The sequence below is a fragment of the Hemicordylus capensis genome, chromosome 2, assembly GCF_027244095.1.
Source record: "Hemicordylus capensis ecotype Gifberg chromosome 2, rHemCap1.1.pri, whole genome shotgun sequence".
Classification (NCBI taxonomy): Eukaryota; Metazoa; Chordata; class Lepidosauria; order Squamata; family Cordylidae; genus Hemicordylus; species Hemicordylus capensis.
The window spans coordinates 235,469,436-235,541,003 of record NC_069658.1 but is presented as its reverse complement, the minus strand read 5'-3'; the positions used below and the strand labels follow the sequence as shown (position 1 = coordinate 235,541,003).

The following is a 71,568-nucleotide window of genomic DNA, read 5'->3' as shown; positions in this document are numbered from 1 at the left end:
TTTGAGGCATGCAAATGCAATCTCAGATACAGGTTGTGCATCTTGCTGCTCAAGCACAAATCTGTTTGGAACTCAAGCTTCAAACTTCATGCAATCACTTAGTTGTTGCACAAACACTTCTTTAGTTTGCATGTCAGCCTTTGTTTTTCTAATTTTGATCCTGGCTGTGCACTGAGCTTCTGAGTTTGCTCAACATGTTATTCATTAAACCTCTTGTCGCCTTATGTATCAGCATATTCCACTGCTTTTTCTGTTCATTCCTTTTCTTGAAACCTTTTGCATAGCATCTCAATTAGGAACATAGGAAGCTGTTGTATACTGAGTCAGACCATTGGTCTATCTACCTCAGTATTGTCTACACAGACTGGCAGCGGCTTCTGGCTACAGACAGGAATCTCTCTCAGCCCTATCTTGGAGAAGCCAGAGAGGGAAGTTGAAACCTTCTGCTCTTCCCAGAGCGACTCCATTCCCTGAGGGGGATATCTTACAGTGCTCACATGTGGTCTCCCATTCAAATGCAACCAGGAAGGACTCTGCTTAGCTAGGGGGTCAAGTCATGCTTACTACCACAAGACCGGCTCTCCTCTCATAATCTCATAATTTTCTGGCTTGTTTTGTTATGTTTTGGTGGCCAGCACTTTGGAAACTATGAGCATGAAACAGTGCTTTGGGGACGTGGAGGCAATTACAAAATGGTAATGTTGGGAGGTGGTGTTAGCTAGTCACAAAATGGCAGCCTATACAGAATTTGATTGTAATGACCCAGGATTGTAATGACCCAGGAACAGGGGTGCCCTGAGGTATGGACCTGGGAGCTCAGCTCCATGTTCCCAATCTCCTAGATGGCCCATGATTCTCCCCAAGATAATAGATGGTCCCTATCATATTTCTGGAATGGCTTGGCCTAGAGTTCTGAAATTTGTCAAAGTTATAGGACAGATAATCAGAACTCTGTGTCTTGACTTTGAAGCTGATCAGTCAATTTATTGATTTTTAATTATTTTTGAATATTAAAAAACTTCATAGAAGTGCAGGGCAGAAAATTACAAATAAATCTGGAACTGAAGTCATTCAGTGGACCATCATTCCACTCCCATTTGAAGGATTCTGCCCTTTGCCTTCATACAAAAGTACAATATGCTCCCCCGCCAACTTTTCCCAACCTTTTACATTTCCAAAAGAATGGCTAGGCTTAAAGTTCTGAAATTAGGCACACATGTATCCCAAGATGGCAGGACTCTGTATTTTCATTTCAAGGGAGCTAATCAATCCTTAATTTAAAAAAAAAAAAAAAAATGAATCCCCCCCCCCATTGCAGTAAAGATGCCAGAAAGAGTTTTCTCTATCCATAGAGTACTTCACATCTAATAAAAATGGACCCATATGAAAGAACCTTAAAGGTTCTATGCATATAAAAATACATATAGAAACTATAACATTCTATTAAAACAAAATAAAATAAGATGAAATAACCTAAGAAACCTAAATTAACCATTTTTACATTACCATGTGCTGATCTTAATAGCAGCCATATAGAATTTGGCTATTTGCTGCAAAACATCGGTGTTATCAGAAAGAAGTAAATTTATGTAAAACTCATCAGAATTATTTGGATATCTAAAAACAAGAGGAGTAATATACCCAAAAGATAAATCACAATAATAAGAAGAATACAAGAGCACATGGCCAGTTGTTTCAACATCCCCATTCCAGACCCAATCTCTCTGGATAGGGGACTCTCCTGAAGCTACCTTCCAATACCACAGCGGACAGCACATCCAGCAGAGCCAATGTCAGGGCTACTCCATGTGTTGAGTATGTCAAATTATACAGATATTTAGATGGTTTTTGTAAAGGCTCAACAGCTCCAATGGATAGCTTGAGGCCTGACTGTCGTGAACTGCTAGCCCGGCTAACCCTACAGGATTTACAACCCCCGGAGAGAGTAAACAGAAAACAGCAACAAAACTGGATGAAGGAAAATAAAAGGCTCGCAAAGAAAACAGTAAATGAATTAAGTCCCCTGAACTGAAACTAGGTACCCCTCTCTAACAATAACTGAGTAATAAGTGGAAGAAAAGACAAAACAAGGAATGAAACAAGCAAAGGACACAAAACAAGGAATTAAGAGAACAATACAGGGAAGTACAGACAAGAGAAACTGGAACACGGAAAAGATATAATTCCAAGAGCACAGTATCTGCTGCCAGCAATGTTGCAAACAGCAACTCAGCCATGAGAGACTGTTGAATATATATGGCTCAACAGAACCAGGAACCAATCAGGCTTCTCTGAGTCAGCAGTTTGGCTTTCTTTCCTGTTATCTCCTGCACCTGCGTGAGTCCCTCTGAGCCTGCCTCTTGATACTTCGTCTCACTATAGGTGGAATCCCAGGCTCTTCCTCATCAGAATTCAAGTCTGGCAGCTGTTGAGAATCCTCAGCTCTAGAGTCTGGCTTCTCTGCCAAATCTTCCTGCTGTGGCTCACTAGCAGGCGAGTCTTCCTGCTCTGAGTCTTCTGATTCCCAAGTCTGAGCCATGACACCGGCTTAGATCTATCTGGTGTTCCAGGGGTGTAGCTATAATTGAGCTGATGGGTTCATACAGCCCGGGCCTCCGAGCTCCTGAGGGTCCCCCAACTCCACCCCTCCCTTACTTCTTCATTATCTCCCTCACTCCAAGGGGCCACCGGAGAAAGCGGTGAACGTGGGCCCCATCTCCCCTAGCTATGCCCCTGTAGTGTTCCATATCAATAATACACTGCTTGAGGATCACCTTGAGGTCATAACCCAGAGATATTCCATTGAAAACCCATATAATTTTAACTTTCCAGTGATTAAATGCACCAAATCAGAGGGATATTCATCATTAAAAACTACGGGAGCTAAGCCAGGAGGAAAATAGATCAGTTTCAACCAAAAGTTGAAAATTTAGATCCAGTACAGGTCCAAGCATAAGAGGCCTGCTTCCAGTTGCAGCTTAGCATTAGTCACACAAAACTAATGCTAAGGCATTAGTTGAATAAGTAATCCCTTAGCATTAAGGGATTAATGCTAAGGGAGTTGAAAGAATTCCTCTAAGAAATGTAGACTGGACCTCTCAAGTTGATAAAAATCATTATAGATACAGATCGGAGCGCCATAAAGAAGCTGTGAAGTTATTCTACTTTGAAATATCTTAATGGCAGCCTGTTCATTTCTGGGGTGGTTTTTCTCCCAATTGATGTATAATGGGAATGGGATAGAAATCACCCCACCACAGAAAGCCCATTCTTTGGGGCGTAGTGTTCCACCCTGTGTTATATTTTTATTAATATCATAAATATTATAATTGGTGAGGGGCCAAACTTGTAGATCTGTCGTGTACCAGAGTCCAGGTAAGAGTTTGACAACAAGCTGGGAGTGGGAGTGGTTTGTTTATTAATTTATTTATTGAATGTTTATAATTCCCTTCCTAATTTGGCTCAGGGCCAAAAAGGTTTACACTCCTTTACACAGCTGGGGGTAGAAATCCACCCCCAAATCTGAATGAGTTTTAAGACCCAATGAACTTGTAAAGCAGAGTATTGTGTGGTTTCCAAACTGTGTAAATTCCAGAAGGTAAATTCTATTCTCTTAATTGTAAAATAGTTGTTTGTTTATTTGATTTCTATACTGCCCTTGCAAAAATTGCTCAGGGTGGTTTACATAGCGAAATAATAAATAAGTAAGATGGATCCCTGTCTCCAAAGGCCTTACAATCAAAAAGAAACATAAGATACACACCAGCAACAGTCACTGGAAGTACTGTGCTAGGGGTGGAGAGTGCCAGTTATATAGTTTGTGTGTAAACATTTTTTTTTTTGCACCACGCTTAGCATTTCATCTGGTCTATCTTGTGTGTGGATTCTATGTTGGGCTTTGTTCTATTATATAGCTGTGTGAAGAATTTACTTGGTTTGGTGTTCATAGAGTTAATTGATGTGAGAGAATTTCTGAGAAATAGTTATGATCGACAGATTTAGTTGAGATAAGCCAAAGAAACTGAGGCTTTATACATTTTTGTGGATTTTTCACTCACTCTGAGGAAATCCACCTAAGGATGCAGTAAGCCCACCTTTTAAAAAATGTAAATGTTCCTGGCATGCCTGAACCAGGCCCAAACCACTTTGAATTCACACCAGGCTGGGCCCCCCATTCGGGATGCCAAAATCGAACATACCTGGTTTAGTTTGAGTCCAGTATGGATTAAGACAGAACTGGGCAAACCAGTTTTGTGCCCATCCCTAGTCCTAGAAGGATGAAACAGAGCTACCCATAAACTGTTTTTACAAACTTGGAAGGCCTTCTAGGCATGCAATTGAGGTCTCAATTGTGATTATATTTATATAAATTTGTACTCATAAAGAATGCAAGTTTTTCTTCAGTAAAGTTTGCCAACTTCAACCAACCCCTTGCTGACCCATGTCAAACTCTATAGCTGCATCAATGTGTTCTTGCAAACATGTTTTCTCCAGCTGTGCACCTGTGCATGAAGCCTCACAGGGAGTCTGGGAGTTAGCAAAGATTACTCTTCCCCTTAGAATTGACAAAATCATAGTGATTTATTCTCCCCAAAGCTAGTGGCATCATGTCTAAAGGTTGTTGCTGAAACAAAAAACATAAGCATCAGAACCAAGATGAAGAATCGGCACCTTCTTGCAACTATGCCTGAAACCACTGCTACATAAATGCCTCCTGTGCCAATGGACATTGGGGCTTAGATGAAGGCAGGGCAGGGATTCCGCGGCTGTGAAGTTGAGCACCACCAAAAGAGAAGTCCTGGCTGGATTCCATCTTTACTAGTGAAGTCAGTGCAGCCTCCATCTTGCAAGAGAGTTTGGACTTCTGGGAATTAGCTAGATCTGAAGACCACTGGATAAATGACCACAACAGGTGTAATCCCTAGACTGATGCTGTTGTTGCTGGTTGTGCTTGTAGCCTGCGAGAGGCTCAAGACAAAGTGCCCACAGACTTGGATAAGGGAACAGACAGACCCTCTGAATTATTACCGGCCGGGATACCACCTCATTAGTGGAGTAGTTTCTGCAACACTTGCCATTTTTCAGCCACATGTCTTCCAAGAGCCACCCACTACCAGATTTTCCTGGTAAGTAATTCCATGATGGTGAGGGTTTTCCTGATACTCCATCAGCTTCTGATTTCATGACCTCCAGCTATCTCAAATTGCTGGGACTTTTCAAATTCTCTTGTAGCTCTCCCTGCTAAATCAGTGTTCTCCTGAGCCCCCACAGGTGACCAACTAGCAGGTGCCATTCTTTCTTACAGAAGCAGAAAGGAGAGATGAGCTGGGCATTAAAGGAAACTCACACCCACCTACTATCTGTAAACAAAGTCAAAATGCCCACATCCTGCCCTGCATACATCGTATGTATGTACACACACACACACACCCCTGCATACAACTTCTGCCCTGTGCCCCTGCCCAGTGCCCACCCAGCTGTAGCTCAGTAGAAAGGGCTCCTAAGAGAGGGGCTGTAGCTCAGTGGTGGAGCATCTGCTTAGCCTGCAGCAGATCTTGTGTCCAATCCCTGGCAGCTTTGAGTAGGGCTGGGAAAGACCCCGGTCTAGAATACTGGAGAGGTGCTGCCAGTCAGAGTAGGCAATGCTGCTCTGGCTCCATAAGATGTCCAACATGGATCTGCCCTGTTCTTGTTTTAAAGTGGGAAATTGCTCTTCGCCTTACCACAGAGCACTGCTGGCTTCAGCACCTCCACCGCTGGCCATGCCCCCTGATGCAGATGTCAGCAACAAGGAGCTGGTGATGTGAATACCAGTTCGTCCCTGGGTCCGCCTTAAGCCAATCAAACAGACACAGTGGGAATCAATTAGAGGCTTGGTTTATTGCTCTGCAGAAGCAGGTAGACAATGGGGCTCACGCTCCACATTGAATACAAATGGGTTATAGGTGCATCTTACATTTATACAATCTGAATGATTCTGACATAGTATACGTGGCAGTAAAATGGTGGACTAAGTATCTAGTACGCATGCGAATGATTCATTGTTCATCTGGTGATCACTCCTTATTTGGTTACATCCTGTTTTATTAACTTGTCAGCAAAGAACAATGAGAATCTTGTGAGAACCAAGTTTCATAGATACCGTATTTTATGGACTATAAGACTCACTTTTTTCCTCGAAAAATATCCGCCAAAATTCAGGAGCGTCTTATATGTTTTAACAGTTTAATATGTTAAAACTCTGAAAAACTGGATTACAATTCAGGTGCGTCTTATAGTCCGTAGCGTCTTATAGTCTGTAAAATACGGTACATTTTAGTGGAGAGAGATAATGACATTGGCCGTATGTCTCTGAGCTTGGCTGGGGTTACTTTAAGTTAGAATTAGGTTTTCTAAGCAAACTTGGAGATGCTTTGGTATTCTAAGTAAAATGGAGTTACTTTGGTTTTCTAAAACACATCAATTCCCCCCTTAAACACTGCATCATCCTGAATCTTCAGGATGCCTTAATTAAGGTTTATAAAGGTACAGCTATATGTATGGGTTTTACATTATGGCAAGGTTGAAAGGTTCTCATAAACATTTGGATTAAAGCTAGAATGCATTGTAAGCAGCAACATGTGATTATCAATACAAAGAGAATACATGCTATAACTAGAATTATCTTCTGTGCCTATAAATCAATAGGCTCTCCATATTAGTTAATGAAAGTTCTAACTGTTTGGAAATATTAATAATAGCTCCTTTTTAACACATAAACTCTTAGATGGAACTCTGTGTTTCGTGTGGCTAAAGGGTTTGGGACACATGTGGTTTTGGGATGCCTTAAACATTTGTGATGCATTAAGCATAGTTTTTACAGAAATGGTATGTGCTATGGCAGGCACATTGCATACAATATTCTAGAGCTACAAACATAATTATATAATTCTATAAATCACACACACATATCCTTAACCACCCATATCTGGCATGATTTGATATATATATAAAAGTTTTACACATAACAGAAAGTGTACATATAAAGATCATACAACTTATAGCAAGCAACATGATTTTAAACCATCTTTATCCCAAATAAAGTATAAATAACAGTCTTGCATTGTGGAACCAGATGCTTCTGGTGATTAATGGGTTATCAGCTTGTGGAAAGCGATAGCAATGACAAGTCATGTATAATCACACTGATTAATACAAGTGTCTATAAAATTGTAGGTAAAGCTTGGGCCAGCTTAATGTCTTAGAGCATAAAGGGATCAGTAACTTGGGGATAGGTGCAGACTTGCAGGTAAATGCTCTGGTTGAAACAATGAGATGATTGGCACAATATATAAGTGAAACAATAAGGAAATGACTGGAGAGAGCAAGGTTTTCAACATAATGATAGCACATAGTCACTACAAGAAAGTAATATAAGAAAGTGGTGCAAATCATCAACTCCCACCCCCCTTAGTGTCCTCTAAAGTCTGTCATGGCCAAAAAGGAAACCATGGAGAGCTTTAGAATTCAAAATCTAAAAGTCCTTGGTAAGGAAAAATATATTTTAGTCCTTCAGTTGAGAACCAAATGCTCTTGTAAAACGTTGCAGGATTTTGGCTATCCAGATCCGTGTTGTTTTGGCTTGTTTGGCTAGTGTCCACAGACAAGCTCAAATGTTCATGTGTTTGGGAGCCTTGACTCCCTCCCCTTGTGGGCAATCTGAAATAGTGTCTTTGGCAGAATTTGAAATAGTGTCTTTGGCAAGGTATCTTACCCAGGTAGGATGGTTCCAGGGCTTTACAGCTTGGGGAAATGCTGTTACGTGTATGACTCCAGAGAAAAGTGAACAAATTGGCTTGCTTGTTTGTTATCAGGCAGTCTTCAGGCGTTTGTTGTCTATCCTTCTCCTATAACACTTAGGAGCAGGAAGATGAACTGTGCATTAGGCCTTCTTCCTCGAACACAGGACAGGGTAGTAGATGGACGTTCTGTCACCATTGGGTTGGACTGGAAATGCAGATAGGGACTGCCCTCTGGTAGCTGCTGCTGCTGATGGTTAGTTTTCCTGGGTCACTGTTGATGGAGACTCCCTTGGGATCACATTCTGGCGATGGATCCAGGTATTCCTTCGATCTGGGGAGGACCAATCCTTCTTGGAAAGACAATTCAAGGCACTGTTGGTTGCAAACCTGTTTACTTGAGAGAAAGACAGGCAAGTGAGTTGCCAATTCCCTCCCCCCCCCCATGTAGGGACAGCATCCTGAGACTAAGTTTCTGGGTGCCAACCGTTAGCACAAAAGGAAAAGTCAAGTTTTCAAGGCAAATAATACAAAGGATGGATAAAACCTGAGGCTATTTTCAATTTGGTCTTTTGGCATTCCCCCCCCCTTTTTCCAATTTATATTTTTGTTTTCCTGCTTGCCCTGGGCCCCCCCTTTCCCTGAAGACCAGAACAGGGGATGATGTCTTCATTTGAGGCTTGGTGGCCAGGCGGGAGGCTGTGTGTGGGGGGCGGTGCTTCTTGGAGGCTGGCTGGCTTGTGTTGTAGGCTGGTTTCTGATCACGAGAACAAAACAGCAATCCTGGGCAATAGCAAAGCAATAAAGTCAAAAAGAAAAAGGCATTCACATTTTTTCACCCCCCCTTGTGAGTTTGGGGCTTTGAGGAGGCATTAAAGCCTTTCAGGTCAAGCATAGTCACTGCTAACAAAGTCCAGTTTCCATGTGGCATCTCACATTCTCTTCTGCATCCTGTTCTTCCTCTTTACAACAACCCTGTGAGGCAGGCCAAATCATTTGAGTGGAAGGCTCTGTGTCACCCAGCAAGTATCATGGCTGAAAGAGGACTTGGACTCGGGTTTTCCCGGTCTTAGTCCAGCACTCTAACCACTGCACCACGCTGGCTGACAATCATACTTACAGGCCTTTGTATTACACAGGCTGTTGCCACATGTTCTGCAAAAGGGTACATCCAAGAGGCACAAAAGTGTCCTTGTATTGACTAGGAAAAACCAAAGGATTGGTTCTGCAAGAATTCCACATCCATCTGCTGTTCTTTACCAGCCATCCTCTTCCAAATGTGCCCCCTGCTGTGGTGCAAAGTCAATGTCCTTTTTTCTGAATATGTGGGGGAGGGGGGGGGTTGTGCCAAGATAGTTAGCACAGGAATCAAAGATGCTTGGAAACAGGAATAGAAGGAGCAGCAGTTTTAACTGCAGCATCTGCCTTCCAATTACCCTTTGTCACTGGGTCATTTTCCTCTGGTGACCTCTGGAATGGATGACTGCAACCTCTTCTAGTAGTGTAACAGCAGTCTAGAGTTCTGATATCTGTGTCCCATATTTTACTTCCTTGTTTCCCACTGTTAAAAATCTTCTTTCTTTCCAAGTGGCCCCATGAGTTGTGTAAAAATTACCTTGAAGGTGATGAGCTCTGCAAGCTGTGCTGAGATACCTGGAGAAAGAGCATGGTCAGTCACTTCTCCATAGCCAGCTTACATTGTCCATCTTACATGAAGCTGCCTCCATCTGTGTACAAATCAATGTCTGCATTTTGGAGAGGTTGATCTTTAAGATCAGGACAGCTTGGCATAGATGCAGTCCACAGCTTGCAAGCAATCATGTTCTTGGTCTTCTGTAGGCTCAAAAGGAAGTAAATTAGCTGGATTAAGAACAAAGTAGTAGCCATGGAAACCCCAGGATCCCCACCAAAGTCACATGATATTCGGTCATGTGTAAGGGAGTCAGCCATCTACTGCCCCAGACTAATCCCTTTTAGCTGGGAAATTTCCAAGGTGAATTGCAAAACGGTGCTTTGGAACTCCTTGCCACTTGCAGGATTGGCAAAACAAAATTCCTTTCATCAAATCTCATGTCTGGGATTTTAAGATTCAGCTGCTGTGAAGGCAAAGCAGGGCTGGTGGATGAGTCAAATTAAAAAAAAATTTTTTTTGAACCTTAGACCATTTGATTAGTAGCTTTCAGTTTACATCAAATCAGTTAGCAGAAATATTGCATAGATTTTGCAAAAACATGACAGTAATACAATTAGTCTCATTTATCTTAAAATCCATTTTTCCTTCTCACCCACAATTAATCTGGCTGGAACACAAACTGCTTTACAGAGAACCTCTTTCTCCCTCCCATCTGGAAATGGGCGGAGTTGTTCATCAGAGATCAGCTCAGTTGTGAGCAAGAATTTGAAAGGGAAACTTCCGGTTTAGAGTTTTGAGCTCACGGAAAATAGGTAAGAGACCATCTCAAGGAAATCAGTAAACATAACATATAAAGGCTTATGACACTCAGTAGTGGCAGAAATATAACAATCAACTTAACATAAAAATGAATGAAATAGAGCTTGCTCTCATGCCTAATGCATTTAGCCATCCATAAGCAGCACTTTTGCAGAGGTGGGAAGATTCAGTTGCTCATGACCAATTTTATGTTCAATTAATATAATAACTGCTAATTTAGGAATTCAATGTCAGAGCAAGTTTGGTCTGGAACAGTTTACAGAAAGGAAAAAAAATGTCACTAGTATAAATATATTCACAAATACAACAGAATAAACAGAATAATTACAACTTAAACCTCATCTTCACAGAGATGAGCTATAAAATTGATGTGGGTTGAATTCCTATACAGAACCAGAGCTTTGGGCTCCCTCTCAGAAACATGCACACACACACACAAACACACACACACAGAGGCTTGTCTTGTGTATTTCACAGAACAAAGGACTAAACAAAAGAAAACTTCATATGAATCACAAAGAATTTTATAGCATTTTAAATATGTCAGCCATAAACTCAGTTAAGAAAGTAGTTTAAACAGAACAAACTTATCACAGTTATCCATGAAAACAACCTGTAATTCTATATTACCTTTCCACATCACAATCTTATAACTTACTGGTGCTTTTCAAGCATTTTACTTTTTGTTGTTAACAACCTCCAACCAAAATCCTTTTACGTGTTTCCTTCTAGTTCCCCCCCCCCTTTTGTCTGCAATTCCCATATGCATTCCTTCAAAACTCCATTTTCTTTCCTCTTTTCCAACTCAAGTAGTTGAAGAGAGATAGAAAAAAAGAAAGAGAGAACAAAAGCAGCCTTTTGTTCAGAGAAACTTTTGCAGCCAGGACAGTGTTATCTTTTGGCTTCGTGACAACAGGACAGTGGCAGAGACTGTTTGCAGGCTGTTTGCAACACAAGGGCAAAGCTTGGAAACAGAACACAGAGACAACCTGATTTTAGTTTCTTTCCTCTTTAACACTTATAAAACAGAGGCAAGTGCAAAAGGATGTTATTTTCGGAGTCAGGAGGCCTCTGACTCGAATTCATAGTGGCCAAACTTTCATACAAAGGCATTTCAAAACATGTTTTCTAAGAGCACTCTTTGCTCCCATGATAATCACCCAATTTTTCAACGCACACTCCAAAGGTGTACATGAAATCCGTTCAGATTTTGTGTACTTGCTATTTCTGCTACCCATAGCCCCCCCTTTGAGTTGCTCGGGTTTAGGCTGTTTATTTCTGACTCAAAGCCGCCCCTCCTTGGGCTCTTGGCTTAAGTCACTCCTTCCCAGGCAGCCCAACTTCGGCTGTGGGTTTTTTTTTTTTTTTCTCCCCCCCCTCCCCCTTCTCGAGCTGAGAGATTAAACCGCCCCTCCTTGGGCTTTTTGGCTTAAATTGCCCCCCCTCGGGATTTTGGCTTTCTCCCCTCTTCTCGGGATGAAAGATTGCCCCTCCCTGGGCTTCCCCCCCACTTTGCCCCTCTTGGGCTGAGGAGAACCAAAAGACGTCTTTGGATTTCACTCTGTCACTCACTCACTCTCTCTGTTCACACTTTCATTCACTCTTGCCTCGATTCCCAGATGTGGCGCGTTGTGACGACTGGCGCATCCCGGGCCCATGAGAATCCTCCACAGACAAAATGCTGTGAGGCGCGCTGGATCTCACTGTCCCGTGATGGGTCAGACTGTCCACCCAGAGTCACATCCGACTGTCACGGCACCAAATTGATGTGAATACCAGTTCGTCCCTGGGTCCGCCTTAAGCCAATCAAACAGACACAGTGGGAATCAATTAGAGGCTTGGTTTAATGCTCTGCAGAAGCAGGTAGACAATGGGGCTCACGCTCCACATTGAATACAAATGGGTTATAGGTGCATCTTACATTTATACAGACAATCTGAATGATGCTGACATAGTATACGTGGCAGTAAAATGGTGGACTAAGTATCTAGTACGCATGCGAATGATTCATTGTTCATCTGGTGATCACTCCTTATTTGGTTACATCCTGTTTTATTAACTTGTCAGCAAAGAACAATGAGAATCTTGTGAGAACCAAGTTTCATAGATACATTTTAGTGGAGAGAGATAATGACATTGGCCGTATGTCTCTGAGCTTGGCTGGAGTTACTTTAAGTTAGAATTAGGTTTTCTAAGCAAACTTGGAGATGCTTTGGTATTCTAAGTAAAATGGAGTTACTTTGGTTTTCTAAAACACATCACTGGGATGTTGTTGTTTTTATTATTTTAAACTATTTGTTAGCCCTCCCATAACAAATTGTTCTCTGGGTGGCTCACAACACTGCATTAAAACATTAAGTAAAAACACATGAAATCACACACACACACACACACACACACACACACACACACACACACACCCCAATACTAAACAATTTCAGAACTTTTTAACAGGGAACTACAGTTGGTACAGAATTCAGCAGCCTGAGTGGTCTCCAGGGAGTTATTCGCACATGGCTTCAAGCTACCAGGTAAATGTTGAGCGAAGCCACTTCGAACTACACTGGCGGCATTGAGGGAAGCAGCCTCTCCCCTCTGCTCTCAGGTTTTGTTTTTGCAAGTTCACATGGCATGCCTCCATTTCCCAGTATGGGAGCTGCAAAACTTCACCTCTTGGATTTCTGCATGGCACGCACATCCCCAGCACCTAACTGTTGGAAGGCACATACACCTGGCAGAAGTGGGCTGTGGGTGAGTGGGGAGATATGTCTGATAAGCCAAGGAGACGTAGCACCCCCCCCCGCAAAATTACTGTCATCCTTTGAATGAACACCACGGCGTGGGGCCGGAAGCAACTGGTTCCCCCACATTGCCTTCGGAGTGCCAGCAGAAGCGGGGAGGGATGGGCTGCTGCGGGAGCCTCACTCTGGTAAGAAGAAGGAGAGATAGAGAGAGAGAGAGGAGTGCACGAGGCAGTCCCTTCGCACAGGGCTGCTGGCTTTTTGCCTTCTTTTTGCACCACAGCGCCCTCCGAACCAGATCTTTGAGCTAGCACTTGCTCTGTAGGCTAGAATAGCTTACCAAGTGGTGAGAGACCTGAGGGAGCTGGACTTTGCACCAAGCAAACTATGGGTGAGGCTTGTCAGATCCTGTCTATGGTTGCCAAATCCCCTCGACCACTCTCTTTAAAAGCAGCTGGACCTGCAGCAATGAATGGGTGAAGAGGTTAGTGCGATTCAAAGCATGTGATTCATCTTGCTAGGTTAATCCACCCAGCAGTAGGGCTGTGCAAACCGGCTCGACATTGAGCCAGTTCGATGTCGAGCCGGTTCGATTCGATGGTTTGGGGTTGAACTGAACCACACGAAAGTGCGAGTAAGCCAAGTTGTCAGCAATGGCCCCTCCACACATCAAAGACAAACGTCTGGGGTTTTTCCAAAGCCGCTGGAAAGACAGGATTTTTTCAAGCCAGACATACTTTGGGCTAAGCCAGAATGCCCAGCCTCGATTCAGGGGGAAACAGAGTCATGTCTGTACTGGTCCATGATAGCCTGCATAGACATCGTAGTCAATTCAACTAATATGTGGACTAGCACACATTTGAAGTGAAAGTCATGTGTGTATAGCCCCATTTCAAAAGAACTGCACTGGCTGACAGTATGTTTCTGGGAGAAATACAAAGTGTTGGTTATCACCTATAAAGCCCTTAACGGCTTGGGCCTAGGGTATGCTTTTGCTTACAGTGGAGAAATTAGCTTCAAATGGTTGCAGGCCACCCCACAGCTATATTAACCCTAAAATACTTGGGAAAGTTGGTCATGGTGTGGATGTGTTGGAAAGGACAAAAGAAGCCTTGATAACAAAGACTTTCTTTATTGTGGGAAATGGGGTACACAGGAAGTGAAAGAGTGTGGCCAGTGGAATCCTTGCTAACTGAGCAAAGAGGCACCGTTTAAAGTGGTGATTCTCTTATATTTAGCAGGGGAGAGCAACTGGCCCTATCCAACCCCAGCACTGCATCCCTCCAGTGGCTGGTGATGGTATTTGCCTCATGTTTCTTTTTAGACTGTAAATGATCCCTAGCATGGAGTTGGCCTTCTTCACAGCTGCCGCACATTGAGTTGATACTTTCAATGAGCTGTCATTTGCAATTATCTGGGGGCACCATGGGGAAACGCCTTGTCAGAATGACCTGACATTTTTGGAATGCAGCCAGCTAAAGCTTTTCTTCCAAGCAGGCTAGGAAAATTGCTAAATTTCCCTCATTTTATTGATTGATTGAATGAATGAATGAATGAATGAATGAATGAATGAATTAATTTATATACTGCCTGATATAGAAATCTCTAGGTGGTGTACAGATTAAAAATATAAAATATAAAACATTTAAAATTCATAAAAACATAAAAATCACAATAGATAAAAACACACATTACAATTTACAATTTAAATTTTGGTTAAAAGCCTGGGAAATGCTACCTTCTTTGAGGGTTGCATTGAAGCACATAAAAAGGCCATAGTGAGTGATTATAGTAACAATGTCCTTTGCATGCCAGAACATAAGCAGCCGGGAGAAGGGGAAGGTGGAAGGCAGCATGGAGCCAGAGAGCAGCAGGAAGGTGAGGTGATGCCTGTGCGTTTTGTGGAGTGGGGTGAGATGCCTTCATTTATCTTCCTTGGCACAGGTGCTGCCTGCAGCTATCACCTCCCCTTGCCTCAATAGCAGCCCCTGCAGCAGAAACATCTTCTAGCTCAACACATATGAGCAGTATACATGGCTGTTGTGCTCCTTGCTTTGGACCTGTGACAGATGCATTCATGCTATTGAGAAATGCATGCAAAGATGTAAATGCACAAAGATCATTCCAAGATAATTGGTTACAGTAAGCAACCTGTGTTTCTAAAAAACCCAAACCAAAATATACATATTGTCAGGGGAAACCCATGGAATTAAAGGATCAGGAATCATTTGTGCTGAATGAAGGATGTCAATGTAACACAAACACATTTTGTTTCAGGAGAACTGACATGAGGCACTGGAACATCCTTTCCTTCTTATTCTCCATTCAAGAGATCAATCAGAACCCCAGATTCTTACCCAACACCACCCTGGGCTACAACGTCTATGACAACTATTTCAATGCAAGAAAATCTTCTGATGCCATGGCAGACCTGCTCTCTACTGGGCAAGTGAGTGTTCCAAACTACAGCTGTGGAAGGCAGAAGAATCTCTTGGCTGTTCTCGAAGGGGCTGACTCAGAAAACTCCATCCAGATTTCCGTGATGTCAAGCATGTACAAAATTCCACAGGTAAGGAGAAGCGCGGCACAGGCTCAGTCTAATTCTTCCTTTTAGTGGTTACATCCAGTTTATGGAATAGCCTCCCCAGTGAGCTTCGCCTGGCTTCATCACTTTGTTCTTTTAGATGCCAGGTAACGACCTTTTTGTTCACTCAGGCCTATTAAATTCGGGTTTTCAGATTTGATCTGATTTTTAAAACTAATTTTAAAAGGAGTTTTTAAGCTGCTTTGTATTGTATTTTGAATTTCCCCCCACCTTTTTTGTCTGTTAGGTTTTAATGTGTGATGTGATTTTATGTGTGCAATGTCATCTCTACTCAAGTGGAGTTCTGAGGTTTCCAGAGCAATAATATACCTTTCTGCTTGCTTGGTGAATGTGGGACAAATACACAGCCCACTTGAATATTATTGGGAGGCCCAAGAAGTTGGCGATCCCACAGTTTAGGCTAGCACTTCAGGCTGTCGGATCCCCTGCTCCTCCTCACTGCCATTTATCCCACATGCAAGTCTTGTCATCCTTCATTGCCAGTCTGCCCACTCCTTGTTTCGAAAGATAGTACACAGCTGCATCCACTTGCCAGAGTCTCAGCCCCACTATTTCTTCCTTTTCTTCACTCTCTTTTCCTCCTCTTGTCCTTCCCTCCTCAACTGACACCTCCCAACATTCTCGTCTACCTAGCAGCTGTTGTCCTCCATTCTCGACCCCTCCCCTTCTCCAATGCCCTCAGGAGTATCCTCTATAATAATCAGCTTGAGCGTGATTCTGTGTCCTTTCCGGCCCATGTTTTTCTCGACCGTTCTGGGCATGCGAGAAAGATACGGCCGCCCAGACACGGGCAGCCATGTTGTCTCCCAGGCCGGGCGGAGGAGAAGCGGGGAACGGGGAGGGAAGAGGCGGCAGCGGCGGGCGGCACTCTTGGCGGTGGCACTCTCGGTCCGCCCGCCTGCCTGCCCGCCCGCCTGCCCACCTGCCTGCCCACGGCGGCACTCTTCTAGTGGGGCGCGGGGGCCCACCATCAGCTCGGAGGCGGAGTATGGGCAGTGGCTTGGGTCGCTCGGGGCCAGGGAGGCTGGCGCCTGTTGTCCCGAGTTGGTGCTCCGGTTGTCCCGCCAGCTGCCTGGCGCTGAGGCGGGAGTGAGCGGGTGAGCGTGTGGGACGGGGAGGGGGTCGGTCCGCTGCGCTGCTCCTGCTGCTGCATTGCAGCCTCCCTCGCTCCCACCGTCCGTTCATCCGTCCTTCCTCCTCCCTCCCTTCACGTCTGGCGCACTGCACAATGGTGGCTCCCAGCCCCGGTCCCGGCTCTGGCTCCGGCGGCGGGTCCCAGGCGGCGCACACAGCAGTCAGCAGCATGTGGGGTAAGGAAGCGCCTCGGGAACGCCAACCGGGCCCGGAGCGGCACCCCCCGGTGCAGGCTCTAGGCCGCGCTTCCACCCCCGGCCTTCTCCTTGCACCAGCCGCCCGATTGCGGGGACAAGAGGAAGCACCCTAGCTGGGCAAAGGAGGAGCGAGGTCTCTGTCGAGGAGGATGAGGAAAGGCCTCAGAGCGCACTCCATGGAGCAGGAGGTGGTCCAGTCCAGCTGGGTTCTGTCCCAAGGCAAAACCAGGCAGACCCGCTTCGACCGACCAGCAGCTTTGCAGAATTTGGCTATGAGAGGGGAGGGGGTGTGGTGTTGGGAGACGAGCGGAAGAGCTTCGTGTGTAAAAAGGCAGGAGGTGTTAGAGAGCTAGGCTGAATGTGCTAGGTAGAATATGTAAATACATGAGAAATGCTTAGTGAATGGAAGTATGGGATTATCCCAAGGTGTGTTTGTGTTAAAAAGGGGCAAAGGGCATGAATGTGGGATGTGGTGGAATGCCATTTTCTCAGGTTCTTTGCATACATGGAGAGTAAGTACTTATGAGAAACAAATGTATATTGCCATTACTTAGTTCTGAACATACAGGTGAAACTCGGAAAATTAGAATATCGTGCAAAAGTCCATTAATTTCAGTAATGCAAATTAGAAGGTGAAACTGATATATGAGACAGACGCATTACATGCAAAGCAAGATAAGTCAAGCCATAATTTGTTATAATTGTGATGATCATGGCGTACAGCTCATGAAAACCCCAAATCCACAATCCCAGAAAATTAGAATATTACATGGAACCAAGAAGACAAGGATTGTAGAATAGAACAATATCAGACCTCCGAAAAGTATACAGTGTACTGTGCTTGATTGGCCAGCAAACTCGCCTGACCTGACCCCATAGAGAATCTATGGGGCATTGCCAAGAGAAGGATGAGAGACATGAGACCAAACAATGCAGAAGAGCTGAAGGCCGCTAATGAAGCATCCTCGTCTTCCATAACACCTCATCAGTGCCACAGGCTGATAGCATCCATGCCACGCCGCATTGAGGCAGTAATTGCTGCAAAAGGGGCCCAAACCAAGTACTGAATACATATGCATGCTTATACTTTGCAGAGGTCCGATATTGTACTATTCTTCAATCCTTGTCTTCTTGGTTCCATGTAACATTCTAATTTTCTGGGATTGTGGATTTGGAGTTTTCATGAGCTGTACGCCATGATCATCACAATTATAACAAATTAAGGCTTGACTTATCTCGCTTTGCATGTAATGCGTCTGTCTCATATATCAGTTTCACCTTTTAATTTGCATTACTGAAATTAATGGACTTTTGCACGATATTCTAATTTTCCGAGTTTCACCTGTACCTGTAAGAACTCTCTTTCCAGGTTACCAGTGTACCTGACTCTGGAGAAGCATAGCCAAGCATCTCTTGATTAAGAAAAATATTTTCAAAAATCAAGCCCCATGGCCAGAGGAGGCGGTGGGCCCAGCCGGGTGGAGGAGGTATGGAGGAGGAGGAGACCGGCCCCAAAGGTCTACTTAACTTACTAAGTTACTAAACTTGCACTCCCCCCCACTAGAGCCCGTTATTTAAACGGGCTTAAAAATACTAGTCTTTCATAAATGCTAATGTCAGCATGGGCACCTATGTAGTCAGCAACTTTGGGTTTCTAATTGTGCTGGCTGCAGCACCTTCCCACCTCCACCACCAGGGCCAGCACTTCCATGAGGCAGGTTGAAGTGGTCACCTCAGGTGTGGGTGTGAGGAGGCAGAGGTGCAACTCAGAGAGAACACATTGCTCCTATTCTAATGGAGCTGCACCGGCTGCCAATAGGTTTCCAGACAAAATACAAAGTGCTAGTTCTAACTTATAAAGCCCTAAACGGCTTAGGCCCTGGGTATTTAAGAGAGCACCTTCTTCACTATGAGCCCCACCACCCATTGAGGTCATCTGAGGAGGTCTGTCTCCAGTTACCACCAACTCGTTTGGTGGCTACACAGAGACAGGCCTTCTTGGTTACTGCACCGAGATTGTGGAATGTGCTCCCTGCTGAGATAAGATCCTCCCCATCTCTGGCAATTTTTGAAAAACACCTGAAAGCCCATCTTTTTGCCCAAGTTTTCATAGCTTTTTGAAATTCTTTTAATTTTATGGTTGATTTTAAACGGTTGATTTGTTTTAACTTTTATATGTGTTTTAATTCTCTTATGTTAAGCACCCAGAGAGGAATGTTTGGGCGGTATATAGGTTTGAATAAATAAATGAAAATAAAAAAAATTGGTAATTTTGGAGCCTGGACCTAAAGGCTTTTGGAGGCCCCCTCCCTGGTATTTTAACACATTTTTAACATGACCACACCACCTGGGACAGACTAACAAGGATTGAGATGGGGGCAGGGATTCTGGAGGCCCTGGACTTTGGCCCAGATGTCCAGGGGTAAGAGAGCTTCTGAGAGGAGGGGCACAGAAGGCACCAAGTACTGCCCCCACCACCCTCCACAGATCCACAGTCCACAGATGTGGGGAGCTCATATTATCTTTGGTCTGAAGATAATAAAGGTCATATTATCTTTGGTCTGGACTACCCCTATCCACAGTCCAGCCTCACTTCTTGGCTCTAAAACAAGTATCAAATCTGTCTTACAATCCACATACTCCTGTAGGGTTCTACATCCCTTCCTAGCACAATCTTACCCTCTAGCCACATGCTGAACAGGGACCTCACATGATTTTTACAATCCCATCTGCTGGGCAGCTCTTGCAGTCTGAGAAGAACCTTCCACATCTTTTGTGGTGACTGGAAAAAAGCGATGGATTCTTTTCAGATTGTTAGCCAACAGGTGGTGCTGAGAAAATCTCACAATGCCTCTGCTCAATGTGTGGCCAGAGGATAAGGTCCTGCTTAGAAGGAGCATGGAAGTCTGTGGTATTTTGACTGTAGTAAGATGCTGCTTGGAACTTGAGTGGGAGCTTTGCAAATCTCACATATTATTGTTGCCTTACATACTTGTCTAATATTACTCTCTCTCTCTGCTGCCACACTGCTACTCCAGGAGCAGACAGCACCTCACTCAGTCTCCTGCCACTCTCTTGTTGCCATGCTTGTCTGCTTAATCTTCATGCTACGGAACCAGTGGCAGACAATGAGCAAAGGAAATGGGAGGATGAGCCAGCCAGCCAGTCTCTGGCTGAAGCAGACAAGTGCAGTATTGCTGGCAGGGCAGCAGTGAAAGACTCTGGATGAGTGAATCAGAGTATGCCCAGGAGCAGTGGGGGTGAGGCCCAAAAGGCAAGGTGGCAATTTTCTTTTTTCCTCACGTGTGGACTTTCCCTGAGTCACCTTTCCTCCCTTGGGTCACCTTTCTTTCCTCTCAGCAATAATTAGAGCCAGCATAGTGTAGTGGTTGGAGTGTTGGATTAGGACCAGTTCAAATCTCTGACCAGCTACGAAACCCACTGGGTAACTCTGGGCCAGTTGATATGGAATTGTTTATTCCAGGCCTACTGATAAGTGTATAAGAGTTTGATTCAAAGTTTGGTTAAGACTATTAAACAACACAAAGAGCCATTACTCCTGCTACTCCAGGAGCAGACAGCACCTCACTCAGTCTCATGCCACTCTCTTGTTGCCATGGTTGTCTGCTTAATCTTCATGCTACAGAGCCAGTGGCAGACAATGAGGAAAGGAAATGGGTGGATGAGCCAGCCAGCCAGTCTCTGGCTGAAGCAGACAAGTGCAGTATTGCTGGCAGGGCAGCAGTGAAAGACTCTGGATGAGTGAATCAGAGTATGCCCAGGAGCAATGGGGGTGAGGCCCCAAAGGCAAGGTGGCAATTTTCTTTTTTCCTCAGGTGTCCCCTGATTAAACAACTCTTCAAAAATATTTCACAGTCAGATTATGGAATTGTGTAGGCCATAGATGGCCCACAGGCCATGCATTTGAGACCCCAGCTCTAAAAGGTAAGGGCAGGGATTTCTAACCTCTAGAAATGCCAGCAGCAGTTGTAAACCATCCAGAGACGTACATTTTGGGTGGTATAAAATATGTTAAATAAAATAAATAAAAGTTTCACCACTTGCACTGTCTCATTGGCTATCTCTGTCACTCCATGATGGCTCTGAAAGCACCTCTCTACTTTGTCCCATGTAGGTGAATGCTTGCCCTTCACTCTTTGGGGGTGGGAAGTAAAGTACTACAATTGGAATGCTGTTGTGGTGACTTTCCATTCTTGGCTCTGGGTTGTCTTGTCCCCATAGGAGGAGCACGTGAGCAGAGGAGAAGCCCCCTAAAAGCGTTCTTTCAAAATTTAGGCTTTTCTAGATCACACTGAAAAGTAGTTTGCTAGCTATCAACAATTTTTGGTCAACAGAGATTTGGTCTTTGCCCTGAAAATAAAACAAACCACCCCCCCTTTCCTTCCTAGGTCAGTTATGCTTTTGCTTCTCATGTTCTGAATGATAAATCTCAGTTCCCGTATTTTTACCCGATGGTTCCCAAAGAGGGACACCAGTACCCAGGAATGGTGAAATTGCTCCTGCATTTCAGGTGGGCATGGATCGGACTCATTGCTCCGGACACTGGAAATGGAGAAAACTTCATCAGGACTATGACACCTTTGCTCACTAACAGTGGTATTTGCATTGCTTTCTCACTAAGCATTGAAGGATTGGATACAAACAGTGTGTGGATCCCTTCTAATTTGATCCTCAAGGGGAAACAAGCCAATGTGTTTGTTTACTATGCAGAAACCACTTATTTTTTAGATGGGATATTCATTATACAACAATTAGTTGGAATGCAGATAAATCCCATTGTGGGGAAAGTCTGGATCACAACATCTTTCTGGGACCTCACCATAGAACTGATGTACAGTGATGTCATTTTCAAGCACATTCACGGTATTTTTTCCTTCTTCATCCAGTCAAATAAAAGGACAAAATATAATGATGCTCATTATTATTCATTGTTTTTCCATCCGATGAAGCATTTTTTGGAGAAAGCATTCCAGTGTTTTGAACAAAAGCATGTGTTTATGAAAGGATGGACAAGATGCAGAGAGAACGAGATACTGGAGACCCCACCTCAAGCGATGGTTGAAAATACCTTCTCTCTAGACAGCTACAGAATTTATAACAGTGTGCAGGCTGTGGCATATGCCTTAAATACTGCATATTCATCCAGATCCAAGAGGAGGGTGATGGAGGAGGGAGACTGGTGGAATCTACAAGTAGTTCAACCATGGCAGGTATTCCCTTCCAGATTGCTCCCCCAGAAATTAATCAGCTGTGCACTATCTTTGTCTTGGAACATTTTCAGAATTAGGCCTAGTCATTCTTCTCCTTACCTTGGGAAGGCGCCAAGAACCATACATCAACTCTGATGAAGTGCAGATGAAATGGGACTTCCAGTCTCCTTCTCCTCACACCTTTTGCATGATCTACCACCCCACAGGTCATTAGCTGTCATATCTTAAAAGACTCTCTGGAGAATTGGCATCAAGCCACTTGTCTCTTGATGGCTTAGAGGCCACCTTCTAGGTATTTAGCCTGAATTTGACTTTGTTCAAGAGTCTTTATAATACCCAGCAAGATGTTAGATTTTCCATTTATTTGTCTTTGTTTAGTCCAGATTCCAGTATGTCAACTTTTTCAATATGAGCTCCAATGGCCGAGTTGTCCAGCATGGTCCAAAAATAGGCCAGAGTAACAGTGAGGTGATATTCCTGAGGTAAGCCAAGGAGGGAATCTCTCTTAGGGAGGTTTTCCCCCAAACATGATTTACTCTTGCTTAACTACTCTTAGGGTAGGGGGAAGTTCATGTAAGGGAGGGAATTACAGCAACTCCAACACAATAGCAGCAAGGTTCATTTTATTGAGCCAACTGATTTTTTCATGATTATTCCTGACGATTAGCCCTTAATACATGAGTGTGTCAAAAAAGCTGTGCTTTTGTAGAGTGCTGAAAATGGCAGTGCCAGATAGTCCCGCATGAGGTGGGGGTGTGCACTGGCCCCTCTGCACTGCCCCCTGGCTTCTCGTCTCCTCTTTTGTCACTGCCAGGCAAAGATCAGGGATTTGGGATGTAAATCAGGACTCAGTGACTGGAGAACACTAGCAAGAGCTGCTGGGCTGCGGCCTCCACCTTCTCGGCCTCCTCCCTCCTCCTGCCTCCACGGCTCATCTGGCACAGGCTTCTGCCAGCAAGTGGGTGAATCGGATGTTTTCTCTTGCATGTGAGTGAGAGAAGAAGCAACCTATCCACCCTCTTGCTGGCAAGAGCTGACTGAGAATGGCCATGGGCAGGCGAGGAGGAGGGGGATGGATAGGTTGCTTCTTCTCTCACTCACACGTGAGAGAAAACAACCGATCCATCTACTTGCTGGCAGAAGCAAGGAGGAGGAGCAGGAGGAGGAGGAAGGGGTGGTAAGATTGTGCAGCAATGTGCACAATCTTTGTGCAGCAATGCACAAACCTAGCTCATAAGCTTCATCTCAGTATACACAAGCCCTGATTCTCTGTACATAGTGAGAATCTGAATATGAGTACAGTGACATATTATATTATTTTTTAAAAAAAATTACCTGTAGTCCCTTTGGGGGGTTTCCTAAAGGCTGTGGGGGGTCTGTAAAGGTTCCCCCTCCTCCAGCTGGGCTCTAGGGCCTTGCAGAGACCATTTGAGCATGTGCGGTGGCCTTTTTAAAAAAATATATATATTTAAAAAATGGTCACTGAAAACAAAATGGCTGCCGTACATGCTCAAGTGGCCTCTGCGAGGCCTGGCATGGCCTAGGGCCTCACAGAGGCCATTTGAACATGCATGGTGGCCATTTTGTTTTCAGCAGCCATTTAAAAAAATTAATTTAAAAAATCGCGCCCCCTCAAGTGGCTCCCGGGGCACGTGCCCTGCCTGCCCTACTATAGATACGCCCCTGGTGCCCTTATCATGTTCCTGGGTGCTTTCCAGATTGCATGCCACCACAGTGTCACACATTGTATTCTTTAAGGGTGTTTCCGCACTGCCTGCACTGTCCCTGCGCTTTAAGCAAGATGCCATTCACATTTCCAATGCCTTCTTTGGATTTTGTTGCTGGGTTGTAGCCCTATGAGTCAAATAAAAATAGCTGTATTTTCTGGTTGTAGTTTACAATGGATTTCAACTGCGGTTTGAATTTGGCACACAAAACATTATCACTTACATCACTTTTTGCATTGTAAGACTCGCTATCTGGAAACTACCCTGTAGATAGTTTTGTTTTGACTGTTATTTCAGGAATTCACTTGGGCAAGTGGAACATTGCTGGCACAGTCTGAGCCTCCCTACCTCCTGGACTACTGCTTGGTTAGCAACTCTGTAGCATATCAGTCCCTTATCCAGACTCTGCCTGAGGTAACATGGAGAATGCTAAAAGCTGGACAAGGTGTCAGGATACCTAGTTTGCACTGATAGCACCATCTCTGCAGCACTCCTCTCTGCTGATGATCTCAACTTATTTTTACTCTCTGGGCATTTTCATTGAAGGTCAAACATCATGTATTCAGCTAAATACGAAAACAAAAAGGAATATAACGAAAATTTATATACCGCTCTTCAATCAAATTTCATATATATATATATATATATATATATATATATATATATATATATATATATAAAATAAATAAATACAATCCCCCCTGTCCCCAAAGGACTCACAATCAAAAAAGAAGCATGAGATGGATACCAGCAACAGCCACTGGAGGGGTGCTGGGGATGGATAGGGCCAGTTGCTCTCCACCAACTAAATAAAGAGAATGACCAATTAAAAAAGGTGTCTGCTCAGTTAGCAGGGGAAATGCATGTAGTTTTTAGATAATCACTAAGTAACATCTGTCTCATCAAAAAGAAATGCTCTATTATTTTATGCAGAAAACCCAGAAGTACTAATATGACTTCTCTATGGTCAAAACGAATGTCAAAATGGCATTGATATGTCACACCTCCCCCAGCACATACTCAAAATATACATAATTGAATAGCTGAGTATTTGACGCCTTCTGAAGGAGCCCCGGGGCTGAATCATGAAGTACCTGGCTTCACTATTCCAGATAGTAGGACTGGCCCAGTGCATGGAATTCTCCATTGGTTGGGAAAACAAGTGACCTCTATCAGGGGTTCTAAATCTTTGGTTCCCAGATGATATTGGACTACTACTTCCATGGGAAACAAGAGAAGTAGGATTGCATGATTGTTTGGACTGGAAAGGGGTCTCTGTCCTTCCGCAACAGTCCTGTCACACTACACCATTGGGGCTGCTACCTAACATCGAGGCAGGCCTGCCCCTCACGTTGGACAGTCATTATTACTATGGGAATATCTGGCTCTGTGTCAGGGGAGATTCAAGCTCAAAACTGGCAGAGCTGAGATATCCAAAGTGGTTTCCTATTTTCTAAATGCAAAATGTTTTTCCCCTCCATCATTCTAGCTTTACCCTTATTTAGGAAGCTTCTGGTTTGACAATATGTCCACGGATAACATATATTTGGATAAGAACGGGGACCTGGCAGCTGACTTTGACATTGTGAATTGGGTGGTGTTTCCTAATACATCTGTGGTAAGAGTGAAATTTGGGAGTCTAGAGAGACAGGCATCCCAGGACCTCAAGTTCACCGTTGACCAGGATGCCATTGTGTGGCCTGAGTGGCTTAATCAGGTGAGGAAAAGCATTGGTTGCACTCTGTTTAATGTCTCTTAACCTTGGAGAATGCATTAAGCATCTAAACGATGAATGAGACAAAAAGCTCTGAGTCTGTTTGCTAGTATCTTGTTGGTTTGCAGGATAAAACAGCCGGGAGTAACAATGGAATAAAGGCACAGGATAGTATACTGGGACATGTGCACAAAGATGGCCAGTGAGCAACAGGCATAATTTGTTTAATCATGTCAAGGCCAGATCGCCCAGATCAGTGGCGGAGTAGCAACCAGAGAAGCTGAAGCCTGAAATGTAGCAAGCATGCAGCAAGCATGGTCCTGGTTGCGTCAAGCATTTGGGTCAATACACAGGACAAGAAATGGTCAAGGAAGTTGCCTTATAATGACCCCATCTCTCCCGGCACTGTCAATCTCAGCTGCCTTTGGCCCTCCCAGATCTGAGCCAGAAGGCCTTTTGCAGTTCTGCCGCCTCAATATTGCCTTCAAAAACAGTTCTGGAGTCCCTGAAGTTGTTTTCACAACCAGCTCTGCCTGGGCTAGAGCAGCCCTACCCAGGTAAAGCTGCGCATGAGAACTGCAGGGATCCTGGTGCTCTGCGGCCAGGTAGGCTGAGCTTTTTAGTGGTAGGTAGGATGGCGTGCACCCTTCTCCTTCACCTCTTGGTCATATGGGTAGCTGAGCTGACCGCACGACAGCTCCTTTTGGGCTGCCAGCATCCATTTTAATGATAGAGACCAGGGGCGGGAGCAACCTGGCCTCTAGCATTTCCACAATGCGCCGTGCTGCTCGTGCAGTGCATTGTGGGATTCTCGGAGGCCAGGCTTAATTACCTCAGCCTCCAGATTGCCACAGCACTCACCGTAGCTGCAGTTGTATGGGCTGTTGAGTGGTGTGGCTGGGAGGGAAAGGAAGTAGTGTAGGGGAAGATACCTGTGATCCTGCCTCCCCGCCACCATCCTCATCTCCACAGCTAGCAGTCGTGTGAACACCCTCCTTTTTAGTTAAAGATAGGGCTCAAGCTCTCCTTTGGGTCGTTCACAATCTTATGAGTCATCTCCAGAGAGAGATTACTTCCCTAATACAGTTTGCTTGATGCTCCTTCTCTCTGTGATTAGACCCTGCCTAATTCCCAGTGCTCTGAAAGCTGCCGTCCGGGGTACGTCAAGGTGATTCAGGAAAAAAAGCCGGTGTGCTGCTATGATTGTGCTCCATGCACAGAAGGAACCATCTCCACTCAGGAAGGTACTGAATCCAGACCAGGGCCGAGGGAAGCAGTGTTCCCGTTAACCTCATTTTGTTGCTTGTGTATCTCTGATTGTGAGAAGAGCTTCCTTGTTTCTGCACTCATTAGCCTGTAGGGCTCCCTGCCAGCACTGGGGCTCCTTGCAAGGCCTCACTGGGAGCCAGTGGTGGCTCCCATCAACCCTATGTGCAGCTCCCTGACTCATTGTTTAATTGCCCTGTGCGAAACCTCAGCCAAAAACTCTGTACTACAACAACAACAACAAATATTGATAGACTGCTTTTCAACAAAAGTTTCCAAAGTGATGTACATAGAGAAATATTAAATAAATAAGATGGCTCTCTTTCCCCAAAGGGCTCACAATCTAAAAAGAAACAAAATAGACACCAGCAACAGTCACTGGAGGTACTGTGCTGGGGGTGGACAGGGCCAGTTACTCTCCCCATGCTAAATAAAGAGAATCACCCCGTTAAAAAGGTGCCTCTTTGCCCAGTTAGCAGGGTGCTATACAACTCCCCTGGCACCATGCAGAGGCAATTGTACCCATTGTGTAGTGCTCCACGTTCCGCGGTACTGAGGTGGGCTCCCCATAGCCCTCTTGAGCCCTAACACCATCTTGAAGGTGTGCATGTTGGAGCACTGGGAAGTGTAGCCCTTCCCAGTGGCTCACCCACAGAGCTCTACAGAAAAAGCGCTGGGACGGTCTACACTTCCACACTTACCTTCACAGTCCATACATACCATCTAAGAGGGCACTGGGGCATGACAGGGCTCTGTTTCTCCTGAGGGAAACCTGACTCTAACAGTCTACCATGTGATCAAGTCGCAGCACACTGGTGGTGGGGAGATAGGTGTGCTCACATCTTTAGCATGTGAGGTGGATTGGTCAGTAAACTGATCCCATGACTATTAGGAATCTGAGGAAGGTGTTAATGATCCTGAACTTGCTCTTGTTTCCCCCCCGCCAGATGCAGAGCATTGCAACAAGTGTCCAGATGATCAGTATCCAAACAAGCACCGAGATCAATGTGTTGCCAAGAATATAAATTTCCTATCCTATAAAGAAATGGTGGGGATAAGCCTAGCTTCTTTTGCTCTATTCTTGTCGCTAATCACAGGCTCTGTGTTTGCAATCTTTGCTAAATACATGGAAACTCCACTGGTCAAAGCCAACAACCGGGACCTCTCCTTCATTCTCCTCATCTCCTTCTGGCTTTCCTTCTTGTCCTCCTTTCTGTTCATTGGCCGACCTGGGCAGGTGACCTGCCTTCTCCGACAAACGGCCTTCAGCATCATCTTCTCGGTTGCCCTCTCTTCTGTGTTGGCCAAAACTATCACTGTGGTGGTTGCATTCATGGCGACAAAGCCAGGGAACAGGATGAGGAGATGGGTGGGGAGGAGTTTGGCCAACTCCATTGTCATTTCCTGTTCTGGTGTTCAAATTATCATCTGCATTATTTGGCTGGGAATCTCTCCACCTTTCCCAGACTCTGACATGCACTCGCAGGCTGGACAGATCATCCTGCAGTGTAATGAAGGGTCTATTGCCATGTTTTACAGCGCCCTTGGCTACATGGGCTTCCTGGCTGCCATCTGTTTCACAGTGGCTTTCCTAGCCAGGAAGCTGCCTGGGGCATTTAACGAAGCCAAGTTGATCACCTTCAGCATGTTGGTCTTTTGCAGTGTTTGGGTCTCCTTTGTGCCTGCCTATCTGAGCACGAAGGGCAAATACGTGGTGGCTGTGCAGGTCTTCTCTATCTTGGCCTCCAGTGCTGGGTTACTGGGTTGCATCTTTATTCCCAAATGCTACATTATTGTAGTGAGGCCTGATCTGAATACAAAGGAGCATCTAATGATGAAAGCTCAGGATAGCATCTGAGTGATGGGCAAACCAACTGGCCCAGTGTTGGCTTTAGAATTGGCCTTGGAAAACTAACCAATTATCCACATATTTTAGAAACTAGCAGTTCTCCCTCTCCCCCAGTTGATCCGGCCCCCTGCTCCTCCCCCCCCCACCTTAAGCCACCCCCTGCCATCCGGAATAGTATCAGAGGTGGCAAAAGCTCTTTGCGTAGGCCCACTTGCTGTCCAAATGATTTTCGGGCTCTCTGTGCACGTGCCAACATGTCATTTGGCATAACCTGTCACTGGGGCAGCAGAAGGGCCCACAGAAGGAGCTTTTGCCACCTCAGCCGCCATCCATGCCTCGGTCTCCTGCTGACTCCACCGCCTTCCCTGCCTCGGCCTTAGGTCGTATGTGGCAAGCCCCGGCTCTGCCTTTTCATTGGTCACGGCTGCTGCAGGGTTTGCCACATACAACCTAAGCCTTTATCTATATCCCTATATATCTCTATATCTCTCTCTCTATATATACTTGCTGGGAAGGGTGTAGAGTAGCTGCGCCCCCCACCCCCCCACCCCGGCCCGGCTTGGTTTCTGGCCGGCCCACCCGCTTCTCTTCTCCCCCCTTCTCCACCTCCCCTGCTTTCTGGCTGGGGGGCTGGCTGGATAGCCAGCCCTCCGCCTCCTCCTGCCCACCTGTCAACTCCTGGTAGAGGTCGCCTCCACCCGTGAGCTGACCAGCTGCCACCATATCTTTCTCTCAACGGCTGGTTTCGCTCCCCCGTACCCAATGGACACATTAGCTGATATGTTCTGCAGCATAACGCAGGCAGTTTAGAGTCACCGACACTGCTGCAGGCTCTAAGGAAGAACCAGTGGTCTTGTGCAACAGCCCAGTTTCCAATGCAAGTAGTATTCCTGAGGGGAGGGCATGCTCTTTTAAGTATCTGTGCTTTTGAGCAAGACTGCTGATTCCTCAGGAGCCCACAGCACTGTGGGTGGCTCTGAACCATCCATGTTATGCTGTGGGACATGCTGGCCATCTATGCATATATCTCTCTAAGACGTACCTGTCACTAATCCCACACGTGGTAGGTCTTGCGAGAGTTAGCGAGCAAGCTGCTGGCATTGGGAGAGGAAAGTGGTGCTGGTCCTATACAGGCTTGGAGGCAAGGGGGGAAAGAAAACAGTGGTGGGAGGGAAGAAAACAATGGTGGCGGCAGGCAGGGAATGGAAATGGCGGCAGGGGCAAAGAAAACTGAGCGGGAGGGGCGAAGGAGGGGGGAGAACTAGAGGCGCAGATGCTCTGCACCCACCCAGCTAGTTAATTGTATCATTACTACAAATATTTATATACCACTTTCCAACAAAAAGTTCAACTAATAATATGTTCCTGATGGCTTCATTGGGGTCTGAATACTGCTTCTGAGTCCCGAGGGTCGACTAGCCTTTTTTCCTAGGTGCTTTGGCAGTGGAAACAGCTATTCTTTGTGCTGCAGCAGTGGCAATGGAGATGGCTGAGAGAGCTCTTTCCTCTCCTCCCCCTCACTCCCATCCTTTCCCTCTCCTCTCCTCCCTCCTCCTCCCATCATCCCTCGGGTCTCCCCGGTCCTAGTCCAGCACTCTAACCACTATACCATGCTGGCTCTCGCAGCAGATTCCTTTCTGCCCCAAATCTGCCCCAAGGACACTCCAACATTGACAATTCCTAAGAAAGCAGCTCTTAGGCCAATTCCATGGGAGTCTGGGTGGTGGCAGGCACCCTTGGGGCACTTCCTCCCAACCCATTGTTTTGCCCCAGCAGACCCCTTTCTGCCCCAAATCTGCCCCAAATCTGCCCCATATCTGCCCAAAGACACTCTAGCTTTCACATTCCTCAAGAAAGCAGCCCTTAAGCCAATTCTCTGGGAGTCTGGGTGGTGGCAGCCACTCCTTGGGACACTTCCACCCAACCCACTGTTCTGCCCCAGCAGACCCCTTTGTGCCCCAAAGACACTCCACACTACACAGTGTGGTGTAGTGGTTAGAGTGCTGGACTAGGACCGGGGAGACCCGAGTTCAAATCCCCATTCAGCCATGATACTTGCTGGGTGACTCTGGGCCAGTCACTTCTCTCTTGGCCTAGCCAACTTCACAGGGTCGTTGTGAGGAGAAACATAAGTATGTAGTACACTGCTCTGGGCTCATTGGAGGAAGAGCAGGATATAAAATGTTTTTTTTTAAAAAATTCCTAAGAAAGCAGCCAATTCCATGGCCTCTGGCTGGTGGCAGGCACCCCTTGGGGCACTTCCACCCAAGCCACTGCTCTGCCCCAGCAGACCCCTTTCTGCCCTAAAGACACTTCAACTTTCACAATTGCTAAGAAAGCAGCCCTTAGGCCAATTCCATGGGAGTCTGGGTGGTGGCCGGCAATTAGAGAACTTAGTTATGTGGAATTACATAGCAACTGGGCAGGAGCTGAAGTATGGAATTGATGGGGTCTTCAAACTAAATAAGAAGGTTTTTCAAGATCTCTCCAGGAAATTGAGTGGAACACCCAAACTGACATTTCATATTAAATATTATATTTGTGGGGCTGCTCCTTTGAATCCATTGGCCTCGAACATCTGGTAGCCCCACTTGTAAGTGTAGAAACTGAATACCTGCTTGGAATTAAGATCATCAGAGCTCAGAAATTAAAATAGTACTGCGTGCACTCTGAGCTGGTCCAATTGTAAAAGAAGAGCTACTTCCCAGTGTGTTAATAATAACCCAGCAGCAAGTGTATGCTTTTTGCTTTCACCAAGCATAATTGCAGGTGCCTTCCATATACCTTGAAAGAGACTTGAAGAGTGGTGTCCTTGCTGGCATTTTGTTAATTTGTTTTGTTTTCTGCAAGGGTTTAGATATTTTAAATGCAAACAGGACAGGGCATGTGGAATCTTAATCATTACACACAAAATAATAAAGAGGGAGAAAACAGGAGGGGGGCAGGAGGAAAGGAAGTCTTGCAATCTCAGCAGCCCAGACAGAGTTGACAATGGATTGGCTGCTCTCAACTCAATTTAATCATTTCATTCTCAGCACACAATTGCATCACAATACAGTGCATTTCTCTTAACTAAACCACCCAAGGGAATGTCATTGTCTTCATTTGTCCCTTTTTGCATATCTTATCTTCTGCTATGCTAATCCTTCTGACAAACAATCAGTCAGTTGCTGGTGGAGAGACAAAAAGGACAATTTGCAATGCTGAAATGGAGCTCCGAAGCGTTTTCCGAAGTAAACAAAATTTGGATGAGAGAGGAGGTCATTTTGGTTTCTAAAGGAAAATTATTGGCGGTCTAATTTTGGTTTCTATTTGTAGACAAATCATCTGAAATTGCCATTTTCGGGCACAAATTGATTTGTGCCCGAATCAAAATGCACAAGCCTAGGCTTTACTTCCCTACTGTTTATTATTGCTTTTTATTACTCTTTTTTAGGGCTCCAAATGTTAAAATGAATAAACTGTGGTTGTGGGAAGCCCAGAATAAACTGTGATTGTTGGAAGCTCTAAACAATCTAGGAACTTGCGCCCTTCAGAAACCACTTTCTCTCACACATACTCATTCACGACTTTATCCTCCATTGATCATTCCTACCAGGCTTGCTCTGTTAGGGCTCCCAATCGTTGGAGTGCCTCCTTAAGAAAGATTAGATTAATTAACTTCTTGAGAAAATGATCAAGCCATGTATAATAAATAACCCATATGATGATTTTTCGATACCTATTTTCTCTCCTCACATTTGCTCCTGTATTACAAAGTCTTAAAGTGTTGAGGCTAAACTTGTTTTTAAAACTTGTTTTAAAAACTGGAAGAAACTGGAGCGCATGCCCAGAACGTCCGAGAAAGATACGGCCGCAGAGATACTGTGGCCATGTTGGAGAGCGGCGTTCGAGGAATGGGCTACGGGGAGGGCAGAGGTGGCAGTGGGGGGACTGGGAGGGCAGAGGCGGCTACGAGGGGACTGGGAGGGCAGAGGGGCAGCGGGGGTCTGGTTCATCATCATTGAGGCGTTGGGGGTCCGCAGGGAGGGGAGAAATGGCCGTGGGGAGGGGAAGGGAGAAACGGCGGCAGGTCTGGCCCGCCCGCTGAAAAGAACAGAGGCGGAGGCTGCGGGTCCGGCGGGTTGGCAGGCGGCACTCTTGGCGGCGGTGGCGGAACTCTCCGCCCGCCCAGAAGGCCAAAGGCGGCGACGGTGTGCGGCATTCGCGGCGGCGGCGGAACTTTCCGCCCGGCTAGGAGGCCAGAGGCGGCAGCGGGTCCGGCAGAGGCAGCGGCGGCACAGATCGGTTGAGTGCGGATACTAGTGCCCGTTATTTTAACGGGCTGAAAAATACTAGTTTAACATAATGAGACAAAGACAAAGATGTTTTTCGAAGCCTGTGAAAAAAGCTTCTTTAAGTTCATGTAAAAATGCTACTAATACTTCCCCTTCTCATAAGGATGATCTCCTGCAGGATAAAGGTTTAATGGAAGATACTTATTTGAAAATGTCTGTTTTCACCACAGAAACTCTATTATATTTATTGCAACATTTATCTGCTATCTTAGCAAAACTAGATATTATCACGACGGATGTTAATAAACTTCTTTCGTCTAATGCCAATGACAAAATGGATAATAAACCTTTGTTGGCAACTGACCAAGGTACACAGACCTGCTTACAATCATCATATTCAAGACTGTAATCTGTTTCAACTCCACCTTCCTGTCTATACTCGAGAGGAAAGTCTTCAGCACATGTATCTAATGTTTACCGACCTAGGCAAAATTTCATAACAATTTTTCAGAACAACCTAAATTTTTGGCACTGGGATTCCAAAAACAGTATTAAAAAGTCTCTTGCTCACCTTCTAAATTTTCAACCGAATGCTGTGTATTTAAAATTCTACATCAAGCAACCGGCACGTGAGTCTTCTGTTTTAATTTTGAAGCTTTTCTTTGAAAATGCTTTAATTTGTATTTTGCTTCTGAGTATGCGGCATTTTTTTAGCTGACTTGGATATTTTTCCTAGAAGAGTCTTTACAGAATCCTTGGATTCAGATCTGGAGAACAGCCATTCCTTACCTTTGAGGGAGTTGAGCAAATCCCGAAGAACCAAATCTAAGCCTCATGTAGGGAGAACTAACATAACTCCTAAATTACTTGAGAAACAAACTCAGACTACATTTACTTTCCAAGAGACATTGTCAGCCAGAAATCCTGATGTCAGCTAGTAGTCACTATTTCTCAGTTAGAAGTATCTACCAATACATCAACATCTGACATCTACCATATTCCAGGAATAATTGAAACCAACAATTTCCCCCGATAATGGGAATATCAGAAAGGACAGTAGTTTAAATAGTTCTCTGAAAGTTAAAGTCCCGGAATCTCCGCCAAGTTTGCTCTCTTCATTGACAATTAATGATCCTGAGTGGCTTCCATTTCTTCAATCAGTTTCTCAACTAAGTTTGGAGAAGGAGATTGACTCTTTAAATTTGATGCAGCCCCATATAGATCGATCCTTTTGGTCAACTTTGGCTCTTTTCAAGCCTGTAGAGATGTTGAATCTCCCGGAGCATCAGCATATATCTGAAACAAAAGAGAGGATGCAGTCTTCAATTATGAACTTAGTCGAAATAGACATGGATGGCTCTTCTTAAACGATAACACCCAATATCTATTTTTAATCTGCTGGAATGTGAGGGGGTAGTGTGCAAAAACTATGGATACTGATTTTTAAAAATTCATTGTCTCCTTTGATTTAATTCTTTTACAGGAAACGTAGATGGTTAATGATTTTGATCTTCCGAATTTTAATTCATTTATGAACCCAGCCATACTGAGTGAAAGAGGTGGCAGACCTCATGGGGGCCTAGCTTTGTTTTCTCCGAATTGGGCCTTATCTGTGTTGATAACTTTTGATAAGATAAAGTTAATATACGTTAATCTTTATCTCCCTTCTTATACACAAGAAGTCAGGGTTAAAGCTGAGTGGGAAGAGGTAGAGGTATGCTTACGAAATTTAACCTCACAATATCCTACTGCAGGTGGTGTAGGTGGTTGCAGGTGATTGTAATGCAAGATAGGGCAAGAATAATTTTTCCTTATATACTAAATTCTCGTTCTGGCCACTGGAAACTGACAATAGTGATGATTTACTTGAACGCGCTTCTCTAGATGTGACTGGTAATTTTGCCGGTTACTGTCTAGATCAGACAGCTAATAGTTTGGACCAAATTATTCTTAATGGAGCGGTTAAGGGAGATTTCCAAGGTTAATACATCTTCTGCTCTGGTTTTATATTTTCTGCCATAGTCTATTTGATGGTCTCACATGAGCTGGTTAGTAGCGTAAGGGATTTCCATATACTGACCAGATCAGAAAGCAATCATTCCCCCCTTCTTTCAGTAGTAAGGCCTGTTGATTCTTCAAAGGAATCTCCCGTACTAAGTTCCTTAAATTTAGAAAGTTTTAAGCCAAAGTGGACTTTAGCTATTGAAAAAATAATTACAAATTGGCTAATGTTAGAAGTAGGTCAGGGCTTGCGTTCTAATATAATGGAGAAAACGGGGGATTTCCCCATTCTTAAAGAATATGAGCAATATATTATGCACTTGAAATCCTTGATAGTGGAGTATGCATGCCATAATCCGCAGTCCAAACTTAGTCATAATAAAAAGTGGTTTGACCAAGAATGTGTTCAGGCCAAGAGGATTGTAGTAATGACTTTAAATTCATTTAGAGAAAATCCAGCCTTAACTAAAAAGATGGATTTAATTCAAAGGAAAAGATATTATAAGGCTCTTTTGAAGCGTAAACAATGAGCTGCCATCAAAGAACGATGGAAAGCTATCACACTAGCTTCCAAGAACAAAGACTCTTCTCAACTTTGGAAATTAGTTTCTTCTTCGAATGGTTGTTCTTATCTTGAAACAATCATTTCAATTTCATCGGATACTTGGGAGTCTTATTATTCTATTTTTAGCAGACAGACTCCACCATATCTCCTGGAGCTAAATCCACCTACTCTTCCGCAAAGACACCCAGTTTCAGTCACTGAAGTCAAAGAGCTAATTTTACAGTTCAAAGCGGGAAAATCTCCAGGCAGTGACCATCTTCCTCCAGATCTTCTAATGAGCCAAATTGACTGGTGGGCGCCGCTTCTGGCCTCTCTTTTTAAATATATAGACCAATCAGAGCAAATACCTAGAGACTGGGGTCTCACAATAATAACTCCTTTGTATAAGAAAGGATCCAGAGAGAATCTGGTGAATTATAGAACTATAAGTCTATTAAACGTTATTAGTAAATTATATGCGAAACACCTTTTTATGAAATTATGTCATTGGCTTTATCGGGAGGCGTTATTGGAAGAAGAACAGGAAGGATTTAGAAATCATCGTTCAGCTATGGACCATTGTTTTATATTACACTATCTGATAGATAAACATGTATGCCAATTGAAGTCTCCTTTATATGCTGCCTTTGTTGATTTTAAGATGGCATTTGACTCGATCTCCAGAGATTTACTCTGGGCAAAATTATTATTTCTTTCAATAGACTTCTCTTGTTAATTTATAAATTATATCAAAACTCTCCTGTTTAAGTGAGACTTAACTCAAGTGTCCATCTTTCTAAAGTAATCCAATCATCGGAAGGAGTAAGACAGGGGTGTGTCCCCCCCCCCTTTATTAATGTATGCCGATGACGCTGAAATTCTTATACAGTCGAGAGTTGGCCTAAACAGACCAAATATAAATATCTCGGTGTGACTTTCTGTTATAATGGCTCCTTATCTTCACATGTTAAGATGACCGCTAATTCTGCTAAGCGGTCCTCATCTGCTATTTTGAGATTTTTTTGCTCGCAGAGTGGTTTTCATATACCAGCTGCCATCAAATTATTTGTAGTGTAACCAATTGCACAGATGTTGTGTTGGGCTCAATTAGGCCCGTTTAAAGTTTGTATGATCCTTGAAAGGATTCAAATGTCCTTTCTAAGATCTTTATTTGGTGCATCTAGTAGTACACCTAATTCAGTGACTCATCAAGAAGCAGGTCTAATTAAAATGGAAGCAAGGTTCTGGATGTCAGCTATTAATTACTGGCTAAAAATTCACCTTAATCCAATGGGACTTATATTTATGTTCCTATCAATTGATTCGCAACCTATATGGTCGCTTACCATTCTGGAGAAACTTACCTCCATGGGCTTAAATTCTCTTGCTCTACTAGAGTTAGGATTTGTTGGTGCGAAGAAGGCAATACATCGAAGAATTGAAGATATTGAACTGCAAGCTGAAAGGGCTCTTTTGCCTCATTATTATTCACGCTGAAAACGAGAGAAGGGTTCCCCCCGGCTTGTTATTTTTATTCTATATCCGTAAATAAATATATGTGGGCCTTTTTGAGAGTGCGCTTCAATGTAATTCCTTCAGCTCTTTTAGTAGGGAGATATCAGCACCTCCCTGTTCAAGATAGAAAATGCCCTTGTGGTGATATAGAAACTAGAGATCATACTTTGCTCCACTGTAAGCTCTATCATGAGGTTAGACAACGATTGATTTCCCCGTTGATACACAGCGGGTGGGGTGGGGGGTCATCTGATGAGCATCTTGTACAATTTCTTTTGTTGGATTTGAATAAAAGAACAGCCCTGCTGTTTAGGCCCAAAGCCCATCTAGTCCAGCATCCTGTTCCACACAATGGGCCAGCAGATGCCGCTGGAAGCCACAGGCAGGAGTTGAGGGCATGCCCTCTCTCCTGCTGTTACTCCCCTGCAACTGGGCATCCTGCCTTTGAGGCTGGAGGTGGCCCACAGCCCTCCGACTAGTAGCCAATGACAGACCTCTCCTCCATGAAGTTATCCCAACTCTTCTTAAAGCCATCCAAGTTGTTGGCTGTCACCACATCTTGGGTCAGAGAATTCCACAAGTGGATAATGCGTTGTGTGAAAAAGTACTTCCATTTATTGGTCCTAGGTTTCCCGGCAATCAATTTCATGGGATGACCCACTTTCTCCACACCATGCATGATTTTATAGACCTCTATCATGTCTCCCCGCAGTCATCTTTTTCTAAACTTAAATTTAGGCTTGTGCATTTTGATTCAGGTACAAAACATTTTGTGCCTGAAAATGGCAATTTTGGAGGTTTTGTAACCAAAATGAAATCAAGAATTAAAAAACAGATTTTTGTTTCCAAATCGAAATGACTGTGTTTTGTACAGAATGCTTTGTTCTTCAGAAAAGCATTGCAATTGAAACTGACTTCTCTGACTCTCTCCACTCCAGCTGAGTCACACAGTGATTAGCAGAATATAAGATATGCAAAAAGCTGGCAGACCTTCCCTGTTGAGCAGGAATGGTTTAGTTGTATTCAGTGTGATTGAAATGCAAACTGTCCTTGCAAAGGGATTTGGAAGACAGCATTTTGAGACAGAAATACCCAAATATCTTTGTGAGCTCAATGCAATTTCAAAGCTCTTGCTAATAGCCATGGTATAAGTTGTGTGGAGAAGCTCTTCCTGAAGCTAGTTAAGAGAGTTCTGGAATTACACAGGTTTTTCTTTCCAAAGGTTTAGAAAGAATCTCTTGATTTGTTCAGGGGTCTTTTGAAGAGCTATTTTGTTTTTCTTCTGATTTTTATGAGTTATAGTTGTCTTTAAGTTTTGTTGCCCAAATTGGGCAGTCTAATGTAATTTAGGCCACAATGTAATTTGGTGGGGCATGATGTCTAAGCAAGTGATTCACAACTTTTGCCGTTGCAGGGACAGGTCGTCCACATGGGACTACAGGAGACAAAAGGAGGAGGGAAAATACCCCTGTCAATCTATTGACATCCCCAGGAATCTTAGTTGCTTCTCTCTTTCTTGTAACCATGATCCATGGTTTTGCACTTTCTTAAATGCAGTGATGATAAATCTCACCAATTCTGAACAGTAGGCTGATTTGTTTGGGCTACTGCTCACTCCACTTCAGTTAAATGAACATTTGAAGCTGTTCCATAGTACCAAGGCAGTTCATTGTTCTATCTTGCTATCTCAAGTGACCCGTGGTCACTGTTCCATGGGGAGGGAGTGTTCTTTTGGAAAGATTGCTTGAATCCACACATGGGTTGTGCTGCTGTGCTAGTGCCACAGGGACAGGCTCATACCAGCTGCAAAATTCTCAAATAACTGTGCCCAATAATTAAGTGTTGTTGTTGTTCATCATTCTCTTCACTCTTTCAACTTGTTTATGTGGGGCTTCAGGGGCAAAACAGTGGTTTGGGTGGCAGTGCCCCAAGGGGTGGTGCACCCAGATTCCAAATAGGGCAAAGGGCTGATTGCTTAGGAATTTTTGAGGTTTACATGTCTTTAAGATTCTTCCCCATAGGGAATAATGCAGGTTTCAGCAGCCCCATAATTCCATTTGGGGGGCACTGGGGTGCCCCAAAGTGAGTGAGGTGCACCCCACCCCCATGAGTTAGCCACCCATGGGGTTGGTTGGCACCCTATGTGCTCTACACCACCACTTGCTCTGGGACACCCCGGTGCCACCCCCCAGGGCACTTATGGGGTGGCTGAAACCTCCATCATTCCCTATGGGGAAGAACTTTAAAGACACGTAAACTCCATTAAATCTCTTAAAACCAGCCCTCTGCCCAATTCCTTTGAAATAATTCTGGCAGTTTCCTTGCCCCCACTGGACACTATCACCCACCCTACTTCACTCGGGGCCACCCCTCCCCCCCACGGTGAAGCTAAACTTTAACCAAAACCTCCATTATTCCCTTTGGGGAAAATCCCTTTGGGGAAAACCTTAAACTTCAAAAATTCTCTAAAAAATCAGCCCTTTGCCCAATTCTTCTGAAATTTGGGTGGTAGCTTCCACCCATTGGGCTCTACCAACCCCACCCACTAGTTTTGCCCTGGGGTAATTTTTTAAAAGTCAAAACATTTCAGATTTGGATTTTTCAATTTCAAAAAAAAACACACAACAAAATTAGGGTGTTTCGGATTGGCTGATTTCGAACAAAGAACAAAATGGGGGTGTTTCAGGTTCGGGCCAAAAACCAAACAGAAAAAAAGTAAAACACACTACCCTACTAAAAAGCCCCAGGTAAGGTAGCCTTGCCTCATTAAAAAAGGTGCTCCAGGCCTCTGATCATCTTGGTTGCCCTCTTCTGCACCTTTTCCAGTTCTACAATGTCCTTTTTTAGATATAGTGACCAGAATTGTACGCAGTATTCCAAGTGTGGTCACACAATAGTTTTGTGTAAGGGCATTATAATATTAACTGTTTTATTTTCAATCCCCTTCCTAATGATCCCTAGCACGGAATTGGCCTTTTTCACAGCTGCTGTATATTGAGTCGACACTTTCAACGAGCTGTCCACCACAACCCCAAGATCCCTCTCCTGGTCATTCACCGACAGCTCAGATCCCATCAGCATATACTTGAAATTGGGGGTCTTTGTCCCAATGTGCATCATTTTATACTTGCCAACATTGAACCGCATTTGCCACTTTGTCGCCCACTCCCCCAGTTTGGAGAGATCCTTTTGGAGCTCCTCACAATCTATTTTGGATTTCACTACCTGAAAGAGTTTGGTATCATCTGCAAATTTGGCCACCTTGCTACTTACTACTGCTTCTGGGTTATTTATGAATAAATCTTTCAACCAGTTAGCAATCCACACATGTACTTGTCCCCTTATCCCATGACTGCTAAGTTTCCTCAGGAGTCTTTGATGAGGAACATTGTCAAAAGCTTTTTGGAAGTCCAGGTATACTATGTCAACTGGATCACCTTGATCCACACACTCGTTGACACTCTCAAAGAAGTCCAAAATGTTGGTGAGGCAAGATTTACCTTTGCAGAAGCCATGCTGGTTCACTCCCTGCAGTTCCTGTTCTTCTATGTGCTTTACAATTTTATCCTTGAGGATGCTTCCCATCAATTTGCCTGGAACGGACCTTAAGATAACCGGCCTGTAATTTCCCAGATCGCCCCCCGGATCCCTTTTTGAAAATTGGTGTTACATTTGCTACTTTCCAGTCCTCTGGTACAGAGCCCGATTTCAGGGATAAGTTATATATTTTAGCAAGGCGGTTGGTGATTTCACATTTGAGTTCTTTGAGGACTTGGAAGGATGCCATCCAGCCCTGGTGATTTGGATGAAGTCGTATCTTATGTTACAGCTTAATTTTGTTATTTTATTATTATCTTATAAATTGTATGTTTTATTGTTCATTAGTTCTTATGCTGTATGTCTTGGTCCATGACTGTAAATTTAATAAAGTAAATACAGTAAAGTAAAATATGCTGAATCTTGATTCTGTCGTGTCTTCTAAGATGTTAACTGTCCACCCTAGTTCATTCTCCTTCTCCCCCTCCTCCCCTCCCTCCACTTTACTACACAAGTGCACAGAACATGCTGGAAAGACCCCTGAGCCGGGTGGCTGCTTTTTAGCCTCTCGATCGGGGGTCTCGTTGTGAGTTGCCGCGCCGTGGAGCTGTGCCACAGCAACACATGAAACCCCGATTCGCGGTGTGCTCACACTGCTAACCTGGGCTAAGGGGAGGGCTATACTCATATGTTACTGAGGTGCTTGTGATGGATACAACAAATGTTCCCTGACTCCTAGCCCTTTTACTGGAAACAACCACCCTGGTTGAAGATCTGTGTATATACTATACACATCCAGCATTCATACATAAGTGTCACGCTTGCTAACCAGAGGTGTTCACTGGTGTGTACAACTTACTACTCACCTCCCAATATCCAAACCACCGACCCAGAGACCCTCACTTCAGATCCTATCCCTATCCCTAACCATCCCTGTCATAGGCTCATCCAACTCCTATCAGACTCTGGGAGCTACCAGTTAGACAGTTTAACTGCCACTCTGTGTGCCATTCTAAAGCCCCTCTCTAAGGAATCCCACCTGGAGGGCGTCCCCTTGGGCTTCAGAAAATGATGGACAGCTCTGGAGCAGCTGCCAACTATCACAGATGGTCAGTTGGAAGAGGAAGGAGACAGAAGATGAGAAGCTGCTCATGAGAGCAAGGTGTTCTGAGTGAACCAAATGTTCCAGCTGCTCCCCAGAATCTTGGGTATCAGAACAAATGCCAAAGTTATTTGGTCCCCCAAATCGTTAGCAACCCCAGTGTTCTCCCCCATCCTAAATAGCTTAACAAGGGCATGGGATAGAAACCACACCGTCATAGAAAGCCTATTCATTTCTGGGGTGGTTTTTCTCCCAACTGACGTATGATGGGAATGGGATAGAAATCACCCCACTATGGAAAGCCCATTCATTTGGGGGTATATATATATTTGCACCACTCATAGCCTTTCAGCTGATTTCTCTTATATGTAGATTCCATGTTGGACATTGTTGTATTATATAGCTGTGTGAAGAATTTACTTGGTTTGGTGTTCATAGAGTTAATTGATTATTTATGTCTGTGAGAGAATTTCTGAGACATACTTATGGTTGACAGATTTAGCTGAGATAAGCCACAGAAACTGAGGCTTGATACGTTTTTGTGGATTTCTCACTCACTCTGAGGAAATCCACCTAAGGATGCAGTAAGTCCACCTTAAAAAAAACAAAGAGAGAGAGAGAGAAAAGGAAATCCTTACGGCACCCCCGAACCAGGCCCCAAAGACTTTGAATTCAAACCAGGCTGGGCCCCCCATTCAGTTTACCAAAGTCAAACATACCTGGTTCGGTTCGAGTACAGTATAGACTCAGACTGAAACAGGCAAATTGGTTTTGTGCCCATCCCTAGTATTAAGCGGATGAAATAGAGCTACTTATAGACAAAGAAGCTGTTTCTACAAACTTGTGGGAAAGGGAAAGGGGGTTCCCCACTGTGACTACAGGATATGAATGTAGATTATCAAACAATAACAATGTAAGAAATGTGTATATTCAAAATAAGAAATATGTATATTCAAACATAGTGAAAAAGTGTACAATCAATAGTTAATGATCCATGACATGAACATAATAAACAATGTACAAAAAACCTTCTCACAATATGAAATATAAAAACAGAAGCATATGCATTAAGGAAGGAGGGTGAGGTAGGCAAAATGGACTGCAGGATGGAGTGGGCAAAGTCCCATAACAAGTTCAAAACCCAGATGGAAATGGCACATGGCCAAAACACTGCATAAGACGTAGTGTCCGAAGAAATGTGAAATTCCTCAATGGCAGGATGTTCAATGCTGAATCAGTGATAAACGCCCACTGCAAGTCCAGGAAAGAAAAACACTCTGCACGAATAAAAAATGATTCATGAAGAAAGGTGGAACGGCTCTTCCAGATATACCGTTTCACCCATAGAGCTTTGTCAGCCTCCGCAACATTAATGTTGGTGCCCCATTTCTTAAACAAGAATCAGGAAACAACAGTTAGATGAAAGTTTTTCTTCTGTAAAATTTCCAAATTCAATCAAGCCCTTGCTGACCCATGTCAAACTCTATAGCCACATCAATGAGTTCTTGCAAACATGTTTTCTCCAGCTGTGCACCTGTGCATGAAGCCTCACAGGGAGTCTGGGAGTTAGCAAAGATTATTCTCCCCCTTAGAATTGACAAAATCATAGTGATTTATTCTCTCCAAAGCTAATGGCATCTTGTCTAAAGGTTGTTGCTGAAACAAAAAACATAAGCATTGGAACCAAGAGGCAGGTACGGCACCTTCTTGCAACTATGCCTGAAACCACTGCTACATAAATGCCTCCTGTGCCAATGGACATTGGGGCTTAGATCAAGGCAGGGCAGGGATTCTGCGGCTGTGAAGTTGAGCACCACCAAAAGAGAAGTCCTGGCTGGATTCCATCTTTACTAGTGAAGTCAGTGCAGCCTCCATCTTGCAAGAGAGTTTGGACTTCTGGGAATCAGCTAGATCTGAAGACCACTGGAAAAATGACCACAACAGGTGTAATCCCTAGACTGATGCTGTTGTTGCTGGTGCCTGTAGCCTGTGAGAGGCTCGAGACAAAGTGCCCACAGACTTGGATAAGGGAACAGACAGACCCTTTGAATTATTACCGGGCAGGATACCACCTCATCAGTGGAGTAGTTTCTGCAACACTTGCCATTTTTCAGCCACATGTCTTCCAAGAGCCGCCCACTACCAGATTTCCCTGGTAAGTTATTCCATGATGGTGATGGTTGTCCTGCTGCTCCATCCGCTTCTGATTTCATGACCTCCAGTTATCTCAAATTGCTGGGACTTTCCGAATTATCTTGTAGCTCTCCTTGCTAAATCAGTGTTCTCCTGAGGCCCCACAGGTGACCAACTAGCTGGTGCCATTCTTTCTTACAAATGCAGAAAGGAGAGATGAGCTGGGCATTAAAGGAAACTCAGACCCACCAACTATCTGTAAACAAGGTCAAAATGCCCACATCCTGTCCTGCACACACACACACACACACACACACACACACACACACACACACACACACACAGAGACGTCGCACACAACTTCACATATACACGAATGGAGTTTGAACTGCTGGTGACTGAGCAGAAGTGGGATCTTGAAGTTGTGGTGAACAGTTGTGGTGCGGAGAGGAGAACTGGTCTTGTGGTAGCAAGCATGTCTTGTCCCCTTAGCTAAGCAGGGTTTACCCTGATTGCATATGAATGGGAGACTTGATGCGTGAAGACTGTAAGGTATTCCCCTCAGCGGGTCATAGAGCCGCTCTTGGAAGAGCAGAAGGTTCCAAGTTCCCTCCCTGGCAACATCTTCAAGATAGGGCTGAGAGATTTCTGCCTGCAACCTTGGAGAAGCCACTGCCAGTCTGTGTAGACAATACTGAGCTAGATGGACCTATGGTCTGACTCACTATATGGCAACTTCCTATGTTCATTGAAAGTGTTAGCCATGGGCATGAGTAGTGAAAAGGCAAATTCTATGCTAGGGGTCATTAGGAATGGGACTGCAAATAAAATTGCTATTACTATAATGCCCTTAAACAGATCTACAGGCCACCTAATGACACAGCAGGGAGGCAACCTGCCTAGAGAGCAGGAGGCTGTTGGTTCAAATCCTCACTGATGTGTTTCCCAGAATATGGGCAACTCCTATATTGGGCAGCAGCGATACAGGAATGTGCTAAAAGGCACCACCTCATACTGCACAGGAGAAGGCAATGGCAAACCACTCCTGTATTCTGCCCAGAAAACCACCTGGCTCTGTGGTCACCAGGAAGTGACACTGACTCAACAGAATAATCTTTTCTTTCATATACAAATCTATGGTTTGGCTAATTTGGACGACTATCTATAGTTCTTGTCACTCTAAGTAAAAAGGACATTATAGAACTGGGAAAGGTGCTAAAAGGGCAACCAAGAGCACCTTATAAGGCAAGGCTACAACCTGTGGGCCTTTTTAGTTTAGGAAAAAGGCAACTAAGGGGAGACGTGGCATGATAGAGGTATAGACAGTAATGCCTGGAGTGGAGAGCTAGAACCTTTCCTCCCTCTCTCATCACAACACTTGAACCAGGGGTCATCCCATGAAACAGATGGTCAATAAATGTAGTACAGCCCCAACAAAAGGAAGTCCTTTTTCACACAGAACCATCATGATGATAGCCACTGGCTTGGATGCCTTTAAAGGGGGCTTTAATCAGTTCATGGAGGACAAGTCTATCCATGGCTACTCGTCCTGATGGCTACAGGCTACGTTCAGGCTTATAGGCAGGATGCCCCTGAATACCATTTGCATGGGAGAGGGCATGCCTAAATTATATATGTATTAATTTATTTAAAATATTTATACCCCGCCCCTCCAGTGCACTACTGCTTGGGGCGGCTCACAACAATAAGATAGAGATACAATAAAAGTAAAAAACAACAACTATTTTTTAAAAAGTCAGGTTAAAAACCACAATTATTAAGTTCAAATTAAAACTGAAAATTATAGAAAGCTAAAGAAGCTAAAAAACCTACCAGATATAACCAAATAATGATGGAGCATTAAATAATCTCCTTTAAAAGGTGCATTTTGAGATGTTTTTTAAAAACACAGAGGGAGGGAGCATGGCAAAGCTCTTCTGGGAGGACGTTCCAAAGCTGAGGGGCTACAACCGAAAAGGCTCTGTCTCCCATACCCGCCAACTGGATTTCTGTTAGTGGCAGGGTCATGAGCAGGGCCTGAGATGATGAGGCTCTGGCAGATTCAAATCTCTTGCCTGTGGGCTTTGCAGAGGCATCTGGTGGGCCACTGTAGGAAGCTGGATGTTGGACTAGATGGACCTGGGGCCTGATCCAGCGGGGGTGTTCTTCTGTTCCTATGCCCTTGCCCTAAGCAGACAGCCCATCCAACCCCTGCCCAGTGCCCGCCCACCTGTAGCTCAGTAGAAAGGGCTCCTAAGAGAGGGGCTGTAGCTCAGTGGTGGAGCATCTGCTTAGCCTGCAGCAGATCTTGTGTCCAATCCCTGGCAGCTTTGAGTAGGGCTGGGAAAGACCCCGGTCTAGAATACTGGAGAGGTGCTGCCAGTCAGAGTAGGCAATGCTCTTCTGGCTCCATATGATGCCCAACACGGACCTGCCCTGTTCTTGTTTTAAAGTGGGAAATTGCTCTTCGCCTTACCACAGAGCACTGCTGGCTTCAGCACTGCCACCGCTGGCCATGCCCCCTGATGCAGACACCAGCAACACGGGGCTGGGATAGCCAGGCCAGCTCCATTCCACCTCCATCGCACACTACCTTCCCCAATTCCCAAGTGCTTTTCTTCTATACTGCCTGATATAGAAAACTCTAGGTGGTGTACAGATTAAAAATATAAAATATAAAACATTTAAAATTCATAAAAACATAAAAATCACAATAGATAAAAACACACATTACAATTTACAATTTAAATTTCGGTTAAAAGCCTGGGAAATGCTACCTCCTTTGAGGGTTGCATTGAAGCACATAAAAATGCCACAGTGAGTGATTATAGTAACAATGTCCTTTGCATGCCCAGAACATAAGCAGCTGGGAGAAGAGGAATGTGGAAGGCAGGATGGAGCCAGAGAGCAGCAGGAAGGTGAGGTGATGCCTCTGCGTTTTGTGGGGTGGGGTGAGATGCCTTCGTTTATCTTCCTTGGCACAGGTGCTGCCTGCAGCTATCACCTCCCCTTGCCTCAATAGCAGCCCCTGCAGCAGAAACATCTTCTAGCTCAACACATATGAGCAGTATACATGGCTGTTGTGCTCCTTGCTTTGGACCTGTGACAGATGCATTCATGCTATTGAGAAATGCATGCAAAGATGTAAATGCACAAAGATCATTCCAAGATAATTGGTTACAGTAAGCAACCTGTGTTTCTAAAAAACCCAAACCAAAATATACATATTGTCAGGGGAAACCCATGGAATTAAAGGATCAGGAATCATTTGTGCTGAATGAAGGATGTCAATGTAACACAAACACATTTTGTTTCAGGAGAACTGACATGAGGCACTGGAACATCCTTTCCTTCTTATTCGCCATTCAGGAGATCAATCAGAACCCCAGATTCTTACCCAACACCACCCTGGGCTACAACGTCTATGACAACTATTTTGATGCAAGAAAGTCTGCTGATGCCATGGCAGACCTGCTCTCTACTGGGCAAGTGAGTGTTCCAAACTACAGCTGTGGAAGGCAGAAGAATCTCTTGGCTGTTCTCGAAGGGGCTGACTCAGAAAACTCCATCCAGATTTCAGTGATGTCAAGCACGTACAAAATTCCACAGGTAAGGAGAAGTGCGGCACAGGCTCAGTCTAATTCTTCCTTTTAGTGGTTGCATCCAGTTTATGGAATAGCCTCCCCAGTGAGCTTCGCCTGGCTTCATCACTTTGTTCTTTTAGATGCCAGGTAACGACCTTTTTGTTCACTCAGGCATATTAAATTCGGGTTTTCAGATTTGATCTGATTTTTAAAACTAATTTTAAAAGGAGTTTTTAAGCTGCTTTGTATTGCATTTTGAATTTTTTTCTACCTTTTTTGTCTGTTAGGATTTAATGTGTGATGTGCTTTTATTTGTGCAATGTCATCTCTACTCAAGCAGAGTTCTGAGGTTTCCAGAGCAATAATATACCTTTCTGCTTGCTTGGTGAATGTGGGACAAATACACAGCCCACTTGAATATTATTGGGAGGCCCAAGAAGTTGGCGATCCCACAGTTTAGGCTAGCACTTCAGGCTGCCGGATCCCCTGCTCCTCCTCACTGCCATTTATCCCACATGCAAGTCTTGTCATCCTTCATTGCCAGTCTGCCCACTCCTTGTTTCGAAGGTGCATCCACTTGCCAGAGTCTCAGCCCCACTGTTTCTTCCTCTTCTTCACTTGCATATTATTGTTCTCTATTATTGCTCTCTCTCTCTCTCTCTCTCTCTCTCTCTCTCTCTCTCTCTCTCCTGCCACACTGCTACTTCAGGAGCAACCAGCACCTCACGCACCCTCCTGTCACTCTCTTGTGTCTCTTCTGACCCCAGCAGCACCATGCTGTCTGCTTAATCTTCATGCTAGGGAGCCAGTGGCAGACAGAGAGCAAAGGAAATGGGTGGATGAGCCAGCCAGCCAGCCACTCTCTGCTCTGAAAACAAAAGATTTGGTCTTTGCAATGAAAACAAACCAAACCATCTCCCTTTTCCTTCCTAGGTCAGTTATGCTTTTGCTTCTCATGTTCTGAATGATAAAGCTCAATTCCCGTATTTTTACCAGATGGTCCCCAAAGAGGGACACCAGTACCCAGGAATGGTGAAATTGCTCCTGCATTTCGGGTGGGCCTGGATCGGTCTCATTGCTCCGGACACTGGGAATGGAGAAATCTTCATCAGGACTATGACACCTTTGCTCACTAACAGTGGTATTTGCATTGCTTTCTCACTAAGCATTGAAGGACTGGATACAGACACTGTGTGCATCCCTTTAAATTTGATCCTCAAAGGGAAACAAGCCAATGTGTTTGTTTACTATGCAGAGACCAAATCTTTTGGAGATGGGATATTAATTGTACAACATGTAGTGGAAATATTGATAAATCCCATTGTGGGGAAAGTCTGGATCACAACAGCTTGGTGGGACCTCACCATAGAATTGATGTACAATCGTGTAGTTTTCAAGCACATTCATGGTATTTTTTCTTTCTTTATCCAGTCAAATAAAAGGACAAAATATAATGATGCTCATTATTATTCATTGTTTTTCCATCCGATGAAACACTTTTTGGAGAAAGCATACCAGTGTTTTGATCCAAAGTATGTGTTTATGAAAAGATGGACAAGATGCAGAGAGAATGAGACACGGGAGAACCCACCTCAAGCGATGGTTGAAAACACTCTCTCTCTAGACAGCTACAGGATATATAACAGTGTCCAGGCTGTGGCGCATGCCTTAAATGCTGCGTATTCATCCAGATCCAAGTGGAGGGTGATGGAGGAGGGAGACAGGTGGAACCTTCAAGTAGTTCAACCATGGCAGGTATTCCCTTCCAGATTGCTCCCCCAGAAATTAATCAGCTGTGCACAATCCTTGTCTTGGAACATTTTCCGAATTAGGCCCAGTTATTCTTTTCCTTCCTTTGATAAGGTGCCAAGAACCATATATCAATTTTGACAAGGAGCAGATGAAATGAGACTTACAGTCTCCTCCTCCTTACACCTTTTGCATGATCTACCACCCCACATTTCATTAGCTGTAATATCTCCAAAGACTCTCTGGAGAATTGGCATCAAGCCACTTGTCTCTTGATTGCTTAGAGGCCACCTTCTAGGTGTTTAGCCTGAGTTTGACTTTGTGCAAGAGTCTTTATAATACCCAGTAAAATGTTAATTTTCCATTTATTTGTCTTTGTTTAGTCTAGATTCCAGTATATCAGCTTTTTCAATACAAGCTTCAATAGTCCAATAGTCCAGCATGGTCCAAAAATAGGCCAGAGTAACAGTGAGGTGATATTCCTGAGGTAAGCCAAGCAGGGAATCGCTCTGAGGGAGTTTTTCCAAATGACGACTTACTCCTGCTTCACTACTCTTAGGGTAGTGGGGAGTTCATACGAGGGAGGGATTTACAGCTACTCCAATAGAATAGCAGCAAGGTGCCTTTTATAGAGCCAACTGATTTTTTCATGATGATTCAGGATGATTGGACCTGAATACATTATTTATTTATAATTTATTATTTGTTCGTTTTATATACCGCCCTTCCAAGAATGGCTCAGGGTGGTTTACACAGAGAAACAATAAATAAATAAGTATAAATAAATAACACAGGAGTGTTTTAAAAAAGCTGTGCTTTGGGAGAGTGCTGAAAAGGGCAGTGCCAGATAGTCCCACATGAGATGGAGGTGTGCACTGGCCCCTCTGCACCCCCCCTGCCTTCTCGCCTCCTCTTTTGTCCCTGCCAGTCAAAGATCAGGGGTTTGGGATGAGAACATAAGAACAGCCCTGCAGGATCAGGCCTAAGGCCCATCCAGTCCACCATCCTGTTTCACATAGTGGCCCACCTGATGGTGGTGGAAGCTTACGGGCAGAAGTTAAGGGCATGCCCTCCCTCCTGCTGTTACTCCCCTGCAACTGGGACTCAGAGGCATCCTGCCTTTCAGGCTGGAAGTGGCCCTTAGCCCTCCAACTAGTTGCCGATGATAGACCTCTCCTCCGTGAAGTTATTCAATCCCATCTGAAAGCCTTCCAGGTTTTTTGCTGTCACCACATCTTGTGGCAGAGAATTCCACAAGTTGATTATGTGCTTTGTGGAAAAAAATACTTCCGTTTGCTGGTCCTAGATTTCCTGGAAATCAATTTCATGGGATGACCCCTGGTTCTAGTGTTATGGGAGAGGGAGAAGAATTTCTCTCAATCCACTTTCCCCATACCATGCATGATTTTGTAGACCTCTATCATGTCTCCCCGCAGTCATCTTTTTTCTAAACTAAATAGCTCCAGTTGTTGTAGCCTTTCCTCATAAGAAAGGTGCTCCAGGTCTCTGAACATCTTGGTTGCCCTCTTCTGCACCTTTTCCAGTTCTACAATGTCCTTTTTTAGATGTGGTGGCCAGAATTGTATGCAGTACTCCAGGTGTGGTCTCACCATCGTTTTGTAAAAGGGCATGATAATATTAGCTGTTTTATTTTCAATCCCCTTCCTAATGATCCCTAGCAAGGAATTGGCCTTTTTCACAGCTGCTGTATATTAAGTCGACGCTTTCAATTAGCTGTCCACCACCACCCCAAGATCCCTCTCCTGGTCAGTCATGGACAGCTCAGATCCCACAAACGTATACTTGAAGTTCGGGGTTTTCGTCTCAGTGTGCAACACTTTATACTTGCCAACACTGAACCGCATTTGCCATTTCGTCGCCCACTCACCCATTTTGGAGAGATCGTTTTGCAGCTCCTCACGATCCCTTTTGGATTTCACTATCCGAAAGAGTTTGGTATCATCTGCAAATTTGGCCACCTCGGTCCTTATCCCTACTTCTAGATCACTGATGAATAAATTAAAAAGCACCGGTCCCAGTGCATATCCTTGGGGGGACCCCACTTCTTACTTCCCTCCATTGTGAAACCTCTCCATTGATACCTACCCTGTGTTTCTTGTCCTTCAACCAGTTAGCAATCCACACATGTACTTGTCCCCTTATTGCATGACTGCTAAGTTTCCTCGAGAGTCTTTGATGAGGAATCTTGTCAAAAGCTTTTTGGAAGTCCAGATATACTATGTCAACTGGATCACCTCGATCCACACACTTGTTGACACTCTCAAAGTGTTGTGACAGCAGCACAAACTATCTTGTGAAACCCCTGGGTGCCCTTATCATGTTCCTGGGCGCTTTCCAGATTGCTTGCAGCCACCGTGTCACACAATGTATTCCTTAAGTGTGCTTCTGAACTGCTTGTGCAGTCCCTGCGCTGTATGCAAAACTCCAAAAGGTTTGCGTGGCAAGATTTACCTTTGCAGAAGCCATGCTCAGAACTCTCTACAGGCCATTCCTTTTGCCCTTTCACAGATATATAAAATTAGTGGTGTGGTGATATTCCTGAGGCAAGCTCATATGTACATCGCTCTGTGGGTCCCTCTTTTTGCCCCTTCACAGGTGGACAGCAACACAAACTATCTGGTAATAGCCCCGGGTGCCCTTATGTTCCTGGTGGCTTTCCAGATTGCATGCGGCCACAGTGCCACACAATGTATTCCTTAAGTGTGCTTCCGCACTACCTGTGCAGTTTCTGCGCTGTAAGCAAGATGCCGTTCACATGTCCTATGCCTTCTTTCAGATTTTGTGGCTGTGTTGTAGCCCTATAACACCGCATATGAATCGCATAGAAATAGCTGTTTTTCCCGGTTGTAGATTACAATGGATTTCAACTGTGGTTTGAATTTGGCACACAAAATGTTACAGCTTACGTTACTGGTTGTGTTGTAAGGCATTGGCAGGATACCTTTGCACTGATAGCACCATTTCTGCAGCACTCCTCTCTACTGATGATCTCAACTTATTTTTACTCACTGTGCATTTTCATTGAAGGTCAAACATCATGTACCCAGCTAAATACGAAAACGAATATGATTATGAGAAATATTTATATGCCTCTCTTCAACCAAATTTCCCAAAGCATTTTACATAGATATAAATAAATACATCAATAAAATAATTTAAATAAATAAATAAATGCCCCCCCCCATCCCCAAAAGACTCACAATCAAGAAAGAAGCAATGTGATGGATACCAGCAACAGCCACTGGAGGCGTTTTGGGGATGGATAGGGCCAGTTGCTCTCCCTCAACTAAATAAAGAGAATCACCACTTCAAAAAGGTGCCTCTGCGCTCAGTTAGCAGGGGAAAAACATGTAGTTTTTAGATAATCGCTAAGTAACAGCTGTTTCATCAAAAATAAATGCTCTATTATTTTATGCAAAAAAACCAGAAGTACTAATATGACTTCTCTATGGTCAAAAGTAATGTCAAAATGGCATTTATATGTCACACCTCCTGCGGTGCATATTCAAAATATACGTAATTGAATAACTGAGTATTTGACGCCGTCTGAAGGTGCCCCAAGGCTGCACGAGATAGTAGGACTGGTCCAGTGCACGGAATGCTCCATTGGGTGGGAAAATAAGAGTATCTCTCCCGTGACCTCTATCAGGGTTTCTAAATGTTTGGTTCCCAGATGATGTTGGACTACTACTTCCATTGGAAACAAGAGAAGTAGGACTGCATGATTGTTTGGACTGGAAAGGGGTCTCTGTCCTTCCGCAGCAGTCCCGTCACACAACAGCATTGGGGCTGCCTTTCAGGTTGTGCAGCTGCCTCACTGGATACCTAACATCGAGGCAGGGCTGCCACTACATGTTGGACAGTCATTATTTCTATGGAACTGGCTGGCTCTGTTTCAAGGGAGATTCAAGCTCAAAACTGGCAGATCCGAGATATCCAAAGCAGTTTCCTATTTTCTAAACGCAAAATGTTTTTCCCCCATCACTCTAGCTTTACCCTTATTTAGGAAGCTTCTGGTTTGACAATATTTCCACGGATAACATATATTTGGATAAGAATGGGGACCTGGCAGCTGACTTTGATATTGTGAATTGGGTGGTGTTTCCTAATACATCTGTGGTAAGAGTGAAATTTGGGAGTCTAGAGAGACAGGCATCCCAGGACCTCAAGTTCACCGTTGACCAGGATGCCATTGTGTGGCCTGAGTGGCTTAATCAGGTGAGGAAAACCATTGGTTGCACTCTGTTTAATGTCTCTTAACCTTGGAGAATGCATTAAATAACTAAATGATGAATGAGACAAAAAGCTCTGAGTCTGTTTGCTAGTATCTTGTTGGTTTGCAAGATAAAACAGCTGGGAGCAACAATGGAATAAAGGCACAGGATAGCATACTGGGACATGTGCACAGAGATGGCCAGTGAGCAACAGGCATAATTTGTTTAATCATGTCAAGGCCAGATCGCCCAGATCAGTGGTGGAGTAGCAACCAGAGAAGCTGAAGCCTGAAATGTAGCAAGCATGCAGCAATCATGTTCCTGGTTGCGTCAAGCATTTGGGTCAATACAAAGGACAAGAAATGGTCAAGGAAGTTGCCTTATAATGACCCCATCTCTCCCTGTCAATCTCAGCTGCTTTTGGCCATCTCAGATCTGAGCCAGAAGGCCTTTTGCAGTGCTGCTACCTAAATATTGCCTTCAAAAACAGTTCTGGAGTCCCTGAAGTTGTTTTCACAACCAGCTCTGCCTGGGCTAGAGCAGCCCTACCCAGGTAAAGCTGCGCATGAGAACTGCAGGGATCCTGGTGCTCTGCGGCCAGGTAGGCTGAGCTTTTTAGTGGTAGGTAGGATGGCGTGCACCCTTCTCCCTCACCTCTCGGTCATATGGGTAGTTGAGCTGACCGCACAACAGCTCCTTTTGGGCTGCCAGCATCCATTTTAATGATAGAGACCGGGGGCGGGAGCAACATGGCCTCTAGCATTTCCACAGTGTGCCATGCTGCTCGTGCAGTGCATTGTGGGATTCTCAGAGGCCAGGCTTAATTTCCCCGGCCTCCAGATTGCCATAGCACTCACCGTAGCTGCAGTTGTGTGGGCTGTTGAGTGGTGTGGCTGGGAGGGAAAGGAAGTAGTGTAGGGGAAGATACCTGTGATCCTGCCTCCCCCCACCCTTCGCAGCTCCACAGGTAGCAGTGATTACTTCCCTAATACAGTTTGCTTGATGCTCCTTCTCTCTGTGATTAGACCCTGCCTAATTCCCGGTGCACTGAAAGCTGCCGTCCGGGGTACGTCAAGGTGATTCAGGAAAAAATGCCGGTGTGCTGCTATGATTGTGCTCCATGCACAGAAGGAACCATCTCCACTCAGGAAGGTACTGCATCCAGACCAGGGCTGAGGGAAGCAGTGTTCCTTGTAAGAGGGATTCCCAGTTGTTGCTGACTACAGCTCCCACAATCCCTAGCTGCAATGGCTTATGGCTAGGGATTATGGGAATTGTAATCAACAACATCTTCAAAGCCCTCTTACAGGGAACATTGGAAGGAAGTTCTTGGGAAAGAGGGGAAATGTACACTCAGACATTTTCTGCAAATGTTTTTGTAGGTTTTTAAAAAAAGATCATTTCTTGTTTTGTTTATGATTCATACTCATTGGGGCTATTCACAGGTATAGGTAAACTGGGCAAAGGAAGCCCAGCACGATTTTGCCATCACGTGTGAACTTCTGGGATCCTCATGGTTCCTGGTAGTAGCAAGGCGGCAAACCCGCTTAGGGAGCCCACCTTCAAAACGAAGTTAAGGGAGCTATTGCTCCCTTGACCTTCTTTTTGCAATCATTTGCCAGCCCTGGTGCTCAGTTAACCTCATTTTGTTATTCGTGTGTTGCCGCGGGGTGTGGCGACACATGAGTAAGGCTTCAAGCAGCTCCCTGACTTGATGCTCCTGTGCAGCTCCCTGACGAATTGTGCAACTCTCTGACTTATTGTTTCATTGGCCTGAGCAAAACTTCAGACAAATACTCTGCACAACAACAAATATTTATATACCATTTCTCAACAACAGTTTCCAAAGCGGTTTACATAGAGAAATATTAAATAAATAAGATGGCTCTCTCTCCCCAAAGGGATCACAGTCTAAAAAGAAACATGATAGGTACCAGCAACAGTCACTGGAGGTATTGTGCTGGGGGTGGATAGGGCCAGCTACTCTCCCCCTGCTAAATAAAGAGAATCACCCCGTTAAAAAGGTGCCTCTTTGTCCAGGTAGCAGGGATCTGTACAGCTCCCCTAGCACCATGTAGAGGCAATTGTACCCACTGTGCAGTGCTCCACTTTCCCCAGTATTGATGTGTGCTCCCCATAGCCCTCTTGAGCCCTAACTCCATTTGAAGGTGTGCATGGTGGAGCACTGGGAAGTGTAGCCCTTCCCAGTGGCTTCCCCACAGAGCTCTACAGAGAAAGCGCTGGGACGGTCTACACTTCCACATTAACCTTCACAGTCCATACATACCATCTAAGGGGGCACTGGGGCATGACAGGGCTCTGTTTCTCCTGATGGAAGCCTAACCCTAACAGCCCATCATGTGATCAAGTCGCAGCACACTGGTGGTGGGGAGACAGGTGTGCTCACATCTTTAGCATGAGAGGTGGATTGGTGAGTAACTTGATCCCAAGACTATTAGGAATCTGAGGAAGGTGTTAGTGATCCTGAACTTGCTCTTGTTTCCCCCCCGCCAGATACAGAGCATTGCAACAAGTGTCCAGATGATCAGTATCCAAACAAGCACCGAGATCAATGTGTTGCCAAGAATATAAATTTCCTATCCTATAAAGAAATTGTGGGGATAAGCCTAGCTTCTTTTGCTCTATTCTTGTCGCTAATCACAGGCTCTGTGTTTGCAATCTTTGCTAAATACATGGAAACTCCACTGGTCAAAGCCAACAACCGGGACCTCTCCTTCATTCTCCTCATCTCCTTCTGGCTTTCCTTCTTGTCCTCCTTTCTGTTCATTGGCCGACCTGGGCAGGTGACCTGCCTTCTCCGACAAACGGCCTTCAGCATCATCTTCTCGGTTGCCCTCTCTTCTGTGTTGGCCAAAACTATCACTGTGGTGGTAGCATTCATGGCGACAAAGCCAGGGAACAGGATGAGGAGATGGGTGGGGAGGAGTCTGGCCAACTCCATTGTCATTTCCTGTTCTGGTGTTCAAATTATCATCTGCATTATTTGGCTGGGAATCTCTCCACCTTTCCCAGACTCTGACATGCACTCGCAGGCTGGACAGATCATCCTGCAGTGCAATGAAGGGTCTGTTGCCATGTTTTACAGCGCCCTTGGCTACATGGGCTTCCTGGCTGCCATCTGTTTCACAGTGGCTTTCCTAGCCAGGAAGCTGCCTGGGGCATTTAATGAAGCCAAGTTGATCACCTTCAGCATGTTGGTCTTTTGCAGTGTTTGGGTCTCCTTTGTGCCTGCCTATCTGAGCACGAAGGGCAAATACATGGTGGCTGTGCAGGTCTTCTCTATCCTGGCCTCCAGTGCTGGGTTACTGGGTTGCATCTTTATTCCCAAATGCTACATTATTGTAGTGAGGCCTGATCTGAATACAAAGGAGCATCTAATGATGAAAGCTCAGGATAGCATCTGAGTGATGGGCAAACCAACTGGCCCAGTGTTGGCTTTAGAATTGGCCTTGGAAAACTAACCAATTATCCACATATTTTAGAAACTAGCAGTTCTCCCTCCCCCCCCAGTTGATCCGGCACCCTGCACCTCCTTCTCCCCCCCACCTTACACCACCTCCTTCCATCTAGGATTGTATCAGTGGTGGAAAAACCTCTTTGCGTGGGCTCACTTGCTGTCCAAATGACTTTGGGTCTCTCTGTGCACGTGCCAACATGTCATTTGGCACAAACGGTCATTGAGGCAGCAGGAGAGCCTGCGGAAGCAGAGGCGTAATCAAGGGTGGGTAATCACGTGCCCTAGGCGCCAGCTGAAGGGGGCACAGAAGTGCCTACCATCACATGCACAATTTTTTAAAAAAAATCAGCGGACGATGCTGCTGCTGCTGTGCGGTCCCACCATCATACCATGTTGCCGCAATCAGTGTCTCCCTCCAGCTCCAAGGCTGGCGGCGCCCCCCCCGCCTCCGCGCAGGCACTGCACCTTCGCACTTGTCTTGCAGGAGATCTCCAACTCCGATTGGGTGGCAGTGGCACACAGCATGGGCGGGCGCTCCCATTGGCTGGCACCTGCTGGGACAGCACAGCATGGCGCCCCCGTTCAATCTGCAGGTGCCTGCACGACCATGTGTGCGTTGGACTGGAGAGTGGACTGGAGCGAGAGAGACTAGCAGTTGGGCCTGGGCGTCCCATGCTAGGTAGTAGTTCTTTGTGTGTCTGCTGCTGCCGTTTTCCTTGCTGTTTTTATTTATTTATTTTTGCCCACCTGCCTGCTTGATTCTACTCTTGACCCCGCAGTCAACAAGTAAGTAAATAAAAATGGACTGACTGAGTCTCTCTCTGACTCTGTCTCCGTCTGTGTTGTGCCGTGTGCCCGCCTGAGCGTCTGTGATCTGGATGATGATCTTACTGACTTCATTCCTCCTCTCTAGGGATGTGCGGACCGGTCTGGCGGTCTGGCACTCCAGTCACGGGGTTCGGGGGTTCGGGATAGAACCGAACCACCCCCCTCCCCGGTTCCATCGGACTGGAACCGGACTGCCGGGTACGGTCCGGCCAGTCCGTGAAATTTTTTAAGAATTAAATTATTTTTAAAGTACCTTTAGACCCCTTGGGGGGCTTGCTGAGGCCCCGGGGGGGTGTGTCCAAAATGGTGGCTGTGCGCGCCTATGGAGGCCCCAAAGGGCCGAAAATGTTTATTTACCCGGCCGCAGTGTGCCGCAGCAATGATGAAGAAAGCTGGTGGGGGGAGAGGGGACCCTTGTGGATCCCCCTGTGGCCTCAGCAAGCCCCCCAAAGGGGCTAAAGTTAAAAAACGAAAAACAAAATTTTGCGGACCGGTCTGGGAAATGGACCGGACCGGGGGGGGGGTTTGTCAATGGGGCAACGGTCCGAACTGGGCCAGACGGTTCTATGCACACCCCTACTCCTCTCCCGCTCCCCTCCCAAGCCAAATGTAAAGAGTCCATCCTTGAAGCGGAGGGTCGATCAGGGCGCCATCAAGGGTCTGGGGGTTGGTCGGGAAACTCTTGGGTGTGCTGCAGGCAGGCAGCCCAGTCAGGTGTTTGCTAAGGGACCAGGACCGGGTTTGGTCTTTCTCTGTCTGTTTGGGGGTGGACTGGGAGTGACTGCGCCTCACGGAGGAAGGGGCGCGCGCACTGCATCCCCGCTGCAAATTTTGTGGGGTTTATTTATTTATTTTTTATTATGCTGCTGTTAATGTCAGCTGCCTGCCTGCACAGCTCAGAGAGGCTTGGGACAATGACAGAGGCAGAGGAGATGCAGCAAGCCAGGCCAAACAGATGGGTTTTTAGGGCTCTCTTGAAGGTCAGTAAGGAATTAAGATTACGAATTTCTGCTGGGAGTACATTCCACAGCCCGAGAGCAGCCACAGAGAAGGCCCGCCTGAGTCACCACCAAATGAACCGGTGGTAACTGGAGATGGACCTCCTCAGATGACCTTAATGTGCGGTGAGGATAATGTAAAAGAAGGCGCTCTCTAAGATATCTTGGAACCAAGCCATTCAGGGTTTTAAAGGTAATAACCAGCACTTTGTGTTTTGCCCAGAAACATATCAGCAGCCAGTGTAATTGTTTCAAGACAGGCATAATATGGTCTCTCTGGGTTGCCCCAGACACCAATCTGGCTGCCGCATTCTGAACTAACTGAAGTTTCTGGACTACGTACAAAGGCAGCCCCACGTAGAGTGCATTGCAATAGTCAAACTGGGAGGTTACCAGCTGATGCACCACCGTTTTGAGGTCATCCTCTTTGAGGAATGGGCGCAGCTGTCGAATCAGTCAAAGCTGATAGAAAGCACTCCTGGCCATGGCCTCCACCTGAGATACCAGGGTGAGGCCTGGGTCCAGGAGTACTCTCAAGTTGTGCACCTGCTCTTTCTGGGGGGAGTGTAACGCCATCCAGCACAGAGAGATCTAACTCATCCCTCAGATTCTCAGCCCCCACAATGAGCACCTCCGTCTTGCTTGGATTCAGCTTCAATTTGTTATCCCTCATCCAGCCCATTACTGCCTGTAGGCAGGCATTTAGAGAATGAGTGCCATTTCCTGAAGATGAAAAGGAGAAGTAGATTTGGGTGTCATCAGCATACTGATAACACCCAGCACCAAACCTCCTGATGACCTCACCCAGCGGTTTCATGTAAATGTTAAAAAGCATTGGGGACAGAATGGAGCCCTGAGGGACTCCATATAACAGCTCCTGTTTTGAGGAGCAACTGTCACCAAGCTCCACCATCTGGAATCTACTGGAGAGATAGGAATGGAACAACTGCGAGGCAATGCCCCATATTCCCACTTCCCCAGGCGATCCAGAAGGATACCATGGTCGATGGTATTGAACGCCGATGAGAAATTAACTTAATTGGAAATTAACTATTCTAAAACAAAAATCATGCAATTCAGCTCAAAATGTAAGAACTTTAGATGGGTAATAAATGGTCAGCAGATAGAACAACAGACCCAATATAAATATCTGGGTGTGACTTTCTGTTATAATGGCTCCTTATCTTCACATGTTAAGAGGACTGCTAATTTTGCTAAGCATTCCTCCCCTGCTATTTTGAGATTTGTTTGCTCTCAGGGTGGTTTTCATATGCCAGCTGCCATCAATTATTTGTAGTGCAACCAATTGCGCAGATGTTGTATGGGGCTCAATTAGGCCCATTTAAAGATTGTCTGATCCTTGAAAGGATTAAAATGTCCTTTCTAAGATCTTTATTTGGTGCATCTAGAAGTCTAGACGATTTGGTGCATCTAGAAGTACACCTAATTCAGTGATTCGCCAAGAATCATGTCTAATTAAAATTGAAGCAAGGGTCTGGATGTCAGCTATAAATTACAGGCTAAAAATTCACCTTATATTTAAGTTCCTTTCGATTGATCCACAACCTAGATGGTCGCTTACCATTCTGGAGAAACTTACCTCCGTGGGCTTAAATCCTCTTGCTCTACTAGAGTTAGGATTTGTTGGTGGAAAGAAGGCAGCACATTAAGAAATTGAAGATATTGAACTGCAAGCTGGAAGGGCTCTTTTGCCTCATTATTATTCACCGCTAAAAACAAGAGAAGGGTTTTTTCCTGGCTTGTTATTTTTATTCTATATCCGTAAATAAATATATGTGAGCCTTTTCGAGAGCGCGCTTCAATGCGATTCCTTCAGCTCTTTTAGTAGGGAGATATCAGCACCTCCCTGTTTAAGGTAGAAAATGCCCTTGTGGTGATATAGAAACTAGAGATCATATTTTGCTCCACTGTAAGCTCTATCATGAGGTTAGACAACGATTGAATTCTCCGTTGATACACAGCAGGGGGGCGGTCATCTGATGAGGCTCTTGTAAAATGTCTTTGGTCGGATTTGGATGAAGTAGTATCTTATGTTACAACTAAATTTTCTTATATTATTATTAGCTGCAAAAGTTCTATGCACTTATAAATTGTATGTTTTATTTTTCCTTAGGTTTTATGCTGTATGTCTTGTTCCATGACCGTAAATGTAATAAAGTAAATAAAGTAAAGTTAAAAAATGCTGAATCTTGATTCTGTCATGTCTTCTAAGATGTTAACTGCCCACCCTAGCTCATTCTCCTTCTCCCCCTCCTCCCCCTCCTCCACTTTACTGCACGAGTGCACAGAACATGCTGGAAAGACCCCCGAGCCGGGAGGCTGCTTTTTAGCCTCCCGGTCGGGGGTCTCTTCATGAGTTGCTGCACCGTGGAGCTGTGCCACGGCAACACACGGTCCGGAAACCTCAGTTAGTGGCATGCTCACTCTGCTAACCTGGGCTAAGGGGAGGGCTTTGCAAGCAGGTTACCTGCTTGTAAACCACTGAGCTCTCCCATTTTTTGCTGCTTCTGAGAATAGCCTCAGTGATTTACAGAAAAAGCAAAATATCCTCCCAGCTGTCCGATAGAGATTCCCTGCTGATAAAAAAACCAATAGCAACATTCCTGAAGGAATGGCTATAGTTGAGAACCCCTCCCAGCTAGCCTCCTGTGCTTCATTTGCCTTAATCCAAGTCCAGTGGTTGAGCAGAATAGTGACTGCATGTTTGGCTCCATAACTACACTTCTACATGGGCTAAAGCTTAGCTTAATTAAAAAAAAAATTGCAGGGAGGAACATTGATGATGGGTCCAAGCAATACGGGTGACATGCCCTAAGATCTGGGTAAAATTGTGCCATCAAGTCAGTGTCGACTCCTGGAGACCACAAAGCCATGTCCTTTCCTTTGGTCTACCAGGAGGTCTACCAAGAGGGGTTTATCATTGTCATGTCCCGCGCAGTTCGAGATGATGCATTTCAGCATCTTCCTATATCTCTGCTCTCTGATATAGGTGTTTCCTATAGTCTGGGAAACATACCAGTGAGGATTCGAACCAGCAAACCTTTGTTCCCTGGGCAAGTTACTTCCCAACTGCACCATTAGGTGGCTTACAAAATCTGGGTACTTCCTGGAAAATTGGGGGAGATGGCAATTGTAGATATCCATCACCAAAAAAGAGGAATTAGAAGACATTTTTCACCAAAAAGCTAGAAAGGTTTCTCTCTGCCAAAGCACTGGTTTCTATAATAATATTCAAACTTTAACAGAGGCTATACTCATATGTTACTGAGGTGCTTGTGATGGATACAACAAATGTTCCCTGACTCCTAGCCCTTTTACTGGAAACAACCACCCTGGTTGAAGATCTGTGTATATACTATACACATCCAGCATTCATACATAAGTGTCACGTTTGCTAACCAGAGGTGTTCACTGGTGTGTACAACTTACTACTCACCTCCCAATATCCAACCCACCAACCCAGAGACCCTCACTACAGATCCTATCCCTAGCCCTAACCGTCCCTGTCATAGGCTTATCCAGCCCCTATCTGACTCTGTGAGCTACCAGTTAGACCGTTTAACTGCCACTCTGTGTGCCATTCTAAAGCCCCTCTCTAAGGAATCCCACCTGGAGAGCTTCCCCTTGAGGTTCAGAAAACGATGGACAGCTCTGGAGCAGCTGCCAACTATCACAGATGGTCAGTTGGAAGAGGAAGGAAACAGAAGACGAGAAGCTGCTCATGAGAGCAAGGTGTTCTGAGCGAACCAAATGTTCCAGCTGCTCCCCAGAACCTTGGGTACCACTACAAATGGCAAAGTTGTTTGGTCCCCCAAATCGCTGGCAACCCCAGTGTTCTCCCCCATCCCAAATAGCTTAACAAGGGCATGGGATAGAAACCACACCGTCATAGGGAGCCTATTCATTTCTGGGATGGTTTTTCTCCCAATTGACGTATGATGGGAATGGGATAGAAATCACCCCACTACAGAAAGCCCATTCATTTGGGGGTAGTTTTCTACCCTCTGTTATATTTTTATTAATATCATAAAGATCATAACTGGTGAGGGGGCATACTTGTAGATCTATCGTGTACCAGAGTCCAGGTAAGAGTTTGACAACAAGAGTATAGCTGGGAGTGCAGTGGTTTGCTTGTTTACACACCCTTACACAGCTGGGGGTAGAAATCCACCCCCAAATCCAAATGAGTTTTAAGAGAGCTGATGAACTCGTAAGGCAGAGTACTGTGTGGTTTCCAAGATGTGTAAAGGTAAATGTTCCAGAAGGTAAACTCTACTCTCTCAATTGTAATATAGTTTGTGTGCCAACTATATTGCACCACTCATAGCCTTTCAGCTGATTTATCTTATATGTAGATTCCACGTTGGACATTGTTGTATTATATAGCTGTGTGAAGAATTTACTTGGTTTGGTGTTCATAGAGTTAATTGATTATTTATGTCTGTGAGAGAATTTCTGAGACATTGTTATGGTTGACAGATTTAGCTGAGATAAGCCAAAGAAACTGAGGCTTGATACGTTTTTGTGGATTTCTCACTCACTCTGAGGAAATCCACCTAAGGATGCAGTAAGTCCACCTTTAAAAAATAAATAAACGGAAATGCTCATGGCACCCCCAAACCGGGCCCCAAAGACTTTGAATTCAAACCAGGCTGGGCCCCCACTTCAGTTTACCAAAGTTGAACATACCTGGTTCGGTTCGAGTACAGTATGGACTCAGACCGAACCAGACAAACTGGTTTTGTGCCCATCCCTAGTCTTAAGAGGATGAAATAGAGCTACCCATAGACAAAGAAGCTGTTTCTACAAACTTGGAAGGCCTTCTAGGCATGCAGTTGAGGTCCCAATTGTGATTATATTTATAAACATTTGTACTCTTAAAGAATGAAAGTTTTTCTTCAGTAAAGTTTCCAAATTCAATCAACCCCTTGCTGACCCATGTCAAACTCTATAGCCACATCAATGAGTTCTTGCAAACATGTTTTCTCCAGCTGTGCACCTGTGCATGAAGCCTCAGAGGGAGTCCGGGAATTAACAAAGATTATTCTCCCCCTTAGAATTGACAAAATCATAGTGATTTATTCTCTCCAAAGCTAATGGCATCTTGTCTAAAGGTTGTTGCTTTAAGCATCAAAACCAAGAGGAAGATACGACACTTTCTTGCAACTATGCCTGAAACCACTGCTACATAAATGCCTCCTGTGCCAATGGACATTGGGGCTTAGATCAAGGCAGGGCAGGGATTCTGCGGCTGTGAAGTTGAGCACCACCAAAAGAGAAGTCTTGGCTGGATTCCATCTTTACTAGTGAAGTCAGTGCAGCCTCCATCTTGCAAGAGAGTTTGGACTTCTGGGAATTAGCTAGATCTGAAGACCACTGGAAAAATGACCACAACAGGTGTAATCCCTAGACTGATGCTGTTGTTGCTGGTGCCTGTAATCTGTGAGAGGCTCAAGACAAAGTGCCCACAGACTTGGATATGGGAACAGACAGACCCTTTGAATTATTACCTGCCAGGAGACCACCTCGTCAGTGGGGTAGTTTCTGCAACACTTGCCATTTTTCAGCCACATGTCTTCCAAGAGCCGCCCACTACCAGACTTTTCTGGTAAGTAATTCCATGGTGGTGGTGGTTTTCCTGCTGCTCCATCGGCGTCTGATTTCATGACCTCCCGTTATCTCAAATTGCTGGGACTTTCTGAATTCTCTTGTAGCTCTCCCTGCTAAATGGGTGTTCTCCTGAGGCCCCACAGGTGACCAGCTAGTGGGTGCCATTCTTTCTTACAAATGAAGAAAGGAGAGATGAGCTGGGCATTAAAGGAAACTCACAGCCACCAACTATCTGTAAACAATGTCAAAATACCCACATCCTGTCCTGCATACATTGTGTGTGTGTGTGTGTGTGTGTGTGTGCGCGCACACACACACACCCACACACACACCCTTGAATACAACTTCACATATATACTAATGGTGTCTGAACTGCTGGTGACTGAGCAGAAGAGGGATCTTGAGGTTGTGGTGGACAATTGTGGTGAGGAGAGGAGAACTGGTCTTGTGTTAGCAAGCATGACTTATCCCCTTAGCTAAGCAGGGTCTGCTCTGATTGCATATGGATGTGAGACTTGATGTGTGAAGCCTGTAAGGTATTCCCCTTAGGGGATGGGGCGGCTCTGGGAAGAGCAGGAGGTTCCAAGTTCCCTCCCTGGCATCTCCAAGATAGAGCTGTGAGAGATTTCTGCCTGCAACCTTGGAGAAGCCACTGACAGTCTGTATAGACAATACTGAACTAGATGGACCTATGGTCTGACTCAGTAAATGGCAGCTTCCTATGTTCACTGAAAGTGTTAGCCGTGGGCATGAGTAGTGAAAAGGCAAATTCTATGCTAGGGGTCATTAGGAATGGGACTGCAAATAAAACTGCTATTATTAGAATGCCCTTCTACAAATCTACAGACCACCTAATGGCACAGCAGGGAAGCAACCTGCCTAGAGAACAGGAGCCTGTTGGTTCGAATTCCCACCTGTATGTTTCCCAGAATTTGGGAAACTCTTATACTGGGCAGCAGTGATAGATAGGTTTATTCGGTCATTGACCAGCAAATTGGGCAGCAGAGATATAGGAAGGTGCTACTGCACAGGAGAAGGCAATGGCTAACCACTCCTGTATTCTGCCCAGAAAACCACCTGGCTCTGTGGTCGCCAGGAGTCAAAACTGACTCAACAACACAATCTTTCCTTTCATATACAAATCTATGGTTTGGCTAATTTGGAGTACTATCTATAGTTCTTGTCACTCTAAGTAAAAAGGACATTATAGAACTGGGAAAGGTGCAGAAGAGGGCAACCAAGATTACTAGTGTCCTAGAGAACCTTATAAGGCAAGGCTACAACATGTGGACCTTTTTAATTTAGAAAAAAGGCTACTCAGGGGAGATGTGACATGATAGAGGTGTATACAATTATCCATGGAGTGGAGAACTAGAACCTTTTCTCCTTCTTTCATCACAACACCTGAACCCAGAGGTCATCCCATAAAACAGATTGTCAATAAATGTAGTACTGTGCCAACACAAGGAAGTCCTTTTTCACACAGAACCATCATGGTGTAAGACACCAGCTTGGATGCCTTTAAAGGGGGCTTTAATCCAGGGGAGTAGCAAGGTTGGAGTGGGCCCAGAGACAAGATTTTAAAATGCCCCACCCCACTGAAGCTCAGCTCATGAAGTAAAGAAATCTTAAATGAGGCTGAATAGTGGTAACAAAATGCATAGAGAACATCACCCTCAATCATTTTAAAAATAGTTTTGTAAATTGTGGACGATGCAAGTCATAAAGGTACTAGAGAAAGACATGCTGTTCTGGTAGCTCCAGGTTTTAATACTCACATCAATTTCAGAGGATGAGGAATACAACTGAAGGAAGCCCAGGCGGGTGCGTGGCTAGGGGAGTCAGTCATGTGACTTGCCTCTGGGTGGGCCCCCAAGGCAGTGGGCCCCCAGACAATTGTCTCCCCTTGCCCTATTATAGTTGCACCCCTGCTTTAATCAATTCATGAGGGACAAGTCTATCCATGGCTACTCGTCCTGATGGCTATAGGCTACCTTCAGGCTTAGAGGAAGGATGCCTCTGAATACCATTGGCAGGGGAGAGGGCATGCCTAAATCTCTTACCTGTTGGCTTTGCAGAGGCATCTGGTGGGCCACTGTAGGAAGCTGGATGCTGGACTAGATGGACCTGGGGCCTGATCCAGCAGGGGTGTTCTTCTGTTCCTATGCCCTTGTCCTAAGCAGACAGCCCATCCAACCCCTGCCCAGTGCCCACCCATATGTAACTCAATAGAAAGGGCTCCTAAGGGAGGGGTGTAGCTCAATGGTGGAGCATCTGCTTAGCCTGCAGCAGATCTTGTGTCCAATCCCTGGCAGCTTTGAGTAGGGCTGGGAAAGACCCCGGTCTAGAATCCTGGAGAGGTGCTGCCAGTCACAGTAGGCAATGCTGCTCTGGCTCCATATGATGCCAAACACGGACCTGCCCTGTTCTTGTTTTAAAGTGGGAAATTGCTCTTCGCCTTACCACAGAGCACTGCTGGCTTCAGCACCTCCACCGCTGGCCATGCCTGCTGAAGCAGATACCAGCATCAAGGAGCTGGGATAGCCAGGCCAGCTCCACTCCACCTACATTGCACACTGCCGTCCCCAACTCCCAAGTGCTTCTCTTCTGGTCATGCCAGGAATCCAGTTTTAAAATCCTGTTGTTAGCGGGTCTGCATGGAAGCATGGCAAGCGCATAGAAGCGAGGAGGGGGCGTGCTGGAATGCTGGGGTCTGTTCTTTTATCAGCAGAAGCTGAGAAGTGTGTAGAGCTGCCCTCTCCCTCCCTCTGGCCTTGAGCAGCAGAGATTGAATCACCGCCTGCTGCTGGATCCTGTCTCGGCTCTAGCCACCGTTCTAATCATCCCTGACAAGCTAGAGCTGGGTGGGGGCCAGTTCCAGCAGACAGGCTTCAGAAGTCCAAGTGAGAGGTGGGGTTTGGGGGCTTTGTGATTTGATGTGTTTTCAGTGTTTTTGTTGCATGTTTTAATGTTGTGTAGTGAGCCACCCAGAGAACAACTTAGTGGGTGGCTAACAATTAAGGTTGTTGTTGTTTATCATCATTGTTATTGTTATTGTTATCATTTTAAACTTTATTTGTTAGTTGCCCCACGACAAATTGTTCTGTGGGTGGCTCACAACACTGCATTAAAACATCAAGTCAAAATAAATAACACATGAAATCACCAACACACACACACACACACACACACACACACACACACACACACACACCAAGAATCACTTGTGCTGAATGAAGGATGGCAATGAAATACAAATACATTTTGTTTCAGGAGAACTGGCATGAGGCACTGGAACATCCTTTCCTTCTTATTTGCCATTCAGGAGATCAATCAGAACCCTAGAGTCCTACCCAATATCACCCTGGGCTACAACGTCTATGACAACTATTTCAATGCAAGAAAGTCTTCTGATGCCATGGCAGACCTGCTCTCTACTGGGCAAGTGAGTGTTCCAAACTACAGCTGTGGAAGGCAGAAGAATCTCTTGGCTGTTCTCGAAGGGGCTGACTCAGAAAACTCCATCCAGATTTCAGTGATGTCAAGCACGTACAAAATTCCACAGGTAAGGAGAAGCGGGGCACAGGCCGAGTCTAATTCTTCTTTTCAGTGATGGCATCCAGTTTATGGAATAGCCTCCCCAGTGAGCTTCGCCTGGCTTCATCACTTTGTTCTTTTAGATGCCACGTAACAACCTTTTTGTTCACTCAGGCCTATTAAATTCGGGTTTTCAGATTTGATCTGATTTTTAAAACGAATTTTAAAAGGAGCATGGAAGTCTGTGGTATTTTGACTGTAGTAAGATGCTGCTTGGAATTTGCGTGGGAGCTTTGCAAATCTCGCATATTATTGTTGCTTTACATATATGTCTATTATTACTCTCTCTCTCTGCTGCCACACTGCTACTCCAGGAGCAGCCAGAACCTCACTCTGTCTCCTGCCACTCTCTTGTTGCCATGCTTGTCTGCTTAATCTTCATTCTACGGAGCCAGTGGCAGACAATGAGCAAAGGAAATGGGTGGATGAGCCAGCCAGCCAGTCTCTGGCTGAAGCAGACAAGTGCAGTATTGCTGGCAGGGCAGCAGTGAAAGACTTTGGATGAGTGAGTCAGAGTATGCCCAGGAGCAGTGGGGGTGAGGCCCAAAAGGCAAGGTGGCAATTTTCTTTTTTCCTCACGTGTGGACTTTCCTTGAATCACCTTTCCTTCCTTGGGTCACCTTTCTTCCCTCTCAGCAGTAATCAGAGCCAGCATAGTGTAGTGGTTGGAATATTGGATTAGGACCAGTTCAAATCCCTGACCAGCTACAAAACTCACTGGGTAACTCTGGGCTAGTTGATATGGAATTGTTTATTCCAGGCCTACTGATAAGTGTATAAGAGTTTGATTCAAAGTTTGGTTAAGACTATTAAACAACACAAAGAGCCACTAGGCTTGAAACAAAGAAAATGGTCAGTCAGGAAAAGTGTTCAAACCAGGAATGTGGGGCCCCTCTCAAGAATGTGAGATTGGAGGCCAGAAATAACAAATGCCAGAACCTGCCAGGAGATAGATAACCTAGGTAAGCAACTAGTCCATTAGCCAAATCCCTCACTCCGGCAAAAAGAAACATCCTAGCACCAAATACCTCTAAGGAGTAGAGTTATCAGAAAGGCCAAGTAGTAACTCATCTTCCCAGGCTCTAAGTGGCACCTCTGGAATGTGTATGTTTAATTACCAATATCATTGCTTTACTGATATGCTTGTTTGATTGAAACCTATATAAACTAGCCAACTGTTCTCCTTCAGTGCACAGTACCTGCCAGATTCTCTCTGACTCTACTTTTCCTTTTGTGATCACAAAATAAAAGCTTATCTGAGCATGCATCCTTGTTGCATTTTGACTTAAATTCAGTCAGGAAGCAGGTCTATAGTAGGAAGCTTGTCCAATCCTTTTTGGTCTGGCAAGACGCCCCATTCTCTGTCGACTCAGATAGGAGGATGAATGCAAGGAGCTGGATCAAACAGCAGGGCAAGATTCCAGAGGATTTTGCCCACAACACAGTCACTTCTTTTTCAGCCTAACCTACCTCACAGGGTTGTTGTGAGGATGACTATAGTAGCCACCCACTTTGGGCTCCTCAGAGGAAGAGCAGGGTATAACCTCCTTGAGCTGTTTTTGGAAGAGTGGTATATCAAACAAACTCACACAAACATATAATATAATATAATATAATGAAATGAAATAAATTGGATGTGCCCTGATTAAATAACTCTTCAACAATATTTCACAGTCAGATTGTGGAACTGTGTAGGCCATAGATGGCCCACAGGCCATGCATTTGAGACCGCAGCTCTAAAAGGTAAGGGCAGGGATTTCCTAACCTCTAGAAATGCCAGCAGCAGTTGTAAACCACCCAGAGACGTACGTTTTGGGTGGTATAATATACGGTATGTTAAATAAAATAAATAAAAGTTTCACCACTTGCACTGTTTCATTGGCTATCCTTGTCACCCCATGGTGGCTCTGAAAGCATCTCTCTACTTTGTCCCATGTAGGTGAATGCTTGCCCTTCACTCTTTGGGGGGCGGGAAGTAAAGTACTACAATTGGAATGCTGTTGCGGTGACTTTCCATTCTTGGCTCTGGGTTGTCTTGTCCCCACAGGAGGAGCAAGTGAGCAGAGGAGAAGCCCCCTAAAAGGGTTCTTGCAAAATTTAGGCTTTTCTAGATCACACTGAAAAGTAGCTTGCTAGCTATCAACAACTTTTGGCCAACAGAGATTTGGTCTTTGCCCTGAAAATAAAACAAACCACCCCCCTTTTCCTTCCTAGGTCAGTTATGCTTTTGCTTCTCATGTTCTGAATGATAAATCTCAGTTCCCGTATTTTTACCCGATGGTCCCCAAAGAGGGACACCAGTACCTAGGAATGGTGAAATTGCTCCTGCATTTCAGGTGGGCATGGATTGGTCTCATTGCTCCAGACACTGGGAATGGAGAAAACTTCATCAGGACTATGACACCTTTGCTCACTAACAGCGGTATTTGCATTGCTTTCTCACTAAGCATTGAAGGATTGGATACAAACAGTGTGTTGATCCCTTCTAGTTTGATCCTCAAAGGGAAACAAGCCAATGTGTTTGTTTACTATGCAGAAACCACTTATTTTTTAGATGGGATATTAATTATACAACAATTAGTTGGAATGCAGATAAATCCCATTGTGGGGAAAGTCTGGATCACAACAGCTTTGTGGGACCTCACCATAGAATTGATGTACAATCGTGTAGTTTTCAAGCACATTCATGGTATTTTTTCTTTCTTTATCCAGTCAAATAAAAGGACAAAATATAATGATGCTCATTATTTTTCATTGTTTTTCCATCCGATGAAACACTTTTTGGAGAAAGCATACCAGTGTTTTGATCCAAAGCATGTGTTTATGAAAAGATGGACAAGATGCAGAGAGAACGAGACACGAGAGACCCCACCTCAAGCGATGGTTGAAAACACCCTCTCTCTAGACAGCTACAGGATATATAACAGTGTCCAGGCTGTGGCGCATGCCTTAAATGCTGCGTATTCATCCAGATCCAAGTGGAGGGTGATGGAGGAGGGAGACAGGTGGAACCTTCAAGAGGTTCTGTCATGGCAGGTATTTCTTTACAGATTATTCCCCCGGAAATAAATCAGCTGTGCACAATTCTTGTCTTGGAACATTTTCCAAATTAGGCCCAGTTATTCTTTTTCTTCCTTTGATAGTCCCTCATGTGGGTCTCTCTGGCACATCCCTTTTCAGCACTCTACCAAAGCACAGCTTTTTAAACACACTTCTGTGTTATATATATATTTATTATTTCTCTGTGTAAACCGCCCTGAGCCATTTTTGGAAGGGCAGTATATAAATCGAATAAATGATAAATTATAAATAAATAATGTATTCAGGTCCAACCATCATGAATCATCATGAAAAAAACAGTTGGCTCTATAAAAGGCACCTTGCTGCTATTCTATTGGAGTAGCTGTAAATCCCTCCCTCGTATGAACTCCCCCCTACCCTAAGAGTAGTTAAGCAGGAGTAAGTCATCATTTGGAAAACCTCCTTCAGAGGGATTCCCTGCTTGGCTTACCTCAGGAATATCACCTCACTGTTACTCTGTACACTGTACATTGTTACAAAATATAAGGATGCTCATTATTTTTCATTGTTTTACCATCCTAAGGAGAACTTTTTGGAGAAAGCATTCCAGTTTTTTGATCCAAAGCATGTGTTTATGAAAGGAT

General features: G+C 44.8%; 3 protein-coding genes across 3 annotated transcripts in view; all 3 read left to right on the top strand.

The window, feature by feature from the left end:
* The first annotated feature begins 25,390 nt into the window (after positions 1 to 25,390).
* On the top strand, positions 25,391 to 28,703 carry LOC128343866 (vomeronasal type-2 receptor 26-like). Its single transcript, XM_053293301.1, has 3 exons — positions 25,391 to 25,582; positions 26,697 to 26,823; positions 27,793 to 28,703. The coding sequence occupies exons 1-3, from the start codon at positions 25,391 to 25,393 to the stop codon at positions 28,701 to 28,703; spliced, it is 1,230 nt and encodes a 409-aa protein (XP_053149276.1).
* Positions 28,704 to 41,603: 12,900 nt separating this feature from the next.
* Positions 41,604 to 56,838, top strand: LOC128341569 (vomeronasal type-2 receptor 26-like). The gene is made up of 4 exons (XM_053287840.1): positions 41,604 to 41,677; positions 47,121 to 47,412; positions 54,397 to 54,523; positions 55,886 to 56,838. Exons 1-4 carry the CDS (start codon positions 41,637 to 41,639, stop codon positions 56,794 to 56,796), a joined length of 1,371 nt encoding a protein of 456 aa, XP_053143815.1. The 5' UTR covers positions 41,604 to 41,636; the 3' UTR covers positions 56,797 to 56,838.
* A 10,751-nt stretch (positions 56,839 to 67,589) lies between these two features.
* Positions 67,590 to 71,568, top strand: part of LOC128343865 (vomeronasal type-2 receptor 26-like) — a 12,673-nt gene continuing 8,694 nt past the window's right edge. Inside the window, exon 1 of the mRNA XM_053293300.1 lies at positions 67,590 to 67,871. Coding sequence (XP_053149275.1) covers positions 67,590 to 67,871 — 282 coding nt within the window. The remainder of the gene's footprint in view (positions 67,872 to 71,568) is intronic.

What these genes read in the sequence shown, in the direction of transcription:
- LOC128343866 (XM_053293301.1), top strand. Translation starts at nt 25,391, where the DNA reads ATGTCCACGGATAACATATATTTGGATAAGAACGGGGACCTGGCAGCT. An exon ending in GGCCTGAGTGGCTTAATCAG is followed by an intron (nt 25,583 to 26,696) that starts GTGAGGAAAAGC and finishes CTCTGTGATTAG; the next exon opens with ACCCTGCCTAATTCCCAGTG. An exon ending in AACCATCTCCACTCAGGAAG is followed by an intron (nt 26,824 to 27,792) that starts GTACTGAATCCA and finishes CCCCCCCGCCAG; the next exon opens with ATGCAGAGCATTGCAACAAG.
- LOC128341569 (XM_053287840.1), top strand. Translation starts at nt 41,637, where the DNA reads ATGATGGACAGCTCTGGAGCAGCTGCCAACTATCACAGATG. An exon ending in GCTGCCAACTATCACAGATG is followed by an intron (nt 41,678 to 47,120) that starts GTCAGTTGGAAG and finishes ATTTTGTTTCAG; the next exon opens with GAGAACTGACATGAGGCACT. An exon ending in AACCATCTCCACTCAGGAAG is followed by an intron (nt 54,524 to 55,885) that starts GTACTGCATCCA and finishes CCCCCCCGCCAG; the next exon opens with ATACAGAGCATTGCAACAAG.